The sequence below is a fragment of the Lissotriton helveticus genome, chromosome 5_1 (assembly GCF_964261635.1).
Source record: "Lissotriton helveticus chromosome 5_1, aLisHel1.1, whole genome shotgun sequence".
Lineage (NCBI taxonomy): Eukaryota > Metazoa > Chordata > Amphibia > Caudata > Salamandridae > Lissotriton > Lissotriton helveticus.
The window spans coordinates 743,415,042-743,487,130 of NC_136065.1; positions in this window are offsets into that span (position 1 = coordinate 743,415,042).

Consider the following 72,089-nt stretch of genomic DNA (forward strand, 5'->3'; position numbering starts at 1 on the left):
CCAACCCCACTTACAAGTGAAACTTGCTAAAATGTGCCTAGCTGCTCTTCACTGAAAAGCTTGTTTCTGCATACATTTTTGGCATACATTTGCTCCTGCTGGGTCAGCCGAGCAGCAAATTTCTACTTAACCACCTGCTATCATGAGAGACATCAGGGCTGCATCTTTTGAGCCCAGTACTGAGCCTGAAAAGCGTTTCCAACCCCACTTACAAGTGAAACCTGCTAAAATGTGCCTGGCTGCTCTTCACTGAAAAGCTTGTTTCTGCATACATTTTTGGCATACATTTGCTCCTGCTGGGTAAGCTGAGCAGCAAATTTCTACTTAACCACCTGCTATCATGAGAGAGATCAGGGCTGCATCTTTTGAGCCCAGTACTGAGCCTGAAAAGCATTTCCAACCCCACTTACAAGTGAAACTTGCTAAAATGTGCCTGGCTGCTCTTCACTGAAAAGCTTGGTTCTGCATACATTTTTAGCATACGTTTGCTCCTGCTGGGTTAGCCGAGCAGCAAATTTCTACTTAACCACCTGCTATCATGAGAGACATCAGGGCTGCATCTTTTGAGCCCAGTACTGAGCCTGAAAAGCGTTTCCAACCCCACTTACAAGTGAAACTTGCTAAAATGTGCCTGGCTGCTCTTCACTGAAATGCTTGGTTCTGCATACATTTTTAGCATACGTTTGCTCCTGCTGGGTCACCCGAGCAGCAAATTTCTACTTAACCACCTGCTATCATGAGAGAGATCGGGGCTGCATCATTTGAGCCCAGTACTGAGCCTGAAAAGCGTTTCCAACCACACTTACAAGTGAAACCTGCTAAAATGTGCCTGGCTGCTCTTCACTGAAAAGCTTGGTTCTGCATACATTTTTAGCATACGTTTGCTCCTGCTGGGTCAGCCGAGCAGCAAATTTCTACTTAACCACCTGCTATCATGAGAGACATCGGGGCTGCATCTTTTGAGCCCAGTACTGAGCCTGAAAAGCGTTTCCAACCCCACTTACAAGTGAAACTTGCTAAAATGTGCCTGGCTGCTCTTCACTGAAAAGCTTGGTTCTGCATACATTTTTAGCATACGTTTGCTCCTGCTGGGTCACCCGAGCAGCAAATTTCTACTTAACCACCTGCTATCATGAGAGACATCAGGGCTGCATCTTTTGAGCCCAGTACTGAGCCTGAAAAGCGTTTCCAACCCCACTTACAAGTGAAACCTGCTAAAATGTGCCTGGCTGCTCTTCACTGAAAAGCTTGGTTCTGCATACATTTTTAGCATACGTTTGCTCCTGCTGGGTCAGCCGAGAAGCAAATTTCTACTTAACCACCTGCTATCATGAGAGACATCAGGGCTGCATCTTTTCAGCCCAGTACTGAGCCTGAAAAGTGTTTCCAACCCCACTTACAAGTGAAACTTGCTAAAATGTGCCTGGCTACTCTTCACTGAAAAGCTTGGTTCTGCATACATTTTTAGCATACATTTGCTCCTGGTGGGTCAGCCGAGCAGCAAATTTCTACTTAACCACCTGCTATCATGAGAGACATCAGGGCTGCATCTTTTGAGCCCAGTACTGAGCCTGAAAAGCGTTTCCAACCTCACTTACAAGTGAAACGTGCTAAAATGTGCCTGGCTGCTCTTCACTGAAAAGCTTGGTTCTGCATACATTTTTAGCATACGTTTGCTCCTGCTGGGTCAGCCGAGCAGCACATTTCTACTTAACCACCTGCTATCATGAGAGACATCAGGGCTGCATCTTTTGAGCCCAGTACTGAGCCTGAAAAGCGTTTCCAACCCCACTTACAAGTGAAACTTGCTAAAATGTGCCTGGCTGCTCTTCACTGAAAAGCTTGGTTCTGCATACATTTTTGGCATACGTTTGCTCCTGCTGGGTCAGCCGAGCAGCAAATTTCTACTTAACCACCTGCTATCATGAGAGACATCAGGGCTGCATCTTTTGAGCCCAGTACTGAGCCTGAAAAGCGTTTCCAACCCCACTTACAAGTGAAACCTGCTAAAATGTGCCTGGCTGCTCTTCACTGAAGAGCTTGGTTCTGCATACATTTTTAGCATACGTTTACTCCTGCTGGGTAAGCTGAGCAGCAAATTTCTACTTAACCACCTGCTATCATGAGAGAGATCAGGGCTGCATCTTTTGAGCCCAGTACTGAGCCTGAAAAGCATTTCCAACCCCACTTACAAGTGAAACTTGCTAAAATGTGCCTGGCTGCTCTTCACTGAAAAGATTGGTTCTGCACACATTTTTAGCATATGTTTGCTCCTGCTGGGTCAGCCGAGCAGCAAATTTCTACTTAACCACCTGCTATCACGAGAGAGATCAGGGCTGCATCTTTTGAGCCCAGTACTGAGCCTGAAAAGCATTTCCAACCCCACTTAAAAGTGAAACTTGCTAAAATGTGCCTGGCTGCTCTTCACTGAAAAGCTTGGTTCTGCACACATTTTTAGCATACGTTTGCTCCTGCTGGGTCAGCCGAGCAGCAAATTTCTACTTAACCACCTGCTATCATGAGAGACATCAGGGCTGCATCTTTTGAGCCCAGTACTGAGCCTGAAAAGCGTTTCCAACCCCACTTACAAGTGAAACCTGCTAAAATGTGCCTGGCTGCTCTTCACTGAAAAGCTTGGTTCTGCATACATTTTTAGCATACGTTTGCTCCTGCTGGGTCAGCCGAGCAACACATTTCTACTTAACCACCTGCTATCATGAGAGACATCAGGGCTGCATCTTTTGAGCCCAGTACTGGGCCTGAAAAGCGTTTCCAACCCCACTTACAAGTGAAACTTGCTAAAATGTGCCTGGCTACTCTTCAATGAAAAGCTTGGTTCTGCATACATTTTTAGCATACATTTGCTCCTGGTGGGTCAGCCGAGCAGCAAATTTCTACTTAACCACCTGCTATCATGAGAGACATCAGGGCTGCATCTTTTGAGCCCAGTACTGAGCCTGAAAAGCGTTTCCAACCCCACTTACAAGTGAAACTTGCTAAAATGTGCCTCTCTGCTCTTCACTGAAAAGCTGATTCTGCGTACATGTTTGGCATAGGTTTGCTCCTGCTGGGTCAGCCGAGCAGCAAATTTCTACTTAACCACCTGCTATCATGAGAGACATCAGGGCTGCATCTTTTGAGGCCAGTACTGAGCCTGAAAAGCATTTCCAACCCCACTTACAAGTGAAACTTGCTAAAATGTGCCTAGCTGCTCTTCACTGAAAAGCTTGTTTCTGCATACATTTTTGGCATACGTTTGCTCCTGCTGGGTCAGCCGAGCAGCGAATTTCTACTTAACCACCTGCTATCATGAGAGACATCAGGGCTGCATCTTTTGAGCCCAGTACTGAGCCTGAAAAGCATTTCCAACCCCACTTACAAGTGAAACTTGCTAAAATGTGCCTGGCTTCTCTTCACTGAAAAGCTTGGTTCTGCACACATTTTTGGCATACGTTTGCTCCTGCTGGGTCAGCCGAGCAGCAAATTTCTACTTAACCACCTGCTATCATGAGAGACATCAGGGCTGCATCTTTTGAGCCCAGTACTGAGCCTGAAAAGCGTTTCCAACCCCACTTACAAGTGAAACCTGCTAAAATGTGCCTGGCTGCTCTTCACTGAAAAGCTTGGTTCTGCATACATTTTTAGCATACGTTTGCTCCTGCTGGGTCAGCCGAGCAACACATTTCTACTTAACCACCTGCTATCATGAGAGACATCAGGGCTGCATCTTTTGAGCCCAGTACTGGGCCTGAAAAGCGTTTCCAACCCCACTTACAAGTGAAACTTGCTAAAATGTGCCTGGCTACTCTTCACTGAAAAGCTTGGTTCTGCATACATTTTTAGCATACATTTGCTCCTGGTGGGTCAGCCGAGCAGCAAATTTCTACTTAACCACCTGCCATGAGAGACATCAGGGCTGCATCTTTTGAGCCCAGTACTGAGCCTGAAAAGCGTTTCCAACCCCACTTACAAGTGAAACTTGCTAAAATGTGCCTCTCTGCTCTTCACTGAAAAGCTGATTCTGCGTACATGTTTGGCATAGGTTTGCTCCTGCTGGGTCAGCCGAGCAGCAAATTTCTACTTAACCACCTGCTATCATGAGAGACATCAGGGCTGCATCTTTTGAGCCCAGTACTGAGCCTGAAAAGCGTTTCCAACCCCACTTACAAGTGAAACCTGCTAAAATGTGCCTGGCTGCTCTTCACTGAAGAGCTTGGTTCTGCATACATTTTTAGCATACGTTTGCTCCTGCTGGGTAAGCTGAGCAGCAAATTTCTACTTAACCACCTGCTATCATGAGAGAGATCAGGGCTGCATCTTTTGAGCCCAGTACTGAGCCTGAAAAGCATTTCCAACCCCACTTACAAGTGAAACTTGCTAAAATGTGCCTGGCTGCTCTTCACTGAAAAGCTTGGTTCTGCATACATTTTTAGCATATGTTTGCTCCTGCTGGGTTAGCCGAGCAGCAAATTTCTACTTAACCACCTGCTATCATGAGAGACATCAGGGCTGCATCTTTTGAGCCCCGTACTGAGCCTGAAAAGCATTTCCAACCCCACTTACAAGTGAACTTTGCTAAAATGTGCCTGGCTGCTCTTCACTGAAAAGATCGGTTCTGCACACATTTTTAGCATACGTTTGCTCCTGCTGGGTCAGCCGAGCAGCAAATTTCTACTTAACCACCTGCTATCACGAGAGAGATCAGGGCTGCATCTTTTGAGCCCAGTACTGAGCCTGAAAAGCATTTCCAACCCCACTTACAAGTGAACTTTGCTAAAATGTGCCTGGCTGCTCTTCACTGAAAAGCTTGGTTCTGCACACATTTTTAGCATACGTTTGCTCCTGCTGGGTCAGCCGAGCAGCAAATTTCTACTTAACCACCTGCTATCATGAGAGACATCAGGGCTGCATCTTTTGAGCCCAGTACTGAGCCTGAAAAGCGTTTCCAACCCCACTTACAAGTGAAACTTGCTAAAATGTGCCTGGCTGCTCTTCACTGAAATGCTTGGTTCTGCATACATTTTTAGCATACGTTTGCTCCTGCTGGGTCACCGGAGCAGCAAATTTCTACTTAACCACCTGCTATCATGAGAACATCAGGGCTGCATCTTTTGAGCCCAGTACTGAGCCTGAAAAGCGTTTCCAACCCCACTTACAAGTGAAACCTGCTAAAATGTGCCTGGCTGCTCTTCACTGAAAAGCTTGGTTCTGCATACATTTTTAGCATACGTTTGCTCCTGCTGGGTCAGCCGAGCAACAAATTTCTACTTAACCACCTGCTATCATGAGAGACATCAGGGCTGCATCTTTTGAGCCCAGTACTGAGCCTGAAAAGCGTTTCCAACCCCACTTACAAGTGAAACTTGCTAAAATGTGCCTGGCTACTCTTCACTGAAAAGCTTGGCTCTGCATACATTTTTAGCATACATTTGCTCCTGGTGGGTCAGCCGAGCAGCAAATTTCTACTTAACCACCTGCTATCATGAGAGACATCAGGGCTGCATCTTTTGAGCCCAGTACTGAGCCTGAAAAGCGTTTCCAACCCCACTTACAAGTGAAACGTGCTAAAATGTGCCTGGCTGCTCTTCACTGAAAAGCTTGGTTCTGCATACATTTTTAGCATACGTTTGCTCCTGCAGGGTCAGCCGAGCAGCGAATTTCTACTTAACCACCTGCTATCATGAGAGACATCAGAGCTGCATCTTTTGAGGCCAGTACTGAGCCTGAAAAGCATTTCCAACCCCACTTACAAGTGAAACTTGTGCCTGGCTGCTCTTCACTGAAAAGCTTGGTTCTGCACACATTTTTAGCATACGTTTGCTCCTGCTGGGTCAGCCGAGCAGCAAATTTCTACTTAACCACCTGCTATCATGAGAGACATCAGGGCTGCATCTTTTCAGCCCAGTACTGAGCCTGAAAAGTGTTTCCAACCCCACTTACAAGTGAAACTTGCTAAAATGTGCCTGGCTACTCTTCACTTAAAAGCTTGGTTCTGCATACATTTTTAGCATACCTTTGCTCCTGCTGGGTCAGCCGAGCAGCGAATTTCTACTTAACCACCTGCTATCATGAGAGAGATCAGGGCTGCATCTTTTGAGCCCAGTACTGAGCTGAAAAGCGTTTCCAACCCCACTTACAAGTGAAACTTGCTAAAATGTGCCTGGCTGCTTTTCACTGAAATGCTTGGTTCTGCATACATTTTTAGCATACGTTTGCTCCTGCTGGGTCAGCCGAGCAGCAAATTTCTACTTAACCACCTGCTATCATGAGAGACATCAGGGCTGCATCTTTTGAGCCCAGTACTGAGCCTGAAAAGCGTTTCCAACCCCACCAACAAGTGAAACTTGCTAAAATATGCCTGGCTGCTCTTCTCTGAAATGCTTGGTTCTACATACATTTTTAGCATACGTTTGCTCCTGCTGGGTCACCCGAGCAGCAAATTTCTACTTAACCACCTGCTATCATGAGAGACATCAGGGCTGCATCTTTTGAGCCCAGTACTGAGCCTGAAAAGCGTTTCCAACCCCACTTACAAGTGAAACTTGCTAAAATGTGCCTGGCTACTCTTCACTGAAAAGCTTGGTTCTGCATACATTTTTAGCATACATTTGCTCCTGGTGGGTCAGCCGAGCAGCAAATTTCTACTTAACCACCTGCTATCATGAGAGACATCAGGGCTGCATCTTTTGAGCCCAGTACTGAGCCTGAAAAGCGTTTCCAACCCCACTTACAAGTGAAACTTGCTAAAATGTGCCTGGCTACTCTTCACTGAAAAGCTTGGTTCTGCATACATTTTTAGCATACATTTGCTCCTGGTGGGTCAGCCGAGCAGCAAATTTCTACTTAACCACCTGCTATCATGAGAGACATCAGGGCTGCATCTTTTGAGCCCAGTACTGAGCCTGAAAAGCGTTTCCAACCCCACTTACAAGTGAAACCTGCTAAAATGTGCCTGGCTGCTCTTCACTGAAAAGCTTGGTTCTGCATACATTTTTAGCATACGTTTGCTCCTGCTGGGTCAGCCGAGCAACAAATTTCTACTTAACCACCTGCTATCATGAGAGACATCAGGGCTGCATCTTTTGAGCCCAGTACTGAGCCTGAAAAGCGTTTCCAACCCCACTTACAAGTGAAACTTGCTAAAATGTGCCTGGCTACTCTTCACTGAAAAGCTTGGCTCTGCATACATTTTTAGCATACATTTGCTCCTGGTGGGTCAGCCGAGCAGCAAATTTCTACTTAACCACCTGCTATCATGAGAGACATCAGGGCTGCATCTTTTGAGCCCAGTACTGAGCCTGAAAAGCGTTTCCAACCCCACTTACAAGTGAAACGTGCTAAAATGTGCCTGGCTGCTCTTCACTGAAAAGCTTGGTTCTGCATACATTTTTAGCATACGTTTGCTCCTGCAGGGTCAGCCGAGCAGCGAATTTCTACTTAACCACCTGCTATCATGAGAGACATCAGAGCTGCATCTTTTGAGGCCAGTACTGAGCCTGAAAAGCATTTCCAACCCCACTTACAAGTGAAACTTGTGCCTGGCTGCTCTTCACTGAAAAGCTTGGTTCTGCACACATTTTTAGCATACGTTTGCTCCTGCTGGGTCAGCCGAGCAGCAAATTTCTACTTAACCACCTGCTATCATGAGAGACATCAGGGCTGCATCTTTTCAGCCCAGTACTGAGCCTGAAAAGTGTTTCCAACCCCACTTACAAGTGAAACTTGCTAAAATGTGCCTGGCTACTCTTCACTTAAAAGCTTGGTTCTGCATACATTTTTAGCATACCTTTGCTCCTGCTGGGTCAGCCGAGCAGCGAATTTCTACTTAACCACCTGCTATCATGAGAGAGATCAGGGCTGCATCTTTTGAGCCCAGTACTGAGCTGAAAAGCGTTTCCAACCCCACTTACAAGTGAAACTTGCTAAAATGTGCCTGGCTGCTTTTCACTGAAATGCTTGGTTCTGCATACATTTTTAGCATACGTTTGCTCCTGCTGGGTCAGCCGAGCAGCAAATTTCTACTTAACCACCTGCTATCATGAGAGACATCAGGGCTGCATCTTTTGAGCCCAGTACTGAGCCTGAAAAGCGTTTCCAACCCCACCAACAAGTGAAACTTGCTAAAATATGCCTGGCTGCTCTTCTCTGAAATGCTTGGTTCTACATACATTTTTAGCATACGTTTGCTCCTGCTGGGTCACCCGAGCAGCAAATTTCTACTTAACCACCTGCTATCATGAGAGACATCAGGGCTGCATCTTTTGAGCCCAGTACTGAGCCTGAAAAGCGTTTCCAACCCCACTTACAAGTGAAACTTGCTAAAATGTGCCTGGCTACTCTTCACTGAAAAGCTTGGTTCTGCATACATTTTTAGCATACATTTGCTCCTGGTGGGTCAGCCGAGCAGCAAATTTCTACTTAACCACCTGCTATCATGAGAGACATCAGGGCTGCATCTTTTGAGCCCAGTACTGAGCCTGAAAAGCGTTTCCAACCCCACTTACAAGTGAAACGTGCTAAAATGTGCCTGGCTGCTCTTCACTGAAAAGCTTGGTTCTGCATACATTTTTAGCATACCTTTGCTCCTGCTGGGTCAGCCGAGCAGCGAATTTCTACTTAACCACCTGCTATCATGAGAGAGATCAGGGCTGCATCTTTTGAGCCCAGTACTGAGCCTGAAAAGCGTTTCCAACCCCACTTACAAGTGAAACTTGCTAAAATGTGCCTGGCTGCTTTTCACTGAAATGCTTGGTTCTGCATACATTTTTAGCATACGTTTGCTCCTGCTGGGTCACCCGAGCAGCAAATTTCTACTTAACCACCTGCTATCATGAGAGACATCAGGGCTGCATCTTTTGAGCCCAGTACTAAGCCTGAAAAGCGTTTCCAACCCCACCAACAAGTGAAACTTGCTAAAATATGCCTGGCTGCTCTTCTCTGAAATGCTTGGTTCTGCATACATTTTTAGCATACGTTTGCTCCTGCTGGGCCAGCCGAGCAGCAAATTTCTACTTAACCACCTGCTATCATGAGAGACATCAGGGCTGCATCTTTTGAGCCCAGTGCTGAGCCTGAAAAGCGTTTCCAACCCCACTTACAAGTGAAACTTGCTAAAATGTGCCTGGCTGCTCTTCACTGAAAAGCTTGGTTCTGCATACATTTTTGGCATACGTTTGCTCCTGCTGGGTCAGCCGAGCAGCAAATTTCTACTTAACCACCTGCTATCATGAGAGACATCAGGGCTGCATCTTTTGAGCCCAGTACTGAGCCTGAAAAGCGTTTCCAACCCCACTTACAAGTGAAACTTGCTAAAATGTGCCTGGCTGCTCTTCACTGAAAAGCTTGGTTCTGCATACATTTTTGGCATACGTTTGCTCCTGCTGGGTCAGCCGAGCAGCGAATTTCTACTTAACCACCTGCTATCATGAGAGAGATCGGGGCTGCATCTTTTGAGCCCAGTACTGAGCCTGAAAAGCGTTTCCAACCCCACTTACAAGTGAAACCTGCTAAAATGTGCCTGGCTGCTCTTCACTGAAAAGCTTGGTTCTGCATACATTTTTAGCATATGTTTGCTCCTGCTGGGTTAGCCGAGCAGCAAATTTCTACTTAACCACCTGAGAGACATCAGGGCTGCAAATTTCTACTTAACCACCTGCTATCATGAGAGACATCAGGGCTGCATCTTTTGAGCCCAGTACTGAGCCTGAAAAGCGTTTCCAACCCCACTTACAAGTGAAACTTGCTAAAATGTGCCTGGCTGCTCTTCACTGAAATGCTTGGTTCTGCATACATTTTTAGCATACGTTTGCTCCTGCTGGGTCACCGGAGCAGCAAATTTCTACTTAACCACCTGCTATCATGAGAGACATCAGGGCTGCATCTTTTGAGCCCAGTACTGAGCCTGAAAAGCGTTTCCAACCCCACTTACAAGTGAAACGTGCTAAAATGTGCCTGGCTGCTCTTCACTGAAAAGCTTGGTTCTGCATACATTTTTAGCATACGTTTGCTCCTGCAGGGTCAGCCGAGCAGCGAATTTCTACTTAACCACCTGCTATCATGAGAGACATCAGAGCTGCATCTTTTGAGCCCAGTACTGAGCCTGAAAAGCGTTTCCAACCCCACTTACAAGTGAAACTTGCTAAAATGTGCCTCTCTGCTCTTCACTGAAAAGCTGATTCTGCGTACATTTTTGGCATAGGTTTGCTCCTGCTGGGTCAGCCGAGCAGCAAATTTCTACTTAACCACCTGCTATCATGAGAGACATCAGGGCTGCATCTTTTGAGGCCAGTACTGAGCCTGAAAAGCGTTTCCAACCCCACTTACAAGTGAAACCTGCTAAAATGTGCCTGGCTGCTCTTCACTGAAAAGCTTGGTTCTGCATACATTTTTAGCATACCTTTGCTCCTGCTGGGTCAGCCGAGCAGCGAATTTCTACTTAACCACCTGCTATCATGAGAGAGATCAGGGCTGCATCTTTTGAGCCCAGTACTGAGCTGAAAAGCGTTTCCAACCCCACTTACAAGTGAAACTTGCTAAAATGTGCCTGGCTGCTTTTCACTGAAATGCTTGGTTCTGCATACATTTTTAGCATACGTTTGCTCCTGCTGGGTCACCCGAGCAGCAAATTTCTACTTAACCACCTGCTATCATGAGAGACATCAGGGCTGCATCTTTTGAGCCCAGTACTGAGCCTGAAAAGCGTTTCCAACCCCACCAACAAGTGAAACTTGCCAAAATATGCCTGGCTGCTCTTCTCTGAAATGCTTGGTTCTACATACATTTTTAGCATACGTTTGCTCCTGCTGGGTCACCCGAGCAGCAAATTTCTACTTAACCACCTGCTATCATGAGAGACATCAGGGCTGCATCTTTTGAGCCCAGTACTGAGCCTGAAAAGCGTTTCCAACCCCACTTACAAGTGAAACCTGCTAAAATGTGCCTGGCTGCTCTTCACTGAAAAGCTTGGTTCTGCATACATTTTTAGCATACGTTTGCTCCTGGTGGGTCAGCCGAGCAGCAAATTTCTACTTAACCACCTGCTATCATGAGAGACATCAGGGCTGCATCTTTTGAGCCCAGTACTGAGCCTGAAAAGCGTTTCCAACCCCACCAACAAGTGAAACTTGCTAAAATATGCCTGGCTGCTCTTCTCTGAAATGCTTGGTTCTGCATACATTTTTAGCATACGTTTGCTCCTGCTGGGCCAGCCGAGCAGCAAATTTCTACTTAACCACCTGCTATCATGAGAGACATCAGGGCTGCATCTTTTGAGCCCAGTGCTGAGCCTGAAAAGCGTTTCCAACCCCACTTACAAGTGAAACTTGCTAAAATGTGCCTGGCTGCTCTTCACTGAAAAGCTTGGTTCTGCATACATTTTTGGCATACGTTTGCTCCTGCTGGGTCAGCCGAGCAGCAAATTTCTACTTAACCACCTGCTATCATGAGAGACATCAGGGCTGCATCTTTTGAGCCCAGTACTGAGCCTGAAAAGCGTTTCCAACCCCACTTACAAGTGAAACTTGCTAAAATGTGCCTGGCTGCTCTTCACTGAAAAGCTTGGTTCTGCATACATTTTTGGCATACGTTTGCTCCTGCTGGGTCAGCCGAGCAGCGAATTTCTACTTAACCACCTGCTATCATGAGAGAGATCGGGGCTGCATCTTTTGAGCCCAGTACTGAGCCTGAAAAGCGTTTCCAACCCCACTTACAAGTGAAACCTGCTAAAATGTGCCTGGCTGCTCTTCACTGAAGAGCTTGGTTCTGCATACATTTTTAGCATACGTTTGCTCCTGCTGGGTAAGCTGAGCAGCAAATTTCTACTTAACCACCTGCTATCATGAGAGAGATCAGGGCTGCATCTTTTGAGCCCAGTACTGAGCCTGAAAAGCATTTCCAACCCCACTTACAAGTGAAACTTGCTAAAATGTGCCTGGCTGCTCTTCACTGAAAAGCTTGGTTCTGCATACATTTTTAGCATATGTTTGCTCCTGCTGGGTTAGCCGAGCAGCAAATTTCTACTTAACCACCTGCTATCATGAGAGACATCAGGGCTGCATCTTTTGAGCCCAGTACTGAGCCTGAAAAGCATTTCCAACCCCACTTACAAGTGAACTTTGCTAAAATGTGCCTGGCTGCTCTTCACTGAAAAGCTTGGTTCTGCACACATTTTTAGCATACGTTTGCTCCTGCTGGGTCAGCCGAGCAGCAAATTTCTACTTAACCACCTGCTATCATGAGAGACATCAGGGCTGCATCTTTTGAGCCCAGTACTGAGCCTGAAAAGCGTTTCCAACCCCACTTACAAGTGAAACTTGCTAAAATGTGCCTGGCTGCTCTTCACTGAAATGCTTGGTTCTGCATACATTTTTAGCATACGTTTGCTCCTGCTGGGTCACCGGAGCAGCAAATTTCTACTTAACCACCTGCTATCATGAGAGACATCAGGGCTGCATCTTTTGAGCCCAGTACTGAGCCTGAAAAGCGTTTCCAACCCCACTTACAAGTGAAACCTGCTAAAATGTGCCTGGCTGCTCTTCACTGAAAAGCTTGGTTCTGCATACATTTTTAGCATACGTTTGCTCCTGCTGGGTCAGCCGAGCAACAAATTTCTACTTAACCACCTGCTATCATGAGAGACATCAGGGCTGCATCTTTTGAGCCCAGTACTGAGCCTGAAAAGCGTTCCCAACCCCACTTACAAGTGAAACTTGCTAAAATGTGCCTGGCTACTCTTCACTGAAAAGCTTGGTTCTGCATACATTTTTAGCATACATTTGCTCCTGGTGGGTCAGCCGAGCAGCAAATTTCTACTTAACCACCTGCTATCATGAGAGACATCAGGGCTGCATCTTTTGAGCCCAGTACTGAGCCTGAAAAGCGTTTCCAACCCCACTTACAAGTGAAACGTGCTAAAATGTGCCTGGCTGCTCTTCACTGAAAAGCTTGGTTCTGCATACATTTTTAGCATACGTTTGCTCCTGCAGGGTCAGCCGAGCAGCGAATTTCTACTTAACCACCTGCTATCATGAGAGACATCAGAGCTGCATCTTTTGAGCCCAGTACTAGCCTGAAAAGCGTTTCCAACCCCACTTACAAGTGAAACTTGCTAAAATGTGCCTCTCTGCTCTTCACTGAAAAGCTGATTCTGCGTACATTTTTGGCATAGGTTTGCTCCTGCTGGGTCAGCCGAGCAGCAAATTTCTACTTAACCACCTGCTATCATGAGAGACATCAGGGCTGCATCTTTTGAGGCCAGTACTGAGCCTGAAAAGCATTTCCAACCCCACTTACAAGTGAAACTTGTGCCTGGCTGCTCTTCACTGAAAAGCTTGGTTCTGCACACATTTTTAGCATACCATTGCTCCTGCTGGGTCAGCCGAGCAGCATTTCTACTTAACCACCTGCTATCATGAGAGACATCAGGGCTGCATCTTTTGAGCCCAGTACTGAGCCTGAAAAGCGTTTCCAACCCCACTTACAAGTGAAACCTGCTAAAATGTACCTGGCTGCTCTTCACTGAAAAGCTTGGTTCTGCATACATTTTTAGCATACGTTTGCTCCTGCTGGGTCAGCCGAGCAGCAAATTTCTACTTAACCACCTGCTATCATGAGAGACATCAGGGCTGCATCTTTTGAGCCCAGTACTGAGCCTGAAAAGCGTTTCCAACCCCACCAACAAGTGAAACTTGCTAAAATATGCCTGGCTGCTCTTCTCTGAAATGCTTGGTTCTACATACATTTTTAGCATACGTTTGCTCCTGCTGGGTCACCCGAGCAGCAAATTTCTACTTAACCACCTGCTATCATGAGAGACATCAGGGCTGCATCTTTTGAGCCCAGTACTGAGCCTGAAAAGCGTTTCCAACCCCACTTACAAGTGAAACCTGCTAAAATGTGCCTGGCTGCTCTTCACTGAAAAGCTTGGTTCTGCATACATTTTTAGCATACGTTTGCTCCTGCTGGGTCAGCCGAGCAGCAAATTTCTACTTAACCACCTGCTATCATGAGAGACATCAGGGCTGCATCTTTTCAGCCCAGTACTGAGCCTGAAAAGTGTTTCCAACCCCACTTACAAGTGAAACTTGCTAAAATGTGCCTGGCTACTCTTCACTGAAAAGCTTGGTTCTGCATACATTTTTAGCATACATTTGCTCCTGGTGGGTCAGCCGAGCAGCAAATTTCTACTTAACCACCTGCTATCATGAGAGACATCAGGGCTGCATCTTTTCAGCCCAGTACTGAGCCTGAAAAGTGTTTCCAACCCCACTTACAAGTGAAACTTGCTAAAATGTGCCTGGCTACTCTTCACTGAAAAGCTTGGTTCTGCATACATTTTTAGCATACATTTGCTCCTGGTGGGTCAGCCGAGCAGCAAATTTCTACTTAACCACCTGCTATCATGAGAGACATCAGGGCTGCATCTTTTGAGCCCAGTACTGAGCCTGAAAAGCGTTTCCAACCCCACTTACAAGTGAAACGTGCTAAAATGTGCCTGGCTGCTCTTCACTGAAAAGCTTGGTTCTGCATACATTTTTAGCATACCTTTGCTCCTGCTGGGTCAGCCGAGCAGCGAATTTCTACTTAACCACCTGCTATCATGAGAGAGATCAGGGCTGCATCTTTTGAGCCCAGTACTGAGCCTGAAAAGCGTTTCCAACCCCACTTACAAGTGAAACCTGCTAAAATGTACCTGGCTGCTCTTCACTGAAAAGCTTGGTTCTGCATACATTTTTAGCATACGTTTGCTCCTGCTGGGCCAGCCGAGCAGCAAATTTCTACTTAACCACCTGCTATCATGAGAGACATCAGGGCTGCATCTTTTGAGCCCAGTGCTGAGCCTGAAAAGCGTTTCCAACCCCACTTACAAGTGAAACTTGCTAAAATGTGCCTGGCTGCTCTTCACTGAAAAGCTTGGTTCTGCATACATTTTTGGCATACGTTTGCTCCTGCTGGGTCAGCCGAGCAGCAAATTTCTACTTAACCACCTGCTATCATGAGAGACATCAGGGCTGCATCTTTTGAGCCCAGTACTGAGCCTGAAAAGCGTTTCCAACCCCACTTACAAGTGAAACTTGCTAAAATGTGCCTGGCTGCTCTTCACTGAAAAGCTTGGTTCTGCATACATTTTTGGCATACGTTTGCTCCTGCTGGGTCAGCCGAGCAGCGAATTTCTACTTAACCACCTGCTATCATGAGAGAGATCGGGGCTGCATCTTTTGAGCCCAGTACTGAGCCTGAAAAGCGTTTCCAACCCCACTTACAAGTGAAACCTGCTAAAATGTGCCTGGCTGCTCTTCACTGAAAAGCTTGGTTCTGCATACATTTTTAGCATATGTTTGCTCCTGCTGGGTTAGCCGAGCAGCAAATTTCTACTTAACCACCTGCTATCATGAGAGACATCAGGGCTGCATCTTTTGAGCCCAGTACTGAGCCTGAAAAGCGTATCCAACCCCACTTACAAGTGAAACCTGCTAAAATGTGCCTGGCTGCTCTTCACTGAAAAGCTTGGTTCTGCATACATTTTTAGCATACATTTGCTCCTGGTGGGTCAGCCGAGCAGCAAATTTCTACTTAACCACCTGCTATCATGAGAGACATCAGGGCTGCATCTTTTGAGCCCAGTACTGAGCCTGAAAAGCGTTTCCAACCCCACCAACAAGTGAAACTTGCTAAAATATGCCTGGCTGCTCTTCTCTGAAATGCTTGGTTCTGCATACATTTTTAGCATACGTTTGCTCCTGCTGGGCCAGCCGAGCAGCAAATTTCTACTTAACCACCTGCTATCATGAGAGACATCAGGGTTGCATCTTTTGAGCCCAGTGCTGAGCCTGAAAAGCGTTTCCAACCCCACTTACAAGTGAAACTTGCTAAAATGTGCCTGGCTGCTCTTCACTGAAAAGCTTGGTTCTGCATACATTTTTGGCATACGTTTGCTCCTGCTGGGTCAGCCGAGCAGCAAATTTCTACTTAACCACCTGCTATCATGAGAGACATCAGGGCTGCATCTTTTGAGCCCAGTACTGAGCCTGAAAAGCGTTTCCAACCCCACTTACAAGTGAAACTTGCTAAAATGTGCCTGGCTGCTCTTCACTGAAAAGCTTGGTTCTGCATACATTTTTGGCATACGTTTGCTCCTGCTGGGTCAGCCGAGCAGCGAATTTCTACTTAACCACCTGCTATCATGAGAGAGATCGGGGCTGCATCTTTTGAGCCCAGTACTGAGCCTGAAAAGCATTTCCAACCCCACTTACAAGTGAAACTTGCTAAAATGTGCCTGGCTGCTCTTCACTGAAAAGCTTGGTTCTGCATACATTTTTAGCATATGTTTGCTCCTGCTGGGTTAGCCGAGCAGCAAATTTCTACTTAACCACCTGCTATCATGAGAGACATCAGGGCTGCATCTTTTGAGCCCAGTACTGAGCCTGAAAAGCATTTCCAACCCCACTTACAAGTGAACTTTGCTAAAATGTGCCTGGCTGCTCTTCACTGAAAAGCTTGGTTCTGCACACATTTTTAGCATACGTTTGCTCCTGCTGGGTAAGCCGAGCAGCAAATTTCTACTTAACCACCTGCTATCATGAGAGACATCAGGGCTGCATCTTTTGAGCCCAGTACTGAGCCTGAAAAGCGTTTCCAACCCCACTTACAAGTGAAACTTGCTAAAATGTGCCTGGCTGCTCTTCACTGAAATGCTTGGTTCTGCATACATTTTTAGCATACGTTTGCTCCTGCTGGGTCACCGGAGCAGCAAATTTCTACTTAACCACCTGCTATCATGAGAGACATCAGGGCTGCATCTTTTGAGCCCAGTACTGAGCCTGAAAAGCGTTTCCAACCCCACTTACAAGTGAAACCTGCTAAAATGTGCCTGGCTGCTCTTCACTGAAAAGCTTGGTTCTGCATACATTTTTAGCATACGTTTGCTCCTGCTGGGTCAGCCGAGCAACAAATTTCTACTTAACCACCTGCTATCATGAGAGACATCAGGGCTGCATCTTTTGAGCCCAGTACTGAGCCTGAAAAGCGTTCCCAACCCCACTTACAAGTGAAACTTGCTAAAATGTGCCTGGCTACTCTTCACTGAAAAGCTTGGTTCTGCATACATTTTTAGCATACATTTGCTCCTGGTGGGTCAGCCGAGCAGCAAATTTCTACTTAACCACCTGCTATCATGAGAGACATCAGGGCTGCATCTTTTGAGCCCAGTACTGAGCCTGAAAAGCGTTTCCAACCCCACTTACAAGTGAAACGTGCTAAAATGTGCCTGGCTGCTCTTCACTGAAAAGCTTGGTTCTGCATACATTTTTAGCATACGTTTGCTCCTGCAGGGTCAGCCGAGCAGCGAATTTCTACTTAACCACCTGCTATCATGAGAGACATCAGAGCTGCATCTTTTGAGCCCAGTACTAGCCTGAAAAGCGTTTCCAACCCCACTTACAAGTGAAACTTGCTAAAATGTGCCTCTCTGCTCTTCACTGAAAAGCTGATTCTGCGTACATTTTTGGCATAGGTTTGCTCCTGCTGGGTCAGCCGAGCAGCAAATTTCTACTTAACCACCTGCTATCATGAGAGACATCAGGGCTGCATCTTTTGAGGCCAGTACTGAGCCTGAAAAGCATTTCCAACCCCACTTACAAGTGAAACTTGTGCCTGGCTGCTCTTCACTGAAAAGCTTGGTTCTGCACACATTTTTAGCATACCATTGCTCCTGCTGGGTCAGCCGAGCAGCAAATTTCTACTTAACCACCTGCTATCATGAGAGACATCAGGGCTGCATCTTTTGAGCCCAGTACTGAGCCTGAAAAGCGTTTCCAACCCCACTTACAAGTGAAACCTGCTAAAATGTACCTGGCTGCTCTTCACTGAAAAGCTTGGTTCTGCATACATTTTTAGCATACGTTTGCTCCTGCTGGGTCAGCCGAGCAGCAAATTTCTACTTAACCACCTGCTATCATGAGAGACATCAGGGCTGCATCTTTTGAGCCCAGTACTGAGCCTGAAAAGCGTTTCCAACCCCACCAACAAGTGAAACTTGCTAAAATATGCCTGGCTGCTCTTCTCTGAAATGCTTGGTTCTACATACATTTTTAGCATACGTTTGCTCCTGCTGGGTCACCCGAGCAGCAAATTTCTACTTAACCACCTGCTATCATGAGAGACATCAGGGCTGCATCTTTTGAGCCCAGTACTGAGCCTGAAAAGCGTTTCCAACCCCACTTACAAGTGAAACCTGCTAAAATGTGCCTGGCTGCTCTTCACTGAAAAGCTTGGTTCTGCATACATTTTTAGCATACGTTTGCTCCTGCTGGGTCAGCCGAGCAGCAAATTTCTACTTAACCACCTGCTATCATGAGAGACATCAGGGCTGCATCTTTTCAGCCCAGTACTGAGCCTGAAAAGTGTTTCCAACCCCACTTACAAGTGAAACTTGCTAAAATGTGCCTGGCTACTCTTCACTGAAAAGCTTGGTTCTGCATACATTTTTAGCATACATTTGCTCCTGGTGGGTCAGCCGAGCAGCAAATTTCTACTTAACCACCTGCTATCATGAGAGACATCAGGGCTGCATCTTTTCAGCCCAGTACTGAGCCTGAAAAGTGTTTCCAACCCCACTTACAAGTGAAACGTGCTAAAATGTGCCTGGCTACTCTTCACTGAAAAGCTTGGTTCTGCATACATTTTTAGCATACCTTTGCTCCTGCTGGGTCAGCCGAGCAGCGAATTTCTACTTAACCACCTGCTATCATGAGAGAGATCAGGGCTGCATCTTTTGAGCCCAGTACTGAGCCTGAAAAGCGTTTCCAACCCCACTTACAAGTGAAACCTGCTAAAATGTACCTGGCTGCTCTTCACTGAAAAGCTTGGTTCTGCATACATTTTTAGCATACGTTTGCTCCTGCTGGGTCAGCCGAGCAGCAAATTTCTACTTAACCACCTGCTATCATGAGAGACATCAGGGCTGCATCTTTTGAGCCCAGTACTGAGCCTGAAAAGCGTTTCCAACCCCACCAACAAGTGAAACTTGCTAAAATATGCCTGGCTGCTCTTCTCTGAAATGCTTGGTTCTGCATACATTTTTAGCATACGTTTGCTCCTGCTGGGCCAGCCGAGCAGCAAATTTCTACTTAACCACCTGCTATCATGAGAGACATCAGGGCTGCATCTTTTGAGCCCAGTGCTGAGCCTGAAAAGCGTTTCCAACCCCACTTACAAGTGAAACTTGCTAAAATGTGCCTGGCTGCTCTTCACTGAAAAGCTTGGTTCTGCATACATTTTTGGCATACGTTTGCTCCTGCTGGGTCAGCCGAGCAGCAAATTTCTACTTAACCACCTGCTATCATGAGAGACATCAGGGCTGCATCTTTTGAGCCCAGTACTGAGCCTGAAAAGCGTTTCCAACCCCACTTACAAGTGAAACTTGCTAAAATGTGCCTGGCTGCTCTTCACTGAAAAGCTTGGTTCTGCATACATTTTTGGCATACGTTTGCTCCTGCTGGGTCAGCCGAGCAGCGAATTTCTACTTAACCACCTGCTATCATGAGAGAGATCGGGGCTGCATCTTTTGAGCCCAGTACTGAGCCTGAAAAGCGTTTCCAACCCCACTTACAAGTGAAACCTGCTAAAATGTGCCTGGCTGCTCTTCACTGAAAAGCTTGGTTCTGCATACATTTTTAGCATATGTTTGCTCCTGCTGGGTTAGCCGAGCAGCAAATTTCTACTTAACCACCTGCTATCATGAGAGACATCAGGGCTGCATCTTTTGAGCCCAGTACTGAGCCTGAAAAGCGTATCCAACCCCACTTACAAGTGAAACCTGCTAAAATGTGCCTGGCTGCTCTTCACTGAAAAGCTTGGTTCTGCATACATTTTTAGCATACGTTTGCTCCTGCTGGGTCAGCCGAGCAACAAATTTCTACTTAACCACCTGCTATCATGAGAGACATCAGGGCTGCATCTTTTGAGCCCAGTACTGAGCCTGAAAAGCGTTCCCAACCCCACTTACAAGTGAAACTTGCTAAAATGTGCCTGGCTACTCTTCACTGAAAAGCTTGGTTCTGCATACATTTTTAGCATACATTTGCTCCTGGTGGGTCAGCCGAGCAGCAAATTTCTACTTAACCACCTGCTATCATGAGAGACATCAGGGCTGCATCTTTTGAGCCCAGTACTGAGCCTGAAAAGCGTTTCCAACCCCACTTACAAGTGAAACGTGCTAAAATGTGCCTGGCTGCTCTTCACTGAAAAGCTTGGTTCTGCATACATTTTTAGCATACGTTTGCTCCTGCAGGGTCAGCCGAGCAGCGAATTTCTACTTAACCACCTGCTATCATGAGAGACATCAGAGCTGCATCTTTTGAGCCCAGTACTAGCCTGAAAAGCGTTTCCAACCCCACTTACAAGTGAAACTTGCTAAAATGTGCCTCTCTGCTCTTCACTGAAAAGCTGATTCTGCGTACATTTTTGGCATAGGTTTGCTCCTGCTGGGTCAGCCGAGCAGCAAATTTCTACTTAACCACCTGCTATCATGAGAGACATCAGGGCTGCATCTTTTGAGGCCAGTACTGAGCCTGAAAAGCATTTCCAACCCCACTTACAAGTGAAACTTGTGCCTGGCTGCTCTTCACTGAAAAGCTTGGTTCTGCACACATTTTTAGCATACCATTGCTCCTGCTGGGTCAGCCGAGCAGCAAATTTCTACTTAACCACCTGCTATCATGAGAGACATCAGGGCTGCATCTTTTGAGCCCAGTACTGAGCCTGAAAAGCGTTTCCAACCCCACTTACAAGTGAAACCTGCTAAAATGTACCTGGCTGCTCTTCACTGAAAAGCTTGGTTCTGCATACATTTTTAGCATACGTTTGCTCCTGCTGGGTCAGCCGAGCAGCAAATTTCTACTTAACCACCTGCTATCATGAGAGACATTAGGGCTGCATCTTTTGAGCCCAGTACTGAGCCTGAAAAGCGTTTCCAACCCCACCAACAAGTGAAACTTGCTAAAATATGCCTGGCTGCTCTTCTCTGAAATGCTTGGTTCTACATACATTTTTAGCATACGTTTGCTCCTGCTGGGTCACCCGAGCAGCAAATTTCTACTTAACCACCTGCTATCATGAGAGACATCAGGGCTGCATCTTTTGAGCCCAGTACTGAGCCTGAAAAGCGTTTCCAACCCCACTTACAAGTGAAACCTGCTAAAATGTGCCTGGCTGCTCTTCACTGAAAAGCTTGGTTCTGCATACATTTTTAGCATACGTTTGCTCCTGCTGGGTCAGCCGAGCATCAAATTTCTACTTAACCACCTGCTATCATGAGAGACATCAGGGCTGCATCTTTTCAGCCCAGTACTGAGCCTGAAAAGTGTTTCCAACCCCACTTACAAGTGAAACTTGCTAAAATGTGCCTGGCTACTCTTCACTGAAAAGCTTGGTTCTGCATACATTTTTAGCATACATTTGCTCCTGGTGGGTCAGCCGAGCAGCAAATTTCTACTTAACCACCTGCTATCATGAGAGACATCAGGGCTGCATCTTTTGAGCCCAGTACTGAGCCTGAAAAGTGTTTCCAACCCCACTTACAAGTGAAACGTGCTAAAATGTGCCTGGCTGCTCTTCACTGAAAAGCTTGGTTCTGCATACATTTTTAGCATACCTTTGCTCCTGCTGGGTCAGCCGAGCAGCGAATTTCTACTTAACCACCTGCTATCATGAGAGAGATCAGGGCTGCATCTTTTGAGCCCAGTACTGAGCCTGAAAAGCGTTTCCAACCCCACTTACAAGTGAAACCTGCTAAAATGTACCTGGCTGCTCTTCACTGAAAAGCTTGGTTCTGCATACATTTTTAGCATACGTTTGCTCCTGCTGGGTCAGCCGAGCAGCAAATTTCTACTTAACCACCTGCTATCATGAGAGACATCAGGGCTGCATCTTTTGAGCCCAGTACTGAGCCTGAAAAGCGTTTCCAACCCCACCAACAAGTGAAGCTTGCTAAAATATGCCTGGCTGCTCTTCTCTGAAATGCTTGGTTCTACATACATTTTTAGCATACGTTTGCTCCTGCTGGGTCACCCGAGCAGCAAATTTCTACTTAACCACCTGCTATCATGAGAGACATCAGGGCTGCATCTTTTGAGCCCAGTACTGAGCCTGAAAAGCGTTTCCAACCCCACTTACAAGTGAAACCTGCTAAAATGTGCCTGGCTGCTCTTCACTGAAAAGCTTGGTTCTGCATACATTTTTAGCATACGTTTGCTCCTGCTGGGTCAGCCGAGCAGCAAATTTCTACTTAACCACCTGCTATCATGAGAGACATCAGGGCTGCATCTTTTCAGCCCAGTACTGAGCCTGAAAAGTGTTTCCAACCCCACTTACAAGTGAAACTTGCTAAAATGTGCCTGGCTACTCTTCACTGAAAAGCTTGGTTCTGCATACATTTTTAGCATACATTTGCTCCTGGTGGGTCAGCCGAGCAGCAAATTTCTACTTAACCACCTGCTATCATGAGAGACATCAGGGCTGCATCTTTTGAGCCCAGTACTGAGCCTGAAAAGCGTTTCCAACCCCACTTACAAGTGAAACGTGCTAAAATGTGCCTGGCTGCTCTTCACTGAAAAGCTTGGTTCTGCATACATTTTTAGCATACCTTTGGCTCCTGCTGGGTCAGCCGAGCAGCGAATTTCTACTTAACCACCTGCTATCATGAGAGAGATCAGGGCTGCATCTTTTGAGCCCAGTACTGAGCCTGAAAAGCGTTTCCAACCCCACTTACAAGTGAAACTTGCTAAAATGTGCCTGGCTGCTTTTCACTGAAATGCTTGGTTCTGCATACATTTTTAGCATACGTTTGCTCCTGCTGGGCCAGCCGAGCAGCAAATTTCTACTTAACCACCTGCTATCATGAGAGACATCAGGGCTGCATCTTTTGAGCCCAGTGCTGAGCCTGAAAAGCGTTTCCAACCCCACTTACAAGTGAAACTTGCTAAAATGTGCCTGGCTGCTCTTCACTGAAAAGCTTGGTTCTGCATACATTTTTGGCATACGTTTGCTCCTGCTGGGTCAGCCGAGCAGCAAATTTCTACTTAACCACCTGCTATCATGAGAGACATCAGGGCTGCATCTTTTGAGCCCAGTGCTGAGCCTGAAAAGCGTTTCCAACCCCACTTACAAGTGAAACTTGCTAAAATGTGCCTGGCTGCTCTTCACTGAAAAGCTTGGTTCTGCATACATTTTTGGCATACGTTTGCTCCTGCTGGGTCAGCCGAGCAGCGAATTTCTACTTAACCACCTGCTATCATGAGAGAGATCGGGGCTGCATCTTTTGAGCCCAGTACTGAGCCTGAAAAGCGTTTCCAACCCCACTTACAAGTGAAACCTGCTAAAATGTGCCTGGCTGCTCTTCACTGAAGAGCTTGGTTCTGCATACATTTTTAGCATACGTTTGCTCCTGCTGGGTAAGCTGAGCAGCGAATTTCTACTTAACCACCTGCTATCATGAGAGAGATCAGGGCTGCATCTTTTGAGCCCAGTACTGAGCCTGAAAAGCGTTTCCAACCCCACTTACAAGTGAAACTTGCTAAAATGTGCCTGGCTGCTCTTCACTGAAAAGCTTGGTTCTGCATACATTTTTAGCATATGTTTGCTCCTGCTGGGTTAGCCGAGCAGCAAATTTCTACTTAACCACCTGCTATCATGAGAGACATCAGGGCTGCATCTTTTGAGCCCAGTACTGAGCCTGAAAAGCATTTCCAACCCCACTTACAAGTGAACTTTGCTAAAATGTGCCTGGCTGCTCTTCACTGAAAAGCTTGGTTCTGCACACATTTTTAGCATACGTTTGCTCCTGCTGGGTCAGCCGAGCAGCAAATTTCTACTTAACCACCTGCTATCATGAGAGACATCAGGGCTGCATCTTTTGAGCCCAGTACTGAGCCTGAAAAGCGTTTCCAACCCCACTTACAAGTGAAACCTGCTAAAATGTGCCTGGCTGCTCTTCACTGAAAAGCTTGGTTCTGCATACATTTTTAGCATACGTTTGCTCCTGCTGGGTCAGCCGAGCAACAAATTTCTACTTAACCACCTGCTATCATGAGAGACATCAGGGCTGCATCTTTTGAGCCCAGTACTGAGCCTGAAAAGCGTTTCCAACCCCACTTACAAGTGAAACTTGCTAAAATGTGCCTGGCTACTCTTCACTGAAAAGCTTGGTTCTGCATACATTTTTAGCATACATTTGCTCCTGGTGGGTCAGCCGAGCAGCAAATTTCTACTTAACCACCTGCTATCATGAGAGACATCAGGGCTGCATCTTTTGAGCCCAGTACTGAGCCTGAAAAGTGTTTCCAACCCCACTTACAAGTGAAACGTGCTAAAATGTGCCTGGCTGCTCTTCACTGAAAAGCTTGGTTCTGCATACATTTTTAGCATACGTTTGCTCCTGCAGGGTCAGCCGAGCAGCGAATTTCTACTTAACCACCTGCTATCATGAGAGAGATCAGGGCTGCATCTTTTGAGCCCAGTACTGAGCCTGAAAAGCGTTTCCAACCCCACTTACAAGTGAAACTTGCTAAAATGTGCCTGGCTGCTTTTCACTGAAATGCTTGGTTCTGCATACATTTTTAGCATACGTTTGCTCCTGCTGGGTAAGCTGAGCAGCAAATTTCTACTTAACCACCTGCTATCATGAGAGAGATCAGGGCTGCATCTTTTGAGCCCAGTACTGAGCCTGAAAAGCATTTCCAACCCCACTTACAAGGAAACTTGCTAAAATGTGCCTGGCTGCTCTTCACTGAAAAGCTTGGTTCTGCATACATTTTTAGCATATGTTTGCTCCTGCTGGGTTAGCCGAGCAGCAAATTTCTACTTAACCACCTGCTATCATGAGAGACATCAGGGCTGCATCTTTTGAGCCCAGTACTGAGCCTGAAAAGCATTTCCAACCCCACTTACAAGTGAACTTCGCTAAAATGTGCCTGGCTGCTCTTCACTGAAAAGATCGGTTCTGCACACATTTTTAGCATACGTTTGCTCCTGCTGGGTCAGCCGAGCAGCAAATTTCTACTTAACCACCTGCGTTCACGAGAGAGATCAGGGCTGCATCTTTTGAGCCCAGTACTGAGCCTGAAAAGCATTTCCAACCCCACTTACAAGTGAACTTTGCTAAAATGTGCCTGGCTGCTCTTCACTGAAAAGCTTGGTTCTGCACACATTTTTAGCATACGTTTGCTCCTGCTGGGTCAGCCGAGCAGCAAATTTCTACTTAACCACCTGCTATCATGAGAGACATCAGGGCTGCATCTTTTGAGCCCAGTACTGAGCCTGAAAAGCGTTTCCAACCCCACTTATAAGTGAAACTTGCTAAAATGTGCCTGGCTGCTCTTCACTGAAATGCTTGGTTCTGCATACATTTTTAGCATACGTTTGCTCCTGCTGGGTCACCGGAGCAGCAAATTTCTACTTAACCACCTGCTATCATGAGAGACATCAGGGCTGCATCTTTTGAGCCCAGTACTGAGCCTGAAAAGCGTTTCCAACCCCACTTACAAGTGAAACCTGCTAAAATGTGCCTGGCTGCTCTTCACTGAAAAGCTTGGTTCTGCATACATTTTTAGCATACGTTTGCTCCTGCTGGGTCAGCCGAGCAACAAATTTCTACTTAACCACCTGCTATCATGAGAGACATCAGGGCTGCATCTTTTGAGCCCAGTACTGAGCCTGAAAAGCGTTTCCAACCCCACTTACAAGTGAAACTTGCTAAAATGTGCCTGGCTACTCTTCACTGAAAAGCTTGGTTCTGCATACATTTTTAGCATACATTTGCTCCTGGTGGGTCAGCCGAGCAGCAAATTTCTACTTAACCACCTGCTATCATGAGAGACATCAGGGCTGCATCTTTTGAGCCCAGTACTGAGCCTGAAAAGCGTTTCCAACCCCACTTACAAGTGAAACGTGCTAAAATGTGCCTGGCTGCTCTTCACTGAAAAGCTTGGTTCTGCATACATTTTTAGCATACGTTTGCTCCTGCAGGGTCAGCCGAGCAGCGAATTTCTACTTAACCACCTGCTATCATGAGAGACATCAGAGCTGCATCTTTTGAGCCCAGTACTAAGCCTGAAAAGCGTTTCCAACCCCACTTACAAGTGAAACTTGCTAAAATGTGCCTCTCTGCTCTTCACTGAAAAGCTGATTCTGCGTACATTTTTGGCATAGGTTTGCTCCTGCTGGGTCAGCCGAGCAGCAAATTTCTACTTAACCACCTGCTATCATGAGAGACATCAGGGCTGCATCTTTTGAGGCCAGTACTGAGCCTGAAAAGCATTTCCAACCCCACTTACAAGTGAAACTTGTACCTGGCTGCTCTTCACTGAAAAGCTTGGTTCTGCATACATTTTTAGCATACGTTTGCTCCTGCTGGGTCAGCCGAGCAGCAAATTTCTACTTAACCACCTGCTATCATGAGAGACATCAGGGCTGCATCTTTTCAGCCCAGTACTGAGCCTGAAAAGTGTTTCCAACCCCACTTACAAGTGAAACTTGCTAAAATGTGCCTGGCTACTCTTCACTGAAAAGCTTGGTTCTGCATACATTTTTAGCATACATTTGCTCCTGGTGGGTCAGCCGAGCAGCAAATTTCTACTTAACCACCTGCTATCATGAGAGACATCAGGGCTGCATCTTTTGAGCCCAGTACTGAGCCTGAAAAGCGTTTCCAACCCCACTTACAAGTGAAACGTGCTAAAATGTGCCTGGCTGCTCTTCACTGAAAAGCTTGGTTCTGCATACATTTTTAGCATACGTTTGCTCCTGCTGGGTCAGCTGAGCAGCACATTTCTACTTAACCACCTGCTATCAGAGAGACATCAGGGCTGCATCTTTTGAGCCCAGGACTGAGCCTGAAAAGCGTTTCCAACCCCACTTACAAGTGAAACCTGCTAAAATGTGCCTGGCTGCTCTTCACTGAAAAGCTTGGTTCTGCATACATTTTTAGCATACCTTTGCTCCTGCTGGGTCAGCCGAGCAGCGAATTTCTACTTAACCACCTGCTATCATGAGAGAGATCAGGGCTGCATCTTTTGAGCCCAGTACTGAGCTGAAAAGCGTTTCCAACCCCACTTACAAGTGAAACTTGCTAAAATGTGCCTGGCTGCTTTTCACTGAAATGCTTGGTTCTGCATACATTTTTAGCATACGTTTGCTCCTGCTGGGCCAGCCGAGCAGCAAATTTCTACTTAACCACCTGCTATCATGAGAGAGATCAGGGCTGCATCTTTTGAGCCCAGTACTGAGCCTGAAAAGCATTTCCAACCCCACTTACAAGGAAACTTGCTAAAATGTGCCTGGCTGCTCTTCACTGAAAAGCTTGGTTCTGCATACATTTTTAGCATATGTTTGCTCCTGCTGGGTTAGCCGAGCAGCAAATTTCTACTTAACCACCTGCTATCATGAGAGACATCAGGGCTGCATCTTTTGAGCCCAGTACTGAGCCTGAAAAGCGTTTCCAACCCCACTTACAAGTGAAACCTGCTAAAATGTGCCTGGCTGCTCTTCACTGAAGAGCTTGGTTCTGCATACATTTTTGGCATACGTTTGCTCCTGCTGGGTCAGCCGAGCAGCGAATTTCTACTTAACCACCTGCTATCATGAGAGAGATCGGGGCTGCATCTTTTGAGCCCAGTACTGAGCCTGAAAAGCGTTTCCAACCCCACTTACAAGTGAAACCTGCTAAAATGTGCCTGGCTGCTCTTCACTGAAGAGCTTGGTTCTGCATACATTTTTAGCATACGTTTGCTCCTGCTGGGTAAGCTGAGCAGCAAATTTCTACTTAACCACCTGCTATCATGAGAGAGATCAGGGCTGCATCTTTTGAGCCCAGTACTGAGCCTGAAAAGCATTTCCAACCCCACTTACAAGGAAACTTGCTAAAATGTGCCTGGCTGCTCTTCACTGAAAAGCTTGGTTCTGCATACATTTTTAGCATATGTTTGCTCCTGCTGGGTTAGCCGAGCAGCACATTTCTACTTAACCCTGCTATCATGAGAGACATCAGGGCTGCATCTTTTGAGCCCAGTACTGAGCCTGAAAAGCATTTCCAACCCCACTTACAAGTGAACTTTGCTAAAATGTGCCTGGCTGCTCTTCACTGAAAAGCTTGGTTCTGCACACATTTTTAGCATACGTTTGCTCCTGCTGGGTCAGCCGAGCAGCAAATTTCTACTTAACCACCTGCTATCATGAGAGACATCAGGGCTGCATCTTTTGAGCCCAGTACTGAGCCTGAAAAGCGTTTCCAACCCCACTTACAAGTGAAACTTGCTAAAATGTGCCTGGCTGCTCTTCACTGAAATGCTTGGTTCTGCATACATTTTTAGCATACGTTTGCTCCTGCTGGGTCACCGGAGCAGCAAATTTCTACTTAACCACCTGCTATCATGAGAGACATCAGGGCTGCATCTTTTGAGCCCAGTACTGAGCCTGAAAAGCGTTTCCAACCCCACTTACAAGTGAAACCTGCTAAAATGTGCCTGGCTGCTCTTCACTGAAAAGCTTGGTTCTGCATACATTTTTAGCATACGTTTGCTCCTGCTGGGTCAGCCGAGCAACAAATTTCTACTTAACCACCTGCTATCATGAGAGACATCAGGGCTGCATCTTTTGAGCCCAGTACTGAGCCTGAAAAGCGTTTCCAACCCCACTTACAAGTGAAACTTGCTAAAATGTGCCTGGCTACTCTTCACTGAAAAGCTTGGTTCTGCATACATTTTTAGCATACATTTGCTCCTGGTGGGTCAGCCGAGCAGCAAATTTCTACTTAACCGCCTGCTATCATGAGAGACATCAGGGCTGCATCTTTTGAGCCCAGTACTGAGCCTGAAAAGCGTTTCCAACCCCACTTACAAGTGAAACGTGCTAAAATGTGCCTGGCTGCTCTTCACTGAAAAGCTTGGTTCTGCATACATTTTTAGCATACGTTTGCTCCTGCAGGGTCAGCCGAGCAGCGAATTTCTACTTAACCACCTGCTATCATGAGAGACATCAGAGCTGCATCTTTTGAGCCCAGTACTAAGCCTGAAAAGCGTTTCCAACCCCACTTACAAGTGAAACTTGCTAAAATGTGCCTCTCTGCTCTTCACTGAAAAGCTGATTCTGCGTACATTTTTGGCATAGGTTTGCTCCTGCTGGGTCAGCCGAGCAGCAAATTTCTACTTAACCACCTGCTATCATGAGAGACATCAGGGCTGCATCTTTTGAGGCCAGTACTGAGCCTGAAAAGCATTTCCAACCCCACTTACAAGTGAAACTTGTGCCTGGCTGCTCTTCACTGAAAAGCTTGGTTCTGCACACATTTTTAGCATACGTTTGCTCCTGCTGGGTCAGCCGAGCAGCAAATTTCTACTTACCCACCTGCTATCATGAGAGACATCAGGGCTGCATCTTTTGAGCCCAGTACTGAGCCTGAAAAGCGTTTCCAACCCCACTTACAAGTGAAACTTGCTAAAATGTGCCTGGCTACTCTTCACTGAAAAGCTTGGTTCTGCATACATTTTTAGCATACATTTGCTCCTGGTGGGTCAGCCGAGCAGCAAATTTCTACTTAACCACCTGCTATCATGAGAGACATCAGGGCTGCATCTTTTGAGCCCAGTACTGAGCCTGAAAAGCGTTTCCAACCCCACTTACAAGTGAAACGTGCTAAAATGTGCCTGGCTGCTCTTCACTGAAAAGCTTGGTTCTGCATACATTTTTAGCATACATTTGCTCCTGCTGGGTCAGCTGAGCAGCACATTTCTACTTAACCACCTGCTATCAGAGAGACATCAGGGCTGCATCTTTTGAGCCCAGTACTGAGCCTGAAAAGCGTTTCCAACCCCACTTACAAGTGAAACCTGCTAAAATGTGCCTGGCTGCTCTTCACTGAAAAGCTTGGTTCTGCATACATTTTTAGCATACCTTTGCTCCTGCTGGGTCAGCCGAGCAGCGAATTTCTACTTAACCACCTGCTATCATGAGAGAGATCAGGGCTGCATCTTTTGAGCCCAGTACTGAGCTGAAAAGCGTTTCCAACCCCACTTACAAGTGAAACTTGCTAAAATGTGCCTGGCTGCTTTTCACTGAAATGCTTGGTTCTGCATACATTTTTAGCATACGTTTGCTCCTGCTGGGCCAGCCGAGCAGCAAATTTCTACTTAACCACCTGCTATCATGAGAGACATAAGGGCTGCATCTTTTGAGCCCAGTACTGAGCCTGAAAAGCGTTTCCCACCCCACTTACAAGTGAAACTTGCTAAAATGTGCCTCTCTGCTCTTCACTGAAAAGCTTGGTTCTGCATACATTTTTGGCATACGTTTGCTCCTGCTGGGTTAGCCGAGCAGTGAATTTCTACTTAACCAACTGCTATCATGAGACACATCAGGGCTGCATCTTTTGAGCCCAGTACTGAGCCTGAAAAGCGTTTCCCACCCCACTTACAAGTGAAACTTGCTAAAGCTGCTCTTCACTGAAAAGCTTGGTTCTGCACACATTTTTATCATACGTTTGCTCCTGCTGGGTCAGCCGAGCAGCAAATTTCTACTTAACCACCTGCTATCATGAGAGACATCAGGGCTGCATCTTTTGAGCCCAGTACTGAGCCTGAAAAGCGTTTCCAACCCCACTTACAAGTGAAACTTGCTAAAATGTGCCTGGCTACTCTTCACTGAAAAGCTTGGTTCTGCATACATTTTTAGCATACGTTTGCTCCTGGTGGGTCAGCCGAGCACCAAATTTCTACTTAACCACCTGCTATCATGAGAGACATCAGGGCTGCATCTTTTGAGCCCAGTACTGAGCCTGAAAAGCGTTTCCAACCCCACTTACAAGTGAAACGTGCTAAAATGTGCCTGGCTGGTCTTCACTGAAAATCTTGGTTCTGCATAAATTTTTAGCATACGTTTGCTCCTGCTGGGTCAGCCGAGCAGCGAATTTCTACTTAACCACCTGCTATCATGAGAGACATTAGAGCTTCTTTTGAGCCCAGTACTGAGCCTGAAAAGCGTTTCCAACCCCACCAACAAGTGAAAATTGCTAAAATATGCCTGGCTGCTCTTCTCTGAAATGCTTGGTTCTGCATACATTTTTAGCATACGTTTGCTCCTGCTGGGCCAGCCGAGCAGCAAATTTCTACTTAACCACCTGCTATCATGAGAGACATCAGGGCTGCATCTTTTGAGCCCAGTGCTGAGCCTGAAAAGCGTTTCCAACCCCACTTACAAGTGAAACTTGCTAAAATGTGCCTGGCTGCTCTTCACTGAAAAGCTTGGTTCTGCATACATTTTTGGCATACGTTTGCTCCTGCTGGGTCAGCCGAGCAGCAAATTTCTACTTAACCACCTGCTATCATGAGAGACATCAGGGCTGCATCTTTTGAGCCCAGTACTGAGCCTGAAAAGCGTTTCCAACCCCACTTACAAGTGAAACTTGCTAAAATGTGCCTGGCTGCTCTTCACTGAAAAGCTTGGTTCTGCATACATTTTTGGCATACGTTTGCTCCTGCTGGGTCAGCCGAGCAGCGAATTTCTACTTAACCACCTGCTATCATGAGAGAGATCGGGGCTGCATCTTTTGAGCCCAGTACTGAGCCTGAAAAGCGTTTCCAACCCCACTTACAAGTGAAACCTGCTAAAATGTGCCTGGCTGCTCTTCACTGAAGAGCTTGGTTCTGCATACATTTTTAGCATACGTTTGCTCCTGCTGGGTAAGCTGAGCAGCAAATTTCTACTTAACCACCTGCTATCATGAGAGAGATCAGGGCTGCATCTTTTGAGCCCAGTACTGAGCCTGAAAAGCATTTCCAACCCCACTTACAGTGAAACTTGCTAAAATGTGCCTGGCTGCTCTTCACTGAAAAGCTTGGTTCTGCATACATTTTTAGCATATGTTTGCTCCTGCTGGGTTAGCCGAGCAGCAAATTTCTACTTAACCACCTGAGAGACACCAGGGCTGCAAATTTCTACTTAACCACCTGCTATCATGAGAGACATCAGGGCTGCATCTTTTGAGCCCAGTACTGAGCCTGAAAAGCATTTCCAACCCCACTTACAGTGAAACTTGCTAAAATGTGCCTGGCTGCTCTTCACTGAAAAGCTTGGTTCTGCATACATTTTTAGCATACGTTTGCTCCTGCTGGGTCAGCCGAGCAACAAATTTCTACTTAACCACCTGCTATCATGAGAGACATCAGGGCTGCATCTTTTGAGCCCAGTACTGAGCCTGAAAAGCGTTTCCAACCCCACTTACAAGTGAAACTTGCTAAAATGTGCCTGGCTACTCTTCACTGAAAAGCTTGGTTCTGCATACATTTTTAGCATACATTTGCTCCTGGTGGGTCAGCCGAGCAGCAAATTTCTACTTAACCACCTGCTATCATGAGAGACATCAGGGCTGCATCTTTTGAGCCCAGTACTGAGCCTGAAAAGCGTTTCCAACCCCACTTACAAGTGAAACGTGCTAAAATGTGCCTGGCTGCTCTTCACTGAAAAGCTTGGTTCTGCATACATTTTTAGCATACGTTTGCTCCTGCAGGGTCAGCCGAGCAGCGAATTTCTACTTAACCACCTGCTATCATGAGAGACATCAGAGCTGCATCTTTTGAGCCCAGTACTAAGCCTGAAAAGCGTTTCCAACCCCACTTACAAGTGAAACTTGCTAAAATGTGCCTCTCTGCTCTTCACTGAAAAGCTGATTCTGCGTACATTTTTGGCATAGGTTTGCTCCTGCTGGGTCAGCCGAGCAGCAAATTTCTACTTAACCACCTGCTATCATGAGAGACATCAGGGCTGCATCTTTTGAGGCCAGTACTGAGCCTGAAAAGCGTTTCCAACCCCACTTACAAGTGAAACCTGCTAAAATGTGCCTGGCTGCTCTTCACTGAAAAGCTTGGTTCTGCATACATTTTTAGCATACCTTTGCTCCTGCTGGGTCAGTCGAGCAGCGAATTTCTACTTAACCACCTGCTATCATGAGAGAGATCAGGGCTGCATCTTTTGAGCCCAGTACTGAGCTGAAAAGCGTTTCCAACCCCACTTACAAGTGAAACTTGCTAAAATGTGCCTGGCTGCTTTTCACTGAAATGCTTGGTTCTGCATACATTTTTAGCATACGTTTGCTCCTGCTGGGTCACCCGAGCAGCAAATTTCTACTTAACCACCTGCTATCATGAGAGACATCAGGGCTGCATCTTTTGAGCCCAGTACTGAGCCTGAAAAGCGTTTCCAACCCCACCAACAAGTGAAACTTGCTAAAATATGCCTGGCTGCTCTTCTCTGAAATGCTTGGTTCTACATACATTTTTAGCATACGTTTGCTCCTGCTGGGTCACCCGAGCAGCAAATTTCTACTTAACCACCTGCTATCATGAGAGACATCAGGGCTGCATCTTTTGAGCCCAGTACTGAGCCTGAAAAGCGTTTCCAACCCCACTTACAAGTGAAACCTGCTAAAATGTGCCTGGCTGCTCTTCACTGAAAAGCTTGGTTCTGCATACATTTTTAGCATACGTTTGCTCCTGCTGGGTCAGCCGAGCAGCAAATTTCTACTTAACCACCTGCTATCATGAGAGACATCAGGGCTGCATCTTTTCAGCCCAGTACTGAGCCTGAAAAGTGTTTCCAACCCCACTTACAAGTGAAACGTGCTAAAATGTGCCTGGCTGCTCTTCACTGAAAAGCTTGGTTCTGCATACATTTTTAGCATACGTTTGCTCCTGCTGGGTCAGCCGAGCAGCAAATTTCTACTTAACCACCTGCTATCATGAGAGACATCAGGGCTGCATCTTTTGAGCCCAGTACTGAGCCTGAAAAGCGTTTCCAACCCCACCAACAAGTGAAACTTGCTAAAATATGCCTGGCTGCTCTTCACTGAAAAGCTTGGTTCTGCATACATTTTTGGCATACGTTTGCTCCTGCTGGGTAAGCTGAGCAGCAAATTTCTACTTAACCACCTGCTATCATGAGAGAGATCAGGGCTGCATCTTTTGAGCCCAGTACTGAGCCTGAAAAGCATTTCCAACCCCACTTACAAGTGAAACTTGCTAAAATGTGCCTGGCTGCTCTTCACTGAAAAGCTTGGTTCTGCATACATTTTTAGCATATGTTTGCTCCTGCTGGGTTAGCCGAGCAGCAAATTTCTACTTAACCACCTGCTATCATGAGAGACATCAGGGCTGCATCTTTTGAGCCCAGTACTGAGCCTGAAAAGCATTTCCAACCCCACTTACAAGTGAACTTTGCTAAAATGTGCCTGGCTGCTCTTCACTGAAAAGATCGGTTCTGCACACATTTTTAGCATACGTTTGCTCCTGCTGGGTCAGCCGAGCAGCAAATTTCTACTTAACCACCTGCTATCACGAGAGAGATCAGGGCTGCATCTTTTGAGCCCAGTACTGAGCCTGAAAAGCATTTCCAACCCCACTTACAAGTGAACTTTGCTAAAATGTGCCTGGCTGCTCTTCACTGAAAAGCTTGGTTCTGCACACATTTTTAGCATACGTTTGCTCCTGCTGGGTCAGCCGAGCAGCAAATTTCTACTTAACCACCTGCTATCATGAGAGACATCAGGGCTGCATCTTTTGAGCCCAGTACTGAGCCTGAAAAGCGTTTCCAACCCCACTTACAAGTGAAACTTGCTAAAATGTGCCTGGCTGCTCTTCACTGAAATGCTTGGTTCTGCATACATTTTTAGCATACGTTTGTCCTGCTGGGTCACCGGAGCAGCAAATTTCTACTTAACCACCTGCTATCATGAGAGACATCAGGGCTGCATCTTTTGAGCCCAGTACTGAGCCTGAAAAGCGTTTCCAACCCCACTTACAAGTGAAACCTGCTAAAATGTGCCTGGCTGCTCTTCACTGAAAAGCTTGGTTCTGCATACATTTTTAGCATACGTTTGCTCCTGCTGGGTCAGCCGAGCAACAAATTTCTACTTAACCACCTGCTATCATGAGAGACATCAGGGCTGCATCTTTTGAGCCCAGTACTGAGCCTGAAAAGCGTTTCCAACCCCACTTACAAGTGAAACGTGCTAAAATGTGCCTGGCTGCTCTTCACTGAAAAGCTTGGTTCTGCATACATTTTTAGCATACGTTTGCTCCTGCTGGGTCACCCGAGCAGCAAATTTCTACTTAACCACCTGCTATCATGAGAGACATCAGGGCTGCATCTTTTGAGCCCAGTACTGAGCCTGAAAAGCGTTTCCAACCCCACCAACAAGTGAAACTTGCTAAAATATGCCTGGCTGCTCTTCTCTGAAATGCTTGGTTCTGCATACATTTTTAGCATACGTTTGCTCCTGCTGGGCCAGCCGAGCAGCAAATTTCTACTTAACCACCTGCTATCATGAGAGACATCAGGGCTGCATCTTTTGAGCCCAGTGCTGAGCCTGAAAAGCGTTTCCAACCCCACTTACAAGTGAAACTTGCTAAAATGTGCCTGGCTGCTCTTCACTGAAAAGCTTGGTTCTGCATACATTTTTGGCATACGTTTGCTCCTGCTGGGTCAGCCGAGCAGCAAATTTCTACTTAACCACCTGCTATCATGAGAGACATCAGGGCTGCATCTTTTGAGCCCAGTACTGAGCCTGAAAAGCGTTTCCAACCCCACTTACAAGTGAAACCTGCTAAAATGTGCCTGGCTGATCTTCACTGAAGAGCTTGGTTCTGCATACATTTTTGGCATACGTTTGCTCCTGCTGGGTAAGCTGAGCAGCGAATTTCTACTTAACCACCTGCTATCATGAGAGAGATCGGGGCTGCATCTTTTGAGCCCAGTACTGAGCCTGAAAAGCGTTTCCAACCCCACTTACAAGTGAAACTTGCTAAAATGTGCCTGGCTGCTCTTCACTGAAAAGCTTGGTTCTGCATACATTTTTAGCATATGTTTGCTCCTGCTGGGTTAGCCGAGCAGCAAATTTCTACTTAACCACCTGCTATCATGAGAGACATCAGGGCTGCATCTTTTGAGCCCAGTACTGAGCCTGAAAAGCATTTCCAACCCCACTTACAAGTGAACTTTGCTAAAATGTGCCTGGCTGCTCTTCACTGAAAAGATCGGTTCTGCACACATTTTTAGCATACGTTTGCTCCTGCTGGGTCAGCCGAGCAGCAAATTTCTACTTAACCACCTGCTATCACGAGAGAGATCAGGGCTGCATCTTTTGAGCCCAGTACTGAGCCTGAAAAGCATTTCCAACCCCACTTACAAGTGAACTTTGCTAAAATGTGCCTGGCTGCTCTTCACTGAAAAGCTTGGTTCTGCACACATTTTTAGCATACGTTTGCTCCTGCTGGGTCAGCCGAGCAGCAAATTTCTACTTAACCACCTGCTATCATGAGAGACATCAGGGCTGCATCTTTTGAGCCCAGTACTGAGCCTGAAAAGCGTTTCCAACCCCACTTACAAGTGAAACTTGCTAAAATGTGCCTGGCTGCTCTTCACTGAAATGCTTGGTTCTGCATACATTTTTAGCATACGTTTGCTCCTGCTGGGTCACCCGAGCAGCAAATTTCTACTTAACCACCTGCTATCATGAGAGACATCAGGGCTGCATCTTTTGAGCCCAGTACTGAGCCTGAAAAGCGTTTCCAACCCCACCAACAAGTGAAACTTGCTAAAATATGCCTGGCTGCTCTTCTCTGAAATGCTTGGTTCTGCATACATTTTTAGCATACGTTTGCTCCTGCTGGGCCAGCCGAGCAGCAAATTTCTACTTAACCACCTGCTATCATGAGAGACATCAGGGCTGCATCTTTTGAGCCCAGTGCTGAGCCTGAAAAGCGTTTCCAACCCCACTTACAAGTGAAACTTGCTAAAATGTGCCTGGCTGCTCTTCACTGAAAAGCTTGGTTCTGCATACATTTTTGGCATACGTTTGCTCCTGCTGGGTCAGCCGAGCAGCAAATTTCTACTTAACCACCTGCTATCATGAGAGACATCAGGGCTGCATCTTTTGAGCCCAGTACTGAGCCTGAAAAGCGTTTCCAACCCCACTTACAAGTGAAACCTGCTAAAATGTGCCTGGCTGATCTTCACTGAAGAGCTTGGTTCTGCATACATTTTTGGCATACGTTTGCTCCTGCTGGGTAAGCTGAGCAGCGAATTTCTACTTAACCACCTGCTATCATGAGAGAGATCGGGGCTGCATCTTTTGAGCCCAGTACTGAGCCTGAAAAGCGTTTCCAACCCCACTTACAAGTGAAACTTGCTAAAATGTGCCTGGCTGCTCTTCACTGAAAAGCTTGGTTCTGCATACATTTTTAGCATATGTTTGCTCCTGCTGGGTTAGCCGAGCAGCAAATTTCTACTTAACCACCTGCTATCATGAGAGACATCAGGGCTGCATCTTTTGAGCCCAGTACTGAGCCTGAAAAGCATTTCCAACCCCACTTACAAGTGAACTTTGCTAAAATGTGCCTGGCTGCTCTTCACTGAAAAGATCGGTTCTGCACACATTTTTAGCATACGTTTGCTCCTGCTGGGTCAGCCGAGCAGCAAATTTCTACTTAACCACCTGCTATCACAAGAGAGATCAGGGCTGCATCTTTTGAGCCCAGTACTGAGCCTGAAAAGCATTTCCAACCCCACTTACAAGTGAACTTTGCTAAAATGTGCCTGGCTGCTCTTCACTGAAAAGCTTGGTTCTGCACACATTTTTAGCATACGTTTGCTCCTGCTGGGTCAGCCGAGCAGCAAATTTCTACTTAACCACCTGCTATCATGAGAGACATCAGGGCTGCATCTTTTGAGCCCAGTACTGAGCCTGAAAAGCGTTTCCAACCCCACTTACAAGTGAAACTTGCTAAAATGTGCCTGGCTGCTCTTCACTGAAATGCTTGGTTCTGCATACATTTTTAGCATACGTTTGCTCCTGCTGGGTCACCGGAGCAGCAAATTTCTACTTAACCACCTGCTATCATGAGAGACATCAGGGCTGCATCTTTTGAGCCCAGTACTGAGCCTGAAAAGCGTTTCCAACCCCACTTACAAGTGAAACTTGCTAAAATGTGCCTGGCTACTCTTCACTGAAAAGCTTGGTTCTGCATACATTTTTAGCATACATTTGCTCCTGGTGGGTCAGCCGAGCAGCAAATTTCTACTTAACCACCTGCTATCATGAGAGACATCAGGGCTGCATCTTTTGAGCCCAGTACTGAGCCTGAAAAGCGTTTCCAACCCCACTTACAAGTGAAACGTGCTAAAATGTGCCTGGCTGCTCTTCACTGAAAAGCTTGGTTCTGCATACATTTTTAGCATACGTTTGCTCCTGCAGGGTCAGCCGAGCAGCGAATTTCTACTTAACCACCTGCTATCATGAGAGACATCAGAGCTGCATCTTTTGAGCCCAGTACTAGCCTGAAAAGCGTTTCCAACCCCACTTACAAGTGAAACTTGCTAAAATGTGCCTCTCTGCTCTTCACTGAAAAGCTGATTCTGCGTACATTTTTGGCATAGGTTTGCTCCTGCTGGGTCAGCCGAGCAGCAAATTTCTACTTAACCACCTGCTATCATGAGAGACATCAGGGCTGCATCTTTTGAGGCCAGTACTGAGCCTGAAAAGCATTTCCAACCCCACTTACAAGTGAAACCTGCTAAAATGTGCCTGGCTGCTCTTCACTGAAAAGCTTGGTTCTGCATACATTTTTAGCATACGTTTGCTCCTGCTGGGTCAGCCGAGCAGCAAATTTCTACTTAACCACCTGCTATCATGAGAGACATCAGGGCTGCATCTTTTCAGCCCAGTACTGAGCCTGAAAAGTGTTTCCAACCCCACTTACAAGTGAAACTTGCTAAAATGTGCCTGGCTACTCTTCACTGAAAAGCTTGGTTCTGCATACATTTTTAGCATACATTTGCTCCTGGTGGGTCAGCCGAGCAGCAAATTTCTACTTAACCACCTGCTATCATGAGAGACATCAGGGCTGCATCTTTTGAGCCCAGTACTGAGCCTGAAAAGCGTTTCCAACCCCACTTACAAGTGAAACTTGCTAAAATGTGCCTGGCTGCTCTTCACTGAAAAGCTTGGTTCTGCATACATTTTTAGCATACGTTTGCTCCTGCAGGGTCAGCCGAGCAGCGAATTTCTACTTAACCACCTGCTATCATGAGAGACATCAGAGCTGCATCTTTTGAGCCCAGTACTAGCCTGAAAAGCGTTTCCAACCCCACTTACAAGTGAAACTTGCTAAAATGTGCCTCTCTGCTCTTCACTGAAAAGCTGATTCTGCGTACATTTTTGGCATAGGTTTGCTCCTGCTGGGTCAGCCGAGCAGCAAATTTCTACTTAACCACCTGCTATCATGAGAGACATCAGGGCTGCATCTTTTGAGGCCAGTACTGAGCCTGAAAAGCATTTCCAACCCCACTTACAAGTGAAACTTGTGCCTGGCTGCTCTTCACTGAAAAGCTTGGTTCTGCACACATTTTTAGCATACGTTTGCTCCTGCTGGGTCAGCCGAGCAGCAAATTTCTACTTAACCACCTGCTATCATGAGAGACATCAGGGCTGCATCTTTTGAGCCCAGTACTGAGCCTGAAAAGCGTTTCCAACCCCACTTACAAGTGAAACTTGCTAAAATGTGCCTGGCTGCTCTTCACTGAAATGCTTGGTTCTGCATACATTTTTAGCATACGTTTGTCCTGCTGGGTCACCGGAGCAGCAAATTTCTACTTAACCACCTGCTATCATGAGAGACATCAGGGCTGCATCTTTTGAGCCCAGTACTGAGCCTGAAAAGCGTTTCCAACCCCACTTACAAGTGAAACCTGCTAAAATGTGCCTGGCTGCTCTTCACTGAAAAGCTTGGTTCTGCATACATTTTTAGCATACGTTTGCTCCTGCTGGGTCAGCCGAGCAACAAATTTCTACTTAACCACCTGCTATCATGAGAGACATCAGGGCTGCATCTTTTGAGCCCAGTACTGAGCCTGAAAAGCGTTTCCAACCCCACTTACAAGTGAAACGTGCTAAAATGTGCCTGGCTGCTCTTCACTGAAAAGCTTGGTTCTGCATACATTTTTAGCATACGTTTGCTCCTGCTGGGTCACCCGAGCAGCAAATTTCTACTTAACCACCTGCTATCATGAGAGACATCAGGGCTGCATCTTTTGAGCCCAGTACTGAGCCTGAAAAGCGTTTCCAACCCCACCAACAAGTGAAACTTGCTAAAATATGCCTGGCTGCTCTTCTCTGAAATGCTTGGTTCTGCATACATTTTTAGCATACGTTTGCTCCTGCTGGGCCAGCCGAGCAGCAAATTTCTACTTAACCACCTGCTATCATGAGAGACATCAGGGCTGCATCTTTTGAGCCCAGTGCTGAGCCTGAAAAGCGTTTCCAACCCCACTTACAAGTGAAACTTGCTAAAATGTGCCTGGCTGCTCTTCACTGAAAAGCTTGGTTCTGCATACATTTTTGGCATACGTTTGCTCCTGCTGGGTCAGCCGAGCAGCAAATTTCTACTTAACCACCTGCTATCATGAGAGACATCAGGGCTGCATCTTTTGAGCCCAGTACTGAGCCTGAAAAGCGTTTCCAACCCCACTTACAAGTGAAACCTGCTAAAATGTGCCTGGCTGATCTTCACTGAAGAGCTTGGTTCTGCATACATTTTTGGCATACGTTTGCTCCTGCTGGGTAAGCTGAGCAGCGAATTTCTACTTAACCACCTGCTATCATGAGAGAGATCGGGGCTGCATCTTTTGAGCCCAGTACTGAGCCTGAAAAGCGTTTCCAACCCCACTTACAAGTGAAACTTGCTAAAATGTGCCTGGCTGCTCTTCACTGAAAAGCTTGGTTCTGCATACATTTTTAGCATATGTTTGCTCCTGCTGGGTTAGCCGAGCAGCAAATTTCTACTTAACCACCTGCTATCATGAGAGACATCAGGGCTGCATCTTTTGAGCCCAGTACTGAGCCTGAAAAGCATTTCCAACCCCACTTACAAGTGAACTTTGCTAAAATGTGCCTGGCTGCTCTTCACTGAAAAGATCGGTTCTGCACACATTTTTAGCATACGTTTGCTCCTGCTGGGTCAGCCGAGCAGCAAATTTCTACTTAACCACCTGCTATCACGAGAGAGATCAGGGCTGCATCTTTTGAGCCCAGTACTGAGCCTGAAAAGCATTTCCAACCCCACTTACAAGTGAACTTTGCTAAAATGTGCCTGGCTGCTCTTCACTGAAAAGCTTGGTTCTGCACACATTTTTAGCATACGTTTGCTCCTGCTGGGTCAGCCGAGCAGCAAATTTCTACTTAACCACCTGCTATCATGAGAGACATCAGGGCTGCATCTTTTGAGCCCAGTACTGAGCCTGAAAAGCGTTTCCAACCCCACTTACAAGTGAAACTTGCTAAAATGTGCCTGGCTGCTCTTCACTGAAATGCTTGGTTCTGCATACATTTTTAGCATACGTTTGCTCCTGCTGGGTCACCCGAGCAGCAAATTTCTACTTAACCACCTGCTATCATGAGAGACATCAGGGCTGCATCTTTTGAGCCCAGTACTGAGCCTGAAAAGCGTTTCCAACCCCACCAACAAGTGAAACTTGCTAAAATATGCCTGGCTGCTCTTCTCTGAAATGCTTGGTTCTGCATACATTTTTAGCATACGTTTGCTCCTGCTGGGCCAGCCGAGCAGCAAATTTCTACTTAACCACCTGCTATCATGAGAGACATCAGGGCTGCATCTTTTGAGCCCAGTGCTGAGCCTGAAAAGCGTTTCCAACCCCACTTACAAGTGAAACTTGCTAAAATGTGCCTGGCTGCTCTTCACTGAAAAGCTTGGTTCTGCATACATTTTTGGCATACGTTTGCTCCTGCTGGGTCAGCCGAGCAGCAAATTTCTACTTAACCACCTGCTATCATGAGAGACATCAGGGCTGCATCTTTTGAGCCCAGTACTGAGCCTGAAAAGCGTTTCCAACCCCACTTACAAGTGAAACCTGCTAAAATGTGCCTGGCTGATCTTCACTGAAGAGCTTGGTTCTGCATACATTTTTGGCATACGTTTGCTCCTGCTGGGTAAGCTGAGCAGCGAATTTCTACTTAACCACCTGCTATCATGAGAGAGATCGGGGCTGCATCTTTTGAGCCCAGTACTGAGCCTGAAAAGCGTTTCCAACCCCACTTACAAGTGAAACTTGCTAAAATGTGCCTGGCTGCTCTTCACTGAAAAGCTTGGTTCTGCATACATTTTTAGCATATGTTTGCTCCTGCTGGGTTAGCCGAGCAGCAAATTTCTACTTAACCACCTGCTATCATGAGAGACATCAGGGCTGCATCTTTTGAGCCCAGTACTGAGCCTGAAAAGCATTTCCAACCCCACTTACAAGTGAACTTTGCTAAAATGTGCCTGGCTGCTCTTCACTGAAAAGATCGGTTCTGCACACATTTTTAGCATACGTTTGCTCCTGCTGGGTCAGCCGAGCAGCAAATTTCTACTTAACCACCTGCTATCACGAGAGAGATCAGGGCTGCATCTTTTGAGCCCAGTACTGAGCCTGAAAAGCATTTCCAACCCCACTTACAAGTGAACTTTGCTAAAATGTGCCTGGCTGCTCTTCACTGAAAAGCTTGGTTCTGCACACATTTTTAGCATACGTTTGCTCCTGCTGGGTCAGCCGAGCAGCAAATTTCTACTTAACCACCTGCTATCATGAGAGACATCAGGGCTGCATCTTTTGAGCCCAGTACTGAGCCTGAAAAGCGTTTCCAACCCCACTTACAAGTGAAACTTGCTAAAATGTGCCTGGCTGCTCTTCACTGAAATGCTTGGTTCTGCATACATTTTTAGCATACGTTTGCTCCTGCTGGGTCACCGGAGCAGCAAATTTCTACTTAACCACCTGCTATCATGAGAGACATCAGGGCTGCATCTTTTGAGCCCAGTACTGAGCCTGAAAAGCGTTTCCAACCCCACTTACAAGTGAAACTTGCTAAAATGTGCCTGGCTACTCTTCACTGAAAAGCTTGGTTCTGCATACATTTTTAGCATACATTTGCTCCTGGTGGGTCAGCCGAGCAGCAAATTTCTACTTAACCACCTGCTATCATGAGAGACATCAGGGCTGCATCTTTTGAGCCCAGTACTGAGCCTGAAAAGCGTTTCCAACCCCACTTACAAGTGAAACGTGCTAAAATGTGCCTGGCTGCTCTTCACTGAAAAGCTTGGTTCTGCATACATTTTTAGCATACGTTTGCTCCTGCAGGGTCAGCCGAGCAGCGAATTTCTACTTAACCACCTGCTATCATGAGAGACATCAGAGCTGCATCTTTTGAGCCCAGTACTAGCCTGAAAAGCGTTTCCAACCCCACTTACAAGTGAAACTTGCTAAAATGTGCCTCTCTGCTCTTCACTGAAAAGCTGATTCTGCGTACATTTTTGGCATAGGTTTGCTCCTGCTGGGTCAGCCGAGCAGCAAATTTCTACTTAACCACCTGCTATCATGAGAGACATCAGGGCTGCATCTTTTGAGGCCAGTACTGAGCCTGAAAAGCATTTCCAACCCCACTTACAAGTGAAACCTGCTAAAATGTGCCTGGCTGCTCTTCACTGAAAAGCTTGGTTCTGCATACATTTTTAGCATACGTTTGCTCCTGCTGGGTCAGCCGAGCAGCAAATTTCTACTTAACCACCTGCTATCATGAGAGACATCAGGGCTGCATCTTTTCAGCCCAGTACTGAGCCTGAAAAGTGTTTCCAACCCCACTTACAAGTGAAACTTGCTAAAATGTGCCTGGCTACTCTTCACTGAAAAGCTTGGTTCTGCATACATTTTTAGCATACATTTGCTCCTGGTGGGTCAGCCGAGCAGCAAATTTCTACTTAACCACCTGCTATCATGAGAGACATCAGGGCTGCATCTTTTGAGCCCAGTACTGAGCCTGAAAAGCGTTTCCAACCCCACTTACAAGTGAAACTTGCTAAAATGTGCCTGGCTGCTCTTCACTGAAAAGCTTGGTTCTGCATACATTTTTAGCATACGTTTGCTCCTGCAGGGTCAGCCGAGCAGCGAATTTCTACTTAACCACCTGCTATCATGAGAGACATCAGAGCTGCATCTTTTGAGCCCAGTACTAGCCTGAAAAGCGTTTCCAACCCCACTTACAAGTGAAACTTGTGCCTGGCTGCTCTTCACTGAAAAGCTTGGTTCTGCACACATTTTTAGCATACGTTTGCTCCTGCTGGGTCAGCCGAGCAGCAAATTTCTACTTAACCACCTGCTATCATGAGAGACATCAGGGCTGCATCTTTTGAGCCCAGTACTGAGCCTGAAAAGCGTTTCCAACCCCACTTACAAGTGAAACTTGCTAAAATGTGCCTGGCTGCTCTTCACTGAAATGCTTGGTTCTGCATACATTTTTAGCATACGTTTGTCCTGCTGGGTCACCGGAGCAGCAAATTTCTACTTAACCACCTGCTATCATGAGAGACATCAGGGCTGCATCTTTTGAGCCCAGTACTGAGCCTGAAAAGCGTTTCCAACCCCACTTACAAGTGAAACCTGCTAAAATGTGCCTGGCTGCTCTTCACTGAAAAGCTTGGTTCTGCATACATTTTTAGCATACGTTTGCTCCTGCTGGGTCAGCCGAGCAACAAATTTCTACTTAACCACCTGCTATCATGAGAGACAACAGGGCTGCATCTTTTGAGCCCAGTACTGAGCCTGAAAAGCGTTTCCAACCCCACTTACAAGTGAAATGTGCTAAAATGTGCCTGGCTGCTCTTCACTGAAAAGCTTGGTTCTGCATACATTTTTAGCATACGTTTGCTCCTGCTGGGTCACCCGAGCAGCAAATTTCTACTTAACCACCTGCTATCATGAGAGACATCAGGGCTGCATCTTTTGAGCCCAGTACTGAGCCTGAAAAGCGTTTCCAACCCCACCAACAAGTGAAACTTGCTAAAATATGCCTGGCTGCTCTTCTCTGAAATGCTTGGTTCTGCATACATTTTTAGCATACGTTTGCTCCTGCTGGGCCAGCCGAGCAGCAAATTTCTACTTAACCACCTGCTATCATGAGAGACATCAGGGCTGCATCTTTTGAGCCCAGTGCTGAGCCTGAAAAGCGTTTCCAACCCCACTTACAAGTGAAACTTGCTAAAATGTGCCTGGCTGCTCTTCACTGAAAAGCTTGGTTCTGCATACATTTTTGGCATACGTTTGCTCCTGCTGGGTCAGCCGAGCAGCAAATTTCTACTTAACCACCTGCTATCATGAGAGACATCAGGGCTGCATCTTTTGAGCCCAGTACTGAGCCTGAAAAGCGTTTCCAACCCCACTTACAAGTGAAACCTGCTAAAATGTGCCTGGCTGATCTTCACTGAAGAGCTTGGTTCTGCATACATTTTTGGCATACGTTTGCTCCTGCTGGGTAAGCTGAGCAGCGAATTTCTACTTAACCACCTGCTATCATGAGAGAGATCGGGGCTGCATCTTTTGAGCCCAGTACTGAGCCTGAAAAGCGTTTCCAACCCCACTTACAAGTGAAACTTGCTAAAATGTGCCTGGCTGCTCTTCACTAAAAAGCTTGGTTCTGCATACATTTTTAGCATATGTTTGCTCCTGCTGGGTTAGCCGAGCAGCAAATTTCTACTTAACCACCTGCTATCATGAGAGACATCAGGGCTGCATCTTTTGAGCCCAGTACTGAGCCTGAAAAGCATTTCCAACCCCACTTACAAGTGAACTTTGCTAAAATGTGCCTGGCTGCTCTTCACTGAAAAGATCGGTTCTGCACACATTTTTAGCATACGTTTGCTCCTGCTGGGTCAGCCGAGCAGCAAATTTCTACTTAACCACCTGCTATCACGAGAGAGATCAGGGCTGCATCTTTTGAGCCCAGTACTGAGCCTGAAAAGCATTTCCAACCCCACTTACAAGTGAACTTTGCTAAAATGTGTCTGGCTGCTCTTCACTGAAAAGCTTGGTTCTGCACACATTTTTAGCATACGTTTGCTCCTGCTGGGTCAGCCGAGCAGCAAATTTCTACTTAACCACCTGCTATCATGAGAGACATCAGGGCTGCATCTTTTGAGCCCAGTACTGAGCCTGAAAAGCGTTTCCAACCCCACTTACAAGTGAAACTTGCTAAAATGTGCCTGGCTGCTCTTCACTGAAATGCTTGGTTCTGCATACATTTTTAGCATACGTTTGCTCCTGCTGGGTCACCCGAGCAGCAAATTTCTACTTAACCACCTGCTATCATGAGAGACATCAGGGCTGCATCTTTTGAGCCCAGTACTGAGCCTGAAAAGCGTTTCCAACCCCACCAACAAGTGAAACTTGCTAAAATATGCCTGGCTGCTCTTCTCTGAAATGCTTGGTTCTGCATACATTTTTAGCATACGTTTGCTCCTGCTGGGCCAGCCGAGCAGCAAATTTCTACTTAACCACCTGCTATCATGAGAGACATCAGGGCTGCATCTTTTGAGCCCAGTGCTGAGCCTGAAAAGCGTTTCCAACCCCACTTACAAGTGAAACTTGCTAAAATGTGCCTGGCTGCTCTTCACTGAAAAGCTTGGTTCTGCATACATTTTTGGCATACGTTTGCTCCTGCTGGGTCAGCCGAGCAGCAAATTTCTACTTAACCACCTGCTATCATGAGAGACATCAGGGCTGCATCTTTTGAGCCCAGTACTGAGCCTGAAAAGCGTTTCCAACCCCACTTACAAGTGAAACCTGCTAAAATGTGCCTGGCTGATCTTCACTGAAGAGCTTGGTTCTGCATACATTTTTGGCATACGTTTGCTCCTGCTGGGTAAGCTGAGCAGCGAATTTCTACTTAACCACCTGCTATCATGAGAGAGATCGGGGCTGCATCTTTTGAGCCCAGTACTGAGCCTGAAAAGCGTTTCCAACCCCACTTACAAGTGAAACTTGCAAAAATGTGCCTGGCTGCTCTTCACTGAAAAGCTTGGTTCTGCATACATTTTTAGCATATGTTTGCTCCTGCTGGGTTAGCCGAGCAGCAAATTTCTACTTAACCACCTGCTATCATGAGAGACATCAGGGCTGCATCTTTTGAGCCCAGTACTGAGCCTGAAAAGCATTTCCAACCCCACTTACAAGTGAACTTTGCTAAAATGTGCCTGGCTGCTCTTCACTGAAAAGATCGGTTCTGCACACATTTTTAGCATACGTTTGCTCCTGCTGGGTCAGCCGAGCAGCAAATTTCTACTTAACCACCTGCTATCACGAGAGAGATCAGGGCTGCATCTTTTGAGCCCAGTACTGAGCCTGAAAAGCATTTCCAACCCCACTTACAAGTGAACTTTGCTAAAATGTGCCTGGCTGCTCTTCACTGAAAAGCTTGGTTCTGCACACATTTTTAGCATACGTTTGCTCCTGCTGGGTCAGCCGAGCAGCAAATTTCTACTTAACCACCTGCTATCATGAGAGACATCAGGGCTGCATCTTTTGAGCCCAGTACTGAGCCTGAAAAGCGTTTCCAACCCCACTTACAAGTGAAACTTGCTAAAATGTGCCTGGCTGCTCTTCACTGAAATGCTTGGTTCTGCATACATTTTTAGCATACGTTTGCTCCTGCTGGGTCACCGGAGCAGCAAATTTCTACTTAACCACCTGCTATCATGAGAGACATCAGGGCTGCATCTTTTGAGCCCAGTACTGAGCCTGAAAAGTGTTTCCAACCCCACTTACAAGTGAAACTTGCTAAAATGTGCCTGGCTACTCTTCACTGAAAAGCTTGGTTCTGCATACATTTTTAGCATACATTTGCTCCTGGTGGGTCAGCCGAGCAGCAAATTTCTACTTAACCACCTGCTATCACGAGAGACATCAGGGCTGCATCTTTTGAGCCCAGTACTGAGCCTGAAAAGCGTTTCCAACCCCACTTACAAGTGAAACGTGCTAAAATGTGCCTGGCTGCTCTTCACTGAAAAGCTTGGTTCTGCATACATTTTTAGCATACGTTTGCTCCTGCAGGGTCAGCCGAGCAGCGAATTTCTACTTAACCACCTGCTATCATGAGAGACATCAGAGCTGCATCTTTTGAGCCCAGTACTAGCCTGAAAAGCGTTTCCAACCCCACTTACAAGTGAAACTTGCTAAAATGTGCCTCTCTGCTCTTCACTGAAAAGCTGATTCTGCGTACATTTTTGGCATAGGTTTGCTCCTGCTGGGTCAGCCGAGCAGCAAATTTCTACTTAACCACCTGCTATCATGAGAGACATCAGGGCTGCATCTTTTGAGGCCAGTACTGAGCCTGAAAAGCATTTCCAACCCCACTTACAAGTGAAACCTGCTAAAATGTGCCTGGCTGCTCTTCACTGAAAAGCTTGGTTCTGCATACATTTTTAGCATACGTTTGCTCCTGCTGGGTCAGCCGAGCAGCAAATTTCTACTTAACCACCTGCTATCATGAGAGACATCAGGGCTGCATCTTTTCAGCCCAGTACTGAGCCTGAAAAGCGTTTCCAACCCCACTTACAAGTGAAACTTGCTAAAATGTGCCTGGCTACTCTTCACTGAAAAGCTTGGTTCTGCATACATTTTTAGCATACATTTGCTCCTGGTGGGTCAGCCGAGCAGCAAATTTCTACTTAACCACCTGCTATCATGAGAGACATCAGGGCTGCATCTTTTGAGCCCAGTACTGAGCCTGAAAAGCGTTTCCAACCCCACTTACAAGTGAAACTTGCTAAAATGTGCCTCTCTGCTCTTCACTGAAAAGCTGATTCTGCGTACATTTTTGGCATAGGTTTGCTCCTGCTGGGTCAGCCGAGCAGCAAATTTCTACTTAACCACCTGCTATCATGAGAGACATCAGGGCTGCATCTTTTGAGGCCAGTACTGAGCCTGAAAAGCATTTCCAACCCCACTTACAAGTGAAACTTGTGCCTGGCTGCTCTTCACTGAAAAGCTTGGTTCTGCACACATTTTTAGCATACGTTTGCTCCTGCTGGGTCAGCCGAGCAGCAAATTTCTACTTAACCACCTGCTATCATGAGAGACATCAGGGCTGCATCTTTTGAGCCCAGTACTGAGCCTGAAAAGCGTTTCCAACCCCACTTACAAGTGAAACCTGCTAAAATGTACCTGGCTGCTCTTCACTGAAAAGCTTGGTTCTGCATACATTTTTAGCATACGTTTGCTCCTGCTGGGTCAGCCGAGCAGCAAATTTCTACTTAACCACCTGCTATCATGAGAGACATCAGGGCTGCATCTTTTGAGCCCAGTACTGAGCCTGAAAAGCGTTTCCAACCCCACCAACAAGTGAAACTTGCTAAAATATGCCTGGCTGCTCTTCTCTGAAATGCTTGGTTCTACATACATTTTTAGCATACGTTTGCTCCTGCTGGGTCACCCGAGCAGCAAATTTCTACTTAACCACCTGCTATCATGAGAGACATCAGGGCTGCATCTTTTGAGCCCAGTACTGAGCCTGAAAAGCGTTTCCAACCCCACTTACAAGTGAAACCTGCTAAAATGTACCTGGCTGCTCTTCACTGAAAAGCTTGGTTCTGCATACATTTTTAGCATACGTTTGCTCCTGCTGGGTCAGCCGAGCAGCAAATTTCTACTTAACCACCTGCTATCATGAGAGACATCAGGGCTGCATCTTTTGAGCCCAGTACTGAGCCTGAAAAGCGTTTCCAACCCCACCAACAAGTGAAACTTGCTCAAATATGCCTGGCTGCTCTTCTCTGAAATGCTTGGTTCTACATACATTTTTAGCATACGTTTGCTCCTGCTGGGTCACCCGAGCAGCACATTTCTACTTAACCACCTGCTATCATGAGAGACATCAGGGCTGCATCTTTTGAGCCCAGTACTGAGCCTGAAAAGCGTTTCCAACCCCACTTACAAGTGAAACCTGCTAAAATGTGCCTGGCTGCTCTTCACTGAAAAGCTTGGTTCTGCATACATTTTTAGCATACATTTGCTCCTGGTGGGTCAGCCGAGCAGCAAATTTCTACTTAACCACCTGCTATCATGAGAGACATCAGGGCTGCATCTTTTGAGCCCAGTACTGAGCCTGAAAAGCGTTTCCAACCCCACTTACAAGTGAAACTTGCTAAAATGTGCCTGGCTGCTTTTCACTGAAATGCTTGGTTCTGCATACATTTTTAGCATACGTTTGCTCCTGCTGGGTCACCCGAGCAGCAAACTTCTACTTAACCACCTGCTATCATGAGAGAGATCAGGGCTGCATCTTTTGAGCCCAGTACTGAGCCTGAAAAGCGTTTCCAACCCCACTTACAAGTGAAACGTGCTAAAATGTGCCTGGCTGCTCTTCACTGAAAAGCTTGGTTCTGCATACATTTTTAGCATATGTTTGCTCCTGCTGGGTTAGCCGAGCAGCAAATTTCTACTTAACCACCTGCTATCATGAGAGACATCAGGGCTGCATCTTTTGAGCCCAGTACTGAGCCTGAAAAGCATTTCCAACCCCACTTACAAGTGAACTTTGCTAAAATGTGCCTGGCTGCTCTTCACTGAAAAGATCGGTTCTGCACACATTTTTAGCATACGTTTGCTCCTGCTGGGTCAGCCGAGCAGCAAATTTCTACTTAACCACCTGCTATCACGAGAGAGATCAGGGCTGCATCTTTTGAGCCCAGTACTGAGCCTGAAAAGCATTTCCAACCCCACTTACAAGTGAAACTTGCTAAAATATGCCTGGCTGCTCTTCTCTGAAATGCTTGGTTCTGCATACATTTTTAGCATACGTTTGCTCCTGCTGGGCCAGCCGAGCAGCAAATTTCTACTTAACCACCTGCTATCATGAGAGACATCAGGGCTGCATCTTTTGAGCCCAGTGCTGAGCCTGAAAAGCGTTTCCAACCCCACTTACAAGTGAAACTTGCTAAAATGTGCCTGGCTGCTCTTCACTGAAAAGCTTGGTTCTGCATACATTTTTGGCATACGTTTGCTCCTGCTGGGTCAGCCGAGCAGCAAATTTCTACTTAACCACCTGCTATCATGAGAGACATCAGGGCTGCATCTTTTGAGCCCAGTACTGAGCCTGAAAAGCGTTTCCAACCCCACTTACAAGTGAAACCTGCTAAAATGTGCCTGGCTGATCTTCACTGAAGAGCTTGGTTCTGCATACATTTTTGGCATACGTTTGCTCCTGCTGGGTAAGCTGAGCAGCGAATTTCTACTTAACCACCTGCTATCATGAGAGAGATCGGGGCTGCATCTTTTGAGCCCAGTACTGAGCCTGAAAAGCGTTTCCAACCCCACTTACAAGTGAAACTTGCTAAAATGTGCCTGGCTGCTCTTCACTGAAAAGCTTGGTTCTGCATACATTTTTAGCATATGTTTGCTCCTGCTGGGTTAGCCGAGCAGCAAATTTCTACTTAACCACCTGCTATCATGAGAGACATCAGGGCTGCATCTTTTGAGCCCAGTACTGAGCCTGAAAAGCATTTCCAACCCCACTTACAAGTGAACTTTGCTAAAATGTGCCTGGCTGCTCTTCACTGAAAAGATCGGTTCTGCACACATTTTTAGCATACGTTTGCTCCTGCTGGGTCAGCCGAGCAGCAAATTTCTACTTAACCACCTGCTATCACGAGAGAGATCAGGGCTGCATCTTTTGAGCCCAGTACTGAGCCTGAAAAGCATTTCCAACCCCACTTACAAGTGAACTTTGCTAAAATGTGCCTGGCTGCTCTTCACTGAAAAGCTTGGTTCTGCACACATTTTTAGCATACGTTTGCTCCTGCTGGGTCAGCCGAGCAGCAAATTTCTACTTAACCACCTGCTATCATGAGAGACATCAGGGCTGCATCTTTTGAGCCCAGTACTGAGCCTGAAAAGCGTTTCCAACCCCACTTACAAGTGAAACTTGCTAAAATGTGCCTGGCTGCTCTTCACTGAAATGCTTGGTTCTGCATACATTTTTAGCATACGTTTGCTCCTGCTGGGTCACCGGAGCAGCAAATTTCTACTTAACCACCTGCTATCATGAGAGACATCAGGGCTGCATCTTTTGAGCCCAGTACTGAGCCTGAAAAGCGTTTCCAACCCCACTTACAAGTGAAACTTGCTAAAATGTGCCTGGCTACTCTTCACTGAAAAGCTTGGTTCTGCATACATTTTTAGCATACATTTGCTCCTGGTGGGTCAGCCGAGCAGCAGATTTCTACTTAACCACCTGCTATCATGAGAGACATCAGGGCTGCATCTTTTGAGCCCAGTACTGAGCCTGAAAAGCGTTTCCAACCCCACTTACAAGTGAAACGTGCTAAAATGTGCCTGGCTGCTCTTCACTGAAAAGCTTGGTTCTGCATACATTTTTAGCATACGTTTGCTCCTGCAGGGTCAGCCGAGCAGCGAATTTCTACTTAACCACCTGCTATCATGAGAGACATCAGAGCTGCATCTTTTGAGCCCAGTACTAGCCTGAAAAGCGTTTCCAACCCCACTTACAAGTGAAACTTGCTAAAATGTGCCTCTCTGCTCTTCACTGAAAAGCTGATTCTGCGTACATTTTTGGCATAGGTTTGCTCCTGCTGGGTCAGCCGAGCAGCAAATTTCTACTTAACCACCTGCTATCATGAGAGACATCAGGGCTGCATCTTTTGAGGCCAGTACTGAGCCTGAAAAGCATTTCCAACCCCACTTACAAGTGAAACCTGCTAAAATGTGCCTGGCTGCTCTTCACTGAAAAGCTTGGTTCTGCATACATTTTTAGCATACGTTTGCTCCTGCTGGGTCAGCCGAGCAGCAAATTTCTACTTAACCACCTGCTATCATGAGAGACATCAGGGCTGCATCTTTTCAGCCCAGTACTGAGCCTGAAAAGTGTTTCCAACCCCACTTACAAGTGAAACTTGCTAAAATGTGCCTGGCTACTCTTCACTGAAAAGCTTGGTTCTGCATACATTTTTAGCATACATTTGCTCCTGGTGGGTCAGCCGAGCAGCAAATTTCTACTTAACCACCTGCTATCATGAGAGACATCAGGGCTGCATCTTTTGAGCCCAGTACTGAGCCTGAAAAGCGTTTCCAACCCCACTTACAAGTGAAACTTGCTAAAATGTGCCTGGCTGCTCTTCACTGAAAAGCTTGGTTCTGCATACATTTTTAGCATACGTTTGCTCCTGCAGGGTCAGCCGAGCAGCGAATTTCTACTTAACCACCTGCTATCATGAGAGACATCAGAGCTGCATCTTTTGAGCCCAGTACTAGCCTGAAAAGCGTTTCCAACCCCACTTACAAGTGAAACTTGCTAAAATGTGCCTCTCTGCTCTTCACTGAAAAGCTGATTCTGCGTACATTTTTGGCATAGGTTTGCTCCTGCTGGGTCAGCCGAGCAGCAAATTTCTACTTAACCACCTGCTATCATGAGAGACATCAGGGCTGCATCTTTTGAGGCCAGTACTGAGCCTGAAAAGCATTTCCAACCCCACTTACAAGTGAAACTTGTGCCTGGCTGCTCTTCACTGAAAAGCTTGGTTCTGCACACATTTTTAGCATACGTTTGCTCCTGCTGGGTCAGCCGAGCAGCAAATTTCTACTTAACCACCTGCTATCATGAGAGACATCAGGGCTGCATCTTTTGAGCCCAGTACTGAGCCTGAAAAGCGTTTCCAACCCCACTTACAAGTGAAACTTGCTAAAATGTGCCTGGCTGCTCTTCACTGAAATGCTTGGTTCTGCATACATTTTTAGCATACGTTTGTCCTGCTGGGTCACCGGAGCAGCAAATTTCTACTTAACCACCTGCTATCATGAGAGACATCAGGGCTGCATCTTTTGAGCCCAGTACTGAGCCTGAAAAGCGTTTCCAACCCCACTTACAAGTGAAACCTGCTAAAATGTGCCTGGCTGCTCTTCACTGAAAAGCTTGGTTCTGCATACATTTTTAGCATACGTTTGCTCCTGCTGGGTCAGCCGAGCAACAAATTTCTACTTAACCACCTGCTATCATGAGAGACAACAGGGCTGCATCTTTTGAGCCCAGTACTGAGCCTGAAAAGCGTTTCCAACCCCACTTACAAGTGAAATGTGCTAAAATGTGCCTGGCTGCTCTTCACTGAAAAGCTTGGTTCTGCATACATTTTTAGCATACGTTTGCTCCTGCTGGGTCACCCGAGCAGCAAATTTCTACTTAACCACCTGCTATCATGAGAGACATCAGGGCTGCATCTTTTGAGCCCAGTACTGAGCCTGAAAAGCGTTTCCAACCCCACCAACAAGTGAAACTTGCTAAAATATGCCTGGCTGCTCTTCTCTGAAATGCTTGGTTCTGCATACATTTTTAGCATACGTTTGCTCCTGCTGGGCCAGCCGAGCAGCAAATTTCTACTTAACCACCTGCTATCATGAGAGACATCAGGGCTGCATCTTTTGAGCCCAGTGCTGAGCCTGAAAAGCGTTTCCAACCCCACTTACAAGTGAAACTTGCTAAAATGTGCCTGGCTGCTCTTCACTGAAAAGCTTGGTTCTGCATACATTTTTGGCATACGTTTGCTCCTGCTGGGTCAGCCGAGCAGCAAATTTCTACTTAACCACCTGCTATCATGAGAGACATCAGGGCTGCATCTTTTGAGCCCAGTACTGAGCCTGAAAAGCGTTTCCAACCCCACTTACAAGTGAAACCTGCTAAAATGTGCCTGGCTGATCTTCACTGAAGAGCTTGGTTCTGCATACATTTTTGGCATACGTTTGCTCCTGCTGGGTAAGCTGAGCAGCGAATTTCTACTTAACCACCTGCTATCATGAGAGAGATCGGGGCTGCATCTTTTGAGCCCAGTACTGAGCCTGAAAAGCGTTTCCAACCCCACTTACAAGTGAAACTTGCTAAAATGTGCCTGGCTGCTCTTCACTAAAAAGCTTGGTTCTGCATACATTTTTAGCATATGTTTGCTCCTGCTGGGTTAGCCGAGCAGCAAATTTCTACTTAACCACCTGCTATCATGAGAGACATCAGGGCTGCATCTTTTGAGCCCAGTACTGAGCCTGAAAAGCATTTCCAACCCCACTTACAAGTGAACTTTGCTAAAATGTGCCTGGCTGCTCTTCACTGAAAAGATCGGTTCTGCACACATTTTTAGCATACGTTTGCTCCTGCTGGGTCAGCCGAGCAGCAAATTTCTACTTAACCACCTGCTATCACGAGAGAGATCAGGGCTGCATCTTTTGAGCCCAGTACTGAGCCTGAAAAGCATTTCCAACCCCACTTACAAGTGAACTTTGCTAAAATGTGCCTGGCTGCTCTTCACTGAAAAGCTTGGTTCTGCACACATTTTTAGCATACGTTTGCTCCTGCTGGGTCAGCCGAGCAGCAAATTTCTACTTAACCACCTGCTATCATGAGAGACATCAGGGCTGCATCTTTTGAGCCCAGTACTGAGCCTGAAAAGCGTTTCCAACCCAACTTACAAGTGAAACTTGCTAAAATGTGCCTGGCTGCTCTTCACTGAAATGCTTCGTTCTGCATACATTTTTAGCATACGTTTGCTCCTGCTGGGTCACCCGAGCAGCAAATTTCTACTTAACCACCAGCTATCATGAGAGACATCAGGGCTGCATCTTTTGAGCCCAGTACTGAGCCTGAAAAGCGTTTCCAACCCCACCAACAAGTGAAACTTGCTAAAATATGCCTGGCTGCTCTTCTCTGAAATGCTTGGTTCTGCATACATTTTTAGCATACGTTTGCTCCTGCTGGGCCAGCCGAGCAGCAAATTTCTACTTAACCACCTGCTATCATGAGAGACATCAGGGCTGCATCTTTTGAGCCCAGTGCTGAGCCTGAAAAGCGTTTCCAACCCCACTTACAAGTGAAACTTGCTAAAATGTGCCTGGCTGCTCTTCACTGAAAAGCTTGGTTCTGCATACATTTTTGGCATACGTTTGCTCCTGCTGGGTCAGCCGAGCAGCAAATTTCTACTTAACCACCTGCTATCATGAGAGACATCAGGGCTGCATCTTTTGAGCCCAGTACTGAGCCTGAAAAGCGTTTCCAACCCCACTTACAAGTGAAACCTGCTAAAATGTGCCTGGCTGATCTTCACTGAAGAGCTTGGTTCTGCATACATTTTTGGCATACGTTTGCTCCTGCTGGGTAAGCTGAGCAGCGAATTTCTACTTAACCACCTGCTATCATGAGAGAGATCGGGGCTGCATCTTTTGAGCCCAGTACTGAGCCTGAAAAGCGTTTCCAACCCCACTTACAAGTGAAACTTGCTAAAATGTGCCTGGCTGCTCTTCACTGAAAAGCTTGGTTCTGCATACATTTTTAGCATATGTTTGCTCCTGCTGGGTTAGCCGAGCAGCAAATTTCTACTTAACCACCTGCTATCATGAGAGACATCAGGGCTGCATCTTTTGAGCCCAGTACTGAGCCTGAAAAGCATTTCCAACCCCACTTACAAGTGAACTTTGCTAAAATGTGCCTGGCTGCTCTTCACTGAAAAGATCGGTTCTGCACACATTTTTAGCATACGTTTGCTCCTGCTGGGTCAGCCGAGCAGCAAATTTCTACTTAACCACCTGCTATCACGAGAGAGATCAGGGCTGCATCTTTTGAGCCCAGTACTGAGCCTGAAAAGCATTTCCAACCCCACTTACAAGTGAACTTTGCTAAAATGTGCCTGGCTGCTCTTCACTGAAAAGCTTGGTTCTGCACACATTTTTAGCATACGTTTGCTCCTGCTGGGTCAGCCGAGCAGCAAATTTCTACTTAACCACCTGCTATCATGAGAGACATCAGGGCTGCATCTTTTGAGCCCAGTACTGAGCCTGAAAAGCGTTTCCAACCCCACTTACAAGTGAAACTTGCTAAAATGTGCCTGGCTGCTCTTCACTGAAATGCTTGGTTCTGCATACATTTTTAGCATACGTTTGCTCCTGCTGGGTCACCGGAGCAGCAAATTTCTACTTAACCACCTGCTATCATGAGAGACATCAGGGCTGCATCTTTTGAGCCCAGTACTGAGCCTGAAAAGCGTTTCCAACCCCACTTACAAGTGAAACTTGCTAAAATGTGCCTGGCTACTCTTCACTGAAAAGCTTGGTTCTGCATACATTTTTAGCATACATTTGCTCCTGGTGGGTCAGCCGAGCAGCAAATTTCTACTTAACCACCTGCTATCACGAGAGACATCAGGGCTGCATCTTTTGAGCCCAGTACTGAGCCTGAAAAGCGTTTCCAACCCCACTTACAAGTGAAACGTGCTAAAATGTGCCTGGCTGCTCTTCACTGAAAAGCTTGGTTCTGCATACATTTTTAGCATACGTTTGCTCCTGCAGGGTCAGCCGAGCAGCGAATTTCTACTTAACCACCTGCTATCATGAGAGACATCAGAGCTGCATCTTTTGAGCCCAGTACTAGCCTGAAAAGCGTTTCCAACCCCACTTACAAGTGAAACTTGCTAAAATGTGCCTCTCTGCTCTTCACTGAAAAGCTGATTCTGCGTACATTTTTGGCATAGGTTTGCTCCTGCTGGGTCAGCCGAGCAGCAAATTTCTACTTAACCACCTGCTATCATGAGAGACATCAGGGCTGCATCTTTTGAGGCCAGTACTGAGCCTGAAAAGCATTTCCAACCCCACTTACAAGTGAAACCTGCTAAAATGTGCCTGGCTGCTCTTCACTGAAAAGCTTGGTTCTGCATACATTTTTAGCATACGTTTGCTCCTGCTGGGTCAGCCGAGCAGCAAATTTCTACTTAACCACCTGCTATCATGAGAGACATCAGGGCTGCATCTTTTCAGCCCAGTACTGAGCCTGAAAAGCGTTTCCAACCCCACTTACAAGTGAAACTTGCTAAAATGTGCCTGGCTACTCTTCACTGAAAAGCTTGGTTCTGCATACATTTTTAGCATACATTTGCTCCTGGTGGGTCAGCCGAGCAGCAAATTTCTACTTAACCACCTGCTATCATGAGAGACATCAGGGCTGCATCTTTTGAGCCCAGTACTGAGCCTGAAAAGCGTTTCCAACCCCACTTACAAGTGAAACTTGCTAAAATGTGCCTCTCTGCTCTTCACTGAAAAGCTGATTCTGCGTACATTTTTGGCATAGGTTTGCTCCTGCTGGGTCAGCCGAGCAGCAAATTTCTACTTAACCACCTGCTATCATGAGAGACATCAGGGCTGCATCTTTTGAGGCCAGTACTGAGCCTGAAAAGCATTTCCAACCCCACTTACAAGTGAAACTTGTGCCTGGCTGCTCTTCACTGAAAAGCTTGGTTCTGCACACATTTTTAGCATACGTTTGCTCCTGCTGGGTCAGCCGAGCAGCAAATTTCTACTTAACCACCTGCTATCATGAGAGACATCAGGGCTGCATCTTTTGAGCCCAGTACTGAGCCTGAAAAGCGTTTCCAACCCCACTTACAAGTGAAACCTGCTAAAATGTACCTGGCTGCTCTTCACTGAAAAGCTTGGTTCTGCATACATTTTTAGCATACGTTTGCTCCTGCTGGGTCAGCCGAGCAGCAGATTTCTACTTAACCACCTGCTATCATGAGAGACATCAGGGCTGCATCTTTTGAGCCCAGTACTGAGCCTGAAAAGCGTTTCCAACCCCACCAACAAGTGAAACTTGCTAAAATATGCCTGGCTGCTCTTCTCTGAAATGCTTGGTTCTACATACATTTTTAGCATACGTTTGCTCCTGCTGGGTCACCCGAGCAGCAAATTTCTACTTAACCACCTGCTATCATGAGAGACATCAGGGCTGCATCTTTTGAGCCCAGTACTGAGCCTGAAAAGCGTTTCCAACCCCACTTACAAGTGAAACCTGCTAAAATGTACCTGGCTGCTCTTCACTGAAAAGCTTGGTTCTGCATACATTTTTAGCATACGTTTGCTCCTGCTGGGTCAGCCGAGCAGCAAATTTCTACTTAACCACCTGCTATCATGAGAGACATCAGGGCTGCATCTTTTGAGCCCAGTACTGAGCCTGAAAAGCGTTTCCAACCCCACCAACAAGTGAAACTTGCTCAAATATGCCTGGCTGCTCTTCTCTGAAATGCTTGGTTCTACATACATTTTTAGCATACGTTTGCTCCTGCTGGGTCACCCGAGCAGCACATTTCTACTTAACCACCTGCTATCATGAGAGACATCAGGGCTGCATCTTTTGAGCCCAGTACTGAGCCTGAAAAGCGTTTCCAACCCCACTTACAAGTGAAACCTGCTAAAATGTGCCTGGCTGCTCTTCACTGAAAAGCTTGGTTCTGCATACATTTTTAGCATACATTTGCTCCTGGTGGGTCAGCCGAGCAGCAAATTTCTACTTAACCACCTGCTATCATGAGAGACATCAGGGCTGCATCTTTTGAGCCCAGTACTGAGCCTGAAAAGCGTTTCCAACCCCACTTACAAGTGAAACGTGCTAAAATGTGCCTGGCTGCTCTTGACTGAAAAGCTTGGTTCTGCATACATTTTTAGCATACCTTTGCTCCTGCTGGGTCAGCCGAGCAGCAAATTTCTACTTAACCACCTGCTATCATGAGAGACATCAGGGCTGCATCTTTTGAGCCCAGTACTGAGCCTGAAAAGCGTTTCCAACCCCACTTACAAGTGAAACTTGCTAAAATGTGCCTGGCTGCTTTTCACTGAAATGCTTGGTTCTGCATACATTTTTAGCATACGTTTGCTCCTGCTGGGTCACCCGAGCAGCAAACTTCTACTTAACCACCTGCTATCATGAGAGAGATCAGGGCTGCATCTTTTGAGCCCAGTACTGAGCCTGAAAAGCGTTTCCAACCCCACTTACAAGTGAAACGTGCTAAAATGTGCCTGGCTGCTCTTCACTGAAAAGCTTGGTTCTGCATACATTTTTAGCATATGTTTGCTCCTGCTGGGTTAGCCGAGCAGCAAATTTCTACTTAACCACCTGCTATCATGAGAGACATCAGGGCTGCATCTTTTGAGCCCAGTACTGAGCCTGAAAAGCATTTCCAACCCCACTTACAAGTGAACTTTGCTAAAATGTGCCTGGCTGCTCTTCACTGAAAAGATCGGTTCTGCACACATTTTTAGCATACGTTTGCTCCTGCTGGGTCAGCCGAGCAGCAAATTTCTACTTAACCACCTGCTATCACGAGAGAGATCAGGGCTGCATCTTTTGAGCCCAGTACTGAGCCTGAAAAGCATTTCCAACCCCACTTACAAGTGAACTTTGCTAAAATGTGCCTGGCTGCTCTTCACTGAAAAGCTTGGTTCTGCACACATTTTTAGCATACGTTTGCTCCTGCTGGGTCAGCCGAGCAGCAAATTTCTACTTAACCACCTGCTATCATGAGAGACATCAGGCTGCATCTTTTGAGCCCAGTACTGAGCCTGAAAAGCGTTTCCAACCCCACTTACAAGTGAAACTTGCTAAAATGTGCCTGGCTGCTCTTCACTGAAATGCTTGGTTCTGCATACATTTTTAGCATACGTTTGCTCCTGCTGGGTCACCGGAGCAGCAAATTTCTACTTAACCACCTGCTATCATGAGAGACATCAGGGCTGCATCTTTTGAGCCCAGTACTGAGCCTGAAAAGCGTTTCCAACCCCACTTACAAGTGAAACTTGCTAAAATGTGCCTGGCTACTCTTCACTGAAAAGCTTGGTTCTGCATACATTTTTAGCATACATTTGCTCCTGGTGGGTCAGCCGAGCAGCAAATTTCTACTTAACCACCTGCTATCATGAGAGACATCAGGGCTGCATCTTTTGAGCCCAGTACTGAGCCTGAAAAGCGTTTCCAACCCCACTTACAAGTGAAACGTGCTAAAATGTGCCTGGCTGCTCTTCACTGAAAAGCTTGGTTCTGCATACATTTTTAGCATACGTTTGCTCCTGCAGGGTCAGCCGAGCAGCGAATTTCTACTTAACCACCTGCTATCATGAGAGACATCAGAGCTGCATCTTTTGAGCCCAGTACTAGCCTGAAAAGCGTTTCCAACCCCACTTACAAGTGAAACTTGCTAAAATGTGCCTCTCTGCTCTTCACTGAAAAGCTGATTCTGCGTACATTTTTGGCATAGGTTTGCTCCTGCTGGGTCAGCCGAGCAGCAAATTTCTACTTAACCACCTGCTATCATGAGAGACATCAGGGCTGCATCTTTTGAGGCCAGTACTGAGCCTGAAAAGCATTTCCAACCCCACTTACAAGTGAAACCTGCTAAAATGTGCCTGGCTGCTCTTCACTGAAAAGCTTGGTTCTGCATACATTTTTAGCATACGTTTGCTCCTGCTGGGTCAGCCGAGCAGCAAATTTCTACTTAACCACCTGCTATCATGAGAGACATCAGGGCTGCATCTTTTCAGCCCAGTACTGAGCCTGAAAAGCGTTTCCAACCCCACTTACAAGTGAAACTTGCTAAAATGTGCCTGGCTACTCTTCACTGAAACGCTTGGTTCTGCATACATTTTTAGCATACATTTGCTCCTGGTGGGTCAGCCGAGCAGCAAATTTCTACTTAACCACCTGCTATCATGAGAGACATCAGGGCTGCATCTTTTGAGCCCAGTACTGAGCCTGAAAAGCGTTTCCAACCCCACTTACAAGTGAAACTTGCTAAAATGTGCCTCTCTGCTCTTCACTGAAAAGCTGATTCTGCGTACATTTTTGGCATAGGTTTGCTCCTGCTGGGTCAGCCGAGCAGCAAATTTCTACTTAACCACCTGCTATCATGAGAGACATCAGGGCTGCATCTTTTGAGGCCAGTACTGAGCCTGAAAAGCATTTCCAACCCCACTTACAAGTGAAACTTGTGCCTGGCTGCTCTTCACTGAAAAGCTTGGTTCTGCACACATTTTTAGCATACGTTTGCTCCTGCTGGGTCAGCCGAGCAGCAAATTTCTACTTAACCACCTGCTATCATGAGAGACATCAGGGCTGCATCTTTTGAGCCCAGTACTGAGCCTGAAAAGCGTTTCCAACCCCACTTACAAGTGAAACCTGCTAAAATGTACCTGGCTGCTCTTCACTGAAAAGCTTGGTTCTGCATACATTTTTAGCATACGTTTGCTCCTGCTGGGTCAGCCGAGCAGCAAATTTCTACTTAACCACCTGCTATCATGAGAGACATCAGGGCTGCATCTTTTGAGCCCAGTACTGAGCCTGAAAAGCGTTTCCAACCCCACCAACAAGTGAAACTTGCTAAAATATGCCTGGCTGCTCTTCTCTGAAATGCTTGGTTCTACATACATTTTTAGCATACGTTTGCTCCTGCTGGGTCACCCGAGCAGCAAATTTCTACTTAACCACCTGCTATCATGAGAGACATCAGGGCTGCATCTTTTGAGCCCAGTACTGAGCCTGAAAAGCGTTTCCAACCACACTTACAAGTGAAACCTGCTAAAATGTACCTGGCTGCTCTTCACTGAAAAGCTTGGTTCTGCATACATTTTTAGCATACGTTTGCTCCTGCTGGGTCAGCCGAGCAGCAAATTTCTACTTAACCACCTGCTATCATGAGAGACATCAGGGCTGCATCTTTTGAGCCCAGTACTGAGCCTGAAAAGCGTTTCCAACCCCACCAACAAGTGAAACTTGCTCAAATATGCCTGGCTGCTCTTCTCTGAAATGCTTGGTTCTACATACATTTTTAGCATACGTTTGCTCCTGCTGGGTCACCCGAGCAGCACATTTCTACTTAACCACCTGCTATCATGAGAGACATCAGGGCTGCATCTTTTGAGCCCAGTACTGAGCCTGAAAAGCGTTTCCAACCCCACTTACAAGTGAAACCTGCTAAAATGTGCCTGGCTGCTCTTCACTGAAAAGCTTGGTTCTGCATACATTTTTAGCATACATTTGCTCCTGGTGGGTCAGCCGAGCAGCAAATTTCTACTTAACCACCTGCTATCATGAGAGACATCAGGGCTGCATCTTTTGAGCCCAGTACTGAGCCTGAAAAGCGTTTCCAACCCCACTTACAAGTGAAACGTGCTAAAATGTGCCTGGCTGCTCTTCACTGAAAAGCTTGGTTCTGCATACATTTTTAGCATACCTTTGCTCCTGCTGGGTCAGCCGAGCAGCAAATTTCTACTTAACCACCTGCTATCATGAGAGACATCAGGGCTGCATCTTTTGAGCCCAGTACTGAGCCTGAAAAGCGTTTCCAACCCCACTTACAAGTGAAACTTGCTAAAATGTGCCTGGCTGCTTTTCACTGAAATGCTTGGTTCTGCATACATTTTTAGCATACGTTTGCTCCTGCTTGGTCACCCGAGCAGCAAACTTCTACTTAACCACCTGCTATCATGAGAGAGATCAGGGCTGCATCTTTTGAGCCCAGTACTGAGCCTGAAAAGCGTTTCCAACCCCACCAACAAGTGAAACCTGCTAAAATATGCCTGGCTGCTCTTCTCTGAAATGCTTGGTTCTGCATACATTTTTAGCATACGTTTGCTCCTGCTGGGCCAGCCGAGCAGCAAATTTCTACTTAACCACCTGCTAACATGAGAGACATCAGGGCTGCATCTTTTGAGCCCAGTGCTGAGCCTGAAAAGCGTTTCCAACCCCACTTACAAGTGAAACTTGCTAAAATGTGCCTGGCTGCTCTTCACTGAAAAGCTTGGTTCTGCATACATTTTTGGCATACGTTTGCTCCTGCTGGGTCAGCCGAGCAGCGAATTTCTACTTAACCACCTGCTATCATGAGAGAGATCGGGGCTGCATCTTTTGAGCCCAGTACTGAGCCTGAAAAGCGTTTCCAACCCCACTTACAAGTGAAACCTGCTAAAATGTGCCTGGCTGCTCTTCACTGAAGAGCTTGGTTCTGCATACATTTTTAGCATACATTTGCTCCTGCTGGGTAAGCTGAGCAGCAAATTTCTACTTAACCACCTGCTATCATGAGAGAGATCAGGGCTGCATCTTTTGAGCCCAGTACTGAGCCTGAAAAGCATTTCCAACCCCACTTACAAGGAAACTTGCTAAAATGTGCCTGGCTGCTCTTCACTGAAAAGCTTGGTTCTGCATACATTTTTAGCATATGTTTGCTCCTGCTGGGTTAGCCGAGCAGCAAATTTCTACTTAACCACCTGCTATCATGAGAGACATCAGGGCTGCATCTTTTGAGCCCAGTACTGAGCCTGAAAAGCATTTCCAACCCCACTTACAAGTGAACTTTGCTAAAATGTGCCTGGCTGCTCTTCACTGAAAAGATCGGTTCTGCACACATTTTTAGCATACGTTTGCTCCTGCTGGGTCAGCCGAGCAGCAAATTTCTACTTAACCACCTGCGTTCACGAGAGAGATCAGGGCTGCATCTTTTGAGCCCAGTACTGAGCCTGAAAAGCATTTCCAACCCCACTTACAAGTGAACTTTGCTAAAATGTGCCTGGCTGCTCTTCACTGAAAAGCTTGGTTCTGCACACATTTTTAGCATACGTTTGCTCCTGCTGGGTCAGCCGAGCAGCAAATTTCTACTTAACCACCTGCTATCATGAGAGACATCAGGGCTGCATCTTTTGAGCCCAGTACTGAGCCTGAAAAGCGTTTCCAACCCCACTTACAAGTGAAACTTGCTAAAATGTGCCTGGCTGCTCTTCACTGAAATGCTTGGTTCTGCATACATTTTTAGCATACGTTTGCTCCTGCTGGGTCACCGGAGCAGCAAATTTCTACTTAACCACCTGCTATCATGAGAGACATCAGGGCTGCATCTTTTGAGCCCAGTACTGAGCCTGAAAAGCGTTTCCAACCCCACTTACAAGTGAAACGTGCTAAAATGTGCCTGGCTGCTCTTCACTGAAAAGCTTGGTTCTGCATACATTTTTAGCATACCTTTGCTCCTGCTGGGTCAGCCGAGCAGCAAATTTCTACTTAACCACCTGCTATCATGAGAGACATCAGGGCTGCATCTTTTGAGCCCAGTACTGAGCCTGAAAAGCGTTTCCAACCCCACTTACAAGTGAAACTTGCTAAAATGTGCCTGGCTGCTTTTCACTGAAATGCTTGGTTCTGCATACATTTTTAGCATACGTTTGCTCCTGCTGGGTCACCCGAGCAGCAAATTTCTACTTAACCACCTGCTATCATGAGAGAGATCAGGGCTGCATCTTTTGAGCCCAGTACTGAGCCTGAAAAGCGTTTCCAACCCCACCAACAAGTGAAACCTGCTAAAATATGCCTGGCTGCTCTTCTCTGAAATGCTTGGTTCTGCATACATTTTTAGCATACGTTTGCTCCTGCTGGGCCAGCCGAGCAGCAAATTTCTACTTAACCACCTGCTATCATGAGAGACATCAGGGCTGCATCTTTTGAGCCCAGTGCTGAGCCTGAAAAGCGTTTCCAACCCCACTTACAAGTGAAACTTGCTAAAATGTGCCTGGCTGCTCTTCACTGAAAAGCTTGGTTCTGCATACATTTTTGGCATACGTTTGCTCCTGCTGGGTCAGCCGAGCAGCGAATTTCTACTTAACCACCTGCTATCATGAGAGAGATCGGGGCTGCATCTTTTGAGCCCAGTACTGAGCCTGAAAAGCGTTTCCAACCCCACTTACAAGTGAAACCTGCTCAAATGTGCCTGGCTGCTCTTCACTGAAGAGCTTGGTTCTGCATACATTTTTAGCATACATTTGCTCCTGCTGGGTAAGCTGAGCAGCAAATTTCTACTTAACCACCTGCTATCATGAGAGAGATCAGGGCTGCATCTTTTGAGCCCAGTACTGAGCCTGAAAAGCATTTCCAACCCCACTTACAAGGAAACTTGCTAAAATGTGCCTGGCTGCTCTTCACTGAAAAGCTTGGTTCTGCATACATTTTTAGCATATGTTTGCTCCTGCTGGGTTAGCCGAGCAGCAAATTTCTACTTAACCACCTGCTATCATGAGAGACATCAGGGCTGCATCTTTTGAGCCCAGTACTGAGCCTGAAAAGCATTTCCAACCCCACTTACAAGTGAACTTTGCTAAAATGTGCCTGGCTGCTCTTCACTGAAAAGATCGGTTCTGCACACATTTTTAGCATACGTTTGCTCCTGCTGGGTCAGCCGAGCAGCAAATTTCTACTTAACCACCTGCGTTCACGAGAGAGATCAGGGCTGCATCTTTTGAGCCCAGTACTGAGCCTGAAAAGCATTTCCAACCCCACTTACAAGTGAACTTTGCTAAAATGTGCCTGGCTGCTCTTCACTGAAAAGCTTGGTTCTGCACACATTTTTAGCATACGTTTGCTCCTGCTGGGTCAGCCGAGCAGCAAATTTCTACTTAACCACCTGCTATCATGAGAGACATCAGGGCTGCATCTTTTGAGCCCGGTACTGAGCCTGAAAAGCGTTTTCAACCCCACTTACAAGTGAAACTTGCTAAAATGTGCCTGGCTGCTCTTCACTGAAATGCTTGGTTCTGCATACATTTTTAGCATACGTTTGCTCCTGCTGGGTCACCGGAGCAGCAAATTTCTACTTAACCACCTGCTATCATGAGAGACATCAGGGCTGCATCTTTTGAGCCCAGTACTGAGCCTGAAAAGCGTTTCCAACCCCACTTACAAGTGAAACGTGCTAAAATTTGCCTGGCTGCTCTTCACTGAAAAGCTTGGTTCTGCATACATTTTTAGCATACCTTTGCTCCTGCTGGGTCAGCCGAGCAGCAAATTTCTACTTAACCACCTGCTATCATGAGAGACATCAGGGCTGCATCTTTTGAGCCCAGTACTGAGCCTGAAAAGCGTTTCCAACCCCACTTACAAGTGAAACTTGCTAAAATGTGCCTGGCTGCTCTTCACTGAAATGCTTGGTTCTGCATACATTTTTAGCATACGTTTGCTCCTGCTGGGTCACCGGAGCAGCAAATTTCTACTTAACCACCTGCTATCATGAGAGACATCAGGGCTGCATCTTTTCAGCCCAGTACTGAGCCTGAAAAGTGTTTCCAACCCCACTTACAAGTGAAACTTGCTAAAATGTGCCTGGCTACTCTTCACTGAAAAGCTTGGTTCTGCATACATTTTTAGCATACATTTGCTCCTGGTGGGTCAGCCGAGCAGCAAATTTCTACTTAACCACCTGCTATCATGAGAGACATCAGGGCTGCATCTTTTGAGCCCAGTACTGAGCCTGAAAAGCGTTTCCAACCCCACTTACAAGTGAAACGTGCTAAAATGTGCCTGGCTGCTCTTCACTGAAAAGCTTGGTTCTGCATACATTTTTAGCATACCTTTGCTCCTGCTGGGTCAGCCGAGCAGCGAATTTCTACTTAACCACCTGCTATCATGAGAGAGATCAGGGCTGCATCTTTTGAGCCCAGTACTGAGCCTGAAAAGCGTTTCCAACCCCACTTACAAGTGAAACTTGCTAAAATGTGCCTGGCTGCTTTTCACTGAAATGCTTGGTTCTGCATACATTTTTAGCATACGTTTGCTCCTGCTGGGTCACCCGAGCAGCAAATTTCTACTTAACCACCTGCTATCATGAGAGACATCAGGGCTGCATCTTTTGAGCCCAGTACTGAGCCTGAAAAGCGTTTCCAACCCCACCAACAAGTGAAACTTGCTAAAATATGCCTGGCTGCTCTTCTCTGAAATGCTTGGTTCTGCATACATTTTTAGCATACGTTTGCTCCTGCTGGGCCAGCCGAGCAGCAAATTTCTACTTAACCACCTGCTATCATGAGAGACATCAGGGCTGCATCTTTTGAGCCCAGTGCTGAGCCTGAAAAGCGTTTCCAACCCCACTTACAAGTGAAACTTGCTAAAATGTGCCTGGCTGCTCTTCACTGAAAAGCTTGGTTCTGCATACATTTTTGGCATACGTTTGCTCCTGCTGGGTCAGCCGAGCAGCGAATTTCTACTTAACCACCTGCTATCATGAGAGAGATCGGGGCTGCATCTTTTGAGCCCAGTACTGAGCCTGAAAAGCATTTCCAACCCCACTTACAAGTGAAACCTGCTAAAATGTGCCTGGCTGCTCTTCACTGAAGAGCTTGGTTCTGCATACATTTTTAGCATACGTTTGCTCCTGCTGGGTAAGCTGAGCAGCAAATTTCTACTTAACCACCTGCTATCATGAGAGAGATCAGGGCTGCATCTTTTGAGCCCAGTACTGAGCCTGAAAAGCATTTCCAACCCCACTTACAAGGAAACTTGCTAAAATGTGCCTGGCTGCTCTTCACTGAAAAGCTTGGTTCTGCATACATTTTTAGCATATGTTCGCTCCTGCTGGGTTAGCCGAGCAGCAAATTTCTACTTAACCACCTGCTATCATGAGAGACATCAGGGCTGCATCTTTTGAGCCCAGTACTGAGCCTGAAAAGCATTTCCAACCCCACTTACAAGTGAACTTTGCTAAAATGTGCCTGGCTGCTCTTCACTGAAAAGATCGGTTCTGCACACATTTTTAGCATACGTTTGCTCCTGCTGGGTCAGCCGAGCAGCAAATTTCTACTTAACCACCTGCGTTCACGAGAGAGATCAGGGCTGCATCTTTTGAGCCCAGTACTGAGCCTGAAAAGCATTTCCAACCCCACTTACAAGTGAACTTTGCTAAAATGTGCCTGGCTGCTCTTCACTGAAAAGCTTGGTTCTGCACACATTTTTAGCATACGTTTGCTCCTGCTGGGTCAGCCGAGCAGCAAATTTCTACTTAACCACCTGCTATCATGAGAGACATCAGGGCTGCATCTTTTGAGCCCAGTACTGAGCCTGAAAAGCGTTTCCAACCCCACTTACAAGTGAAACTTGCTAAAATGTGCCTGGCTGCTCTTCACTGAAATGCTTGGTTCTGCATACATTTTTAGCATACGTTTGCTCCTGCTGGGTCACCGGAGCAGCAAATTTCTACTTAACCACCTGCTATCATGAGAGACATCAGGGCTGCATCTTTTGAGCCCAGTACTGAGCCTGAAAAGCGTTTCCAACCCCACTTACAAGTGAAACTTGCTAAAATGTGCCTGGCTACTCTTCACTGAAAAGCTTGGTTCTGCATACATTTTTAGCATACATTTGCTCCTGGTGGGTCAGCCGAGCAGCAAATTTCTACTTAACCACCTGCTATCATGAGAGACATCAGGGCTGCATCTTTTGAGCCCAGTACTGAGCCTGAAAAGCGTTTCCAACCCCACTTACAAGTGAAACGTGCTAAAATGTGCCTGGCTGCTCTTCACTGAAAAGCTTGGTTCTGCATACATTTTTAGCATACGTTTGCTCCTGCAGGGTCAGCCGAGCAGCGAATTTCTACTTAACCACCTGCTATCATGAGAGACATCAGAGCTGCATCTTTTGAGCCCAGTACTAAGCCTGAAAAGCGTTTCCAACCCCACTTACAAGTGAAACTTGCTAAAATGTGCCTCTCTGCTCTTCACTGAAAAGCTGATTCTGCGTACATTTTTGGCATAGGTTTGCTCATGCTGGGTCAGCCGAGCAGCAAATTTCTACTTTAACCACCTGCTATCATGAGAGACATCAGGGCTGCATCTTTTGAGGCCAGTACTGAGCCTGAAAAGCATTTCCAACCCCACTTACAAGTGAAACTTGTGCCTGGCTACTCTTCACTGAAAAGCTTGGTTCTGCACACATTTTTAGCATACGTTTGCTCCTGCTGGGTCAGCCGAGCAGCAAATTTCTACTTAACCACCTGCTATCATGAGAGACATCAGGGCTGCATCTTTTGAGCCCAGTACTGAGCCTGAAAAGCGTTTCCAACCCCACTTACAAGTGAAACCTGCTAAAATGTACCTGGCTGCTCTTCACTGAAAAGCTTGGTTCTGCATACATTTTTAGCATACGTTTGCTCCTGCTGGGTCAGCCGAGCAGCAAATTTCTACTTAACCACCTGCTATCATGAGAGACATCAGGGCTGCATCTTTTCAGCCCAGTACTGAGCCTGAAAAGTGTTTCCAACCCCACTTACAAGTGAAACTTGCTAAAATGTGCTTGGCTGCTCTTCACTGAAAAGCTTGGTTCTGCATACATTTTTAGCATACGTTTGCTCCTGCTGGGTCAGCTGAGCAGCACATTTCTACTTAACCACCTGCTATCAGAGAGACATCAGGGCTGCATCTTTTGAGCCCAGTACTGAGCCTGAAAAGCGTTTCCAACCCCACTTACAAGTGAAACCTGCTAAAATGTGCCTGGCTGCTCTTCACTGAAAAGCTTGGTTCTGCATACATTTTTAGCATACCTTTGCTCCTGCTGGGTCAGCCGAGCAGCGAATTTCTACTTAACCACCTGCTATCATGAGAGAGATCAGGGCTGCATCTTTTGAGCCCAGTACTGAGCTGAAAAGCGTTTCCAACCCCACTTATAAGTGAAACTTGCTAAAATGTGCCTGGCTGCTTTTCACTGAAATGCTTGGTTCTGCATACATTTTTAGCATACGTTTGCTCCTGCTCGGCCAGCCGAGCAGCAAATTTCTACTTAACCACCTGCTATCATGAGAGACATAAGGGCTGCATCTTTTGAGCCCAGTACTGAGCCTGAAAAGCGTTTCCCACCCCACTTACAAGTGAAACTTGCTAAAATGTGCCTCTCTGCTCTTCACTGAAAAGCTGATTCTGCGTACATTTTTGGCATAGGTTTGCTCCTGCTGGGTCAGCCGAGCAGCAAATTTCTACTTAACCACCTGCTATCATGAGAGACATCAGGGCTGCATCTTTTGAGGCCAGTACTGAGCCTGAAAAGCATTTCCAACCCCACTTACAAGTGAAACCTGCTAAAATGTGCCTGGCTGCTCTTCACTGAAAAGCTTGGTTCTGCATACATTTTTAGCATACGTTTGCTCCTGCTGGGTCAGCCGAGCAGCAAATTTCTACTTAACCACCTGCTATCATGAGAGACATCAGGGCTGCATCTTTTCAGCCCAGTACTGAGCCTGAAAAGTGTTTCCAACCCCACTTACAAGTGAAACTTGCTAAAATGTGCCTGGCTACTCTTCACTGAAAAGCTTGGTTCTGCATACATTTTTAGCATACATTTGCTCCTGGTGGGTCAGCCGAGCAGCAAATTTCTACTTAACCACCTGCTATCATGAGAGACATCAGGGCTGCATCTTTTCAGCCCAGTACTGAGCCTGAAAAGCGTTTCCAACCCCACTTACAAGTGAAACTTGCTAAAATGTGCCTGGCTGCTTTTCACTGAAATGCTTGGTTCTGCATACATTTTTAGCATACGTTTGCTCCTGCTGGGTCACCCGAGCAGCAAATTTCTACTTAACCACCTGCTATCATGAGAGACATCAGGGCTGCATCTTTTGAGCCCAGTACTGAGCCTGAAAAGCGTTTCCAACCCCACTTACAAGTGAAACTTGCTAAAATGTGCCTGGCTGCTCTTCACTGAAAAGCTTGGTTCTGCATACATTTTTGGCATACGTTTGCTCCTGCTGGGTCAGCCGAGCAGCAAATTTCTACTTAACCACCTGCTATCATGAGAGACATCAGGGCTGCATCTTTTGAGCCCAGTACTGAGCCTGAAAAGCGTTTCCAACCCCACTTACAAGTGAAACTTGCTAAAATGTGCCTGGCTGCTCTTCACTGAAAAGCTTGGTTCTGCATACATTTTTGGCATACGTTTGCTCCTGCTGGGTCAGCCGAGCAGCGAATTTCTACTTAACCACCTGCTATCATGAGAGAGATCGGGGCTGCATCTTTTGAGCCCAGTACTGAGCCTGAAAAGCGTTTCCAACCCCACTTACAAGTGAAACCTGCTAAAATGTGCCTGGCTGCTCTTCACTGAAGAGCTTGGTTCTGCATACATTTTTAGCATACGTTTGCTCCTGCTGGGTAAGCTGAGCAGCAAATTTCTACTTAACCACCTGCTATCATGAGAGAGATCAGGGCTGCATCTTTTGAGCCCAGTACTGAGCCTGAAAAGCATTTCCAACCCCACTTACAAGTGAACTTTGCTAAAATGTGCCTGGCTGCTCTTCACTGAAAAGATCGGTTCTGCACACATTTTTAGCATACGTTTGCTCCTGCTGGGTCAGCCGAGCAGCAAATTTCTACTTAACCACCTGCTATCACGAGAGAGATCAGGGCTGCATCTTTTGAGCCCAGTACTGAGCCTGAAAAGCATTTCCAACCCCACTTACAAGTGAACTTTGCTAAAATGTGCCTGGCTGCTCTTCACTGAAAAGCTTGGTTCTGCACACATTTTTAGCATACGTTTGCTCCTGCTGGGTCAGCCGAGCAGCAAATTTCTACTT